Source organism: Astyanax mexicanus, chromosome 1 (assembly GCF_023375975.1).
Source record: "Astyanax mexicanus isolate ESR-SI-001 chromosome 1, AstMex3_surface, whole genome shotgun sequence".
NCBI classification, from domain to species: domain Eukaryota; kingdom Metazoa; phylum Chordata; class Actinopteri; order Characiformes; family Acestrorhamphidae; genus Astyanax; species Astyanax mexicanus.
This window is the reverse complement of record NC_064408.1, coordinates 40,174,628-40,226,624: the sequence shown is the minus strand read 5'-3', so window position 1 is coordinate 40,226,624 and position 51,997 is coordinate 40,174,628. Positions and strand designations below refer to the sequence as shown.

Genomic DNA, 51,997 nt, shown 5'->3' with positions numbered 1-51,997 from the left:
ACACCTCTGAAGTAGGCATGGGTGCGGTCTTGCACCAGCAGGTGGGGTCGGGTATTCGACTGCACTGTGGAGCAGAGGTATAATGTGGGAAATCAGGAACTCGTGGCTGTGAAGCTTGCCCTGAAGGAGTAGAGGCACTGGCTTGAGGGGTCCAAACACCCCTTTCTGGTCTGGACAGACCACAAAAATCTGGCATATATTCAGCAGGCCGCAGCAGCAGATGGGAATTGTTCCTCACCAGGTTTGACTTCACTTTATTGTACCATCCTGGGTCAAAGAATGTCAAACTAGACACCCTCTCTCACCAGTGGGAGCCCCTTCCTCTTCCAGCCGGTCCTTCCACCACTACGGCTCCAGCCAGGATCCACCCCAATCCAAAGTCCAGACAGAGAGGGCCAACCAGGACCTAGAATGGACCCTCCACTGTCTGGCTTCTTCTGCTCTGTCCACCTGGTCCGACCAGCTGAAGTGGGCAGAGTACAATTGTAGTGAACACAAGATCCCCCCTTTTCTTAACAATAATCCTTTGACTATCACCTTTAAATCTTTAAAGCAGAATCAAAATTTAACCTTAGCATAACATCCATAATCTGACTAACTATATCAACACTAGACTGCTTGCATAATCTGAAATCAAAAAAATTGAACAAGCAACTAAGAGAAGCTAGAATGTTTACGACATAACAGTCTAAGTACTTTAGGTCTCTTAATCTTTTAGCCAGTCCGGAGGACTATGAGCTCTAACTGTACAGACTTCTGCTTGTTGGTTAGGCCTTGGCTCAGCTGATTCATCTGGAACCATCTTTGGCTGATCTGGGGACTCTGGTGGCTTGTCGGGTCTAGCAGCTAAATGGGTGGGATGCCAGGTTTTCCCATCAGCCAGGATGTAGGTTTTTTCACCCACTTGTGTCTTAATTTTGATTGGCGTAGAGAACTTCTGATGTCCCTTTGGAACATGCACAGGTTTTCGTACTCATGCACTATCCCCTTCTTGGAATGAAAGAGTATGAGCTCCCTGTTTGACATCACAGTACTGTTTCATGCGAGACTGACGAAGGAAAACCCTGAAACGGATATCAACATCATGAGCTGTTGAAGGCGGAGGGGCCAGAACATTCAGCTTTGTCCTCATCTTGCGACCATGCATGAGATCAAATGGTGATGCGTTTGTCAGTGCATGAGGAGTAGCACGGTATGCCTGGAGGAAGTCAGTTGTTGCAGGTTTCTATGGTCGGTTCTGGATGATTGCACTTTGAATGCAAGGATTCAAGTTCAGTACATGAAGAGGAAGCATCTTCAAACTCACCAGCTGTGACTGAGACAGAGGCCATGGAGTCTCCAGTCTCCAGTGAGAGGGGAGGCAGCAGGCAGAGGTTAGCATGAGATTCAATTCGCTGTGTGGTTGAGTGATCCAGCACAGTATGTGAAGCAGAGAAGGCGAGCAGACCAGCGTGTGACACGCATTCCTGCACGAACACAAGCACAGGGCCATCAATGAGCAGCTGTTTCACTCTGAGGAAGCACTCTTGAGCCTCAGCATTCCATTCAAACATGGCATTCTGGCGTAAGCAGGCACGGAGGGGTTCTACCACTGTAGCGTAGTTGGGGATGAATTTCCCATACCATGACAGCATACCCAGAAAGGAGCATAGGGTGGTAGCATCCTTTGGAGGAGGTGCCTGTGTAATCGCTTGCAGATGCTCCGTATCTGGTTTTATGCCATCAGCAGTCACCAGGTGACCTGAGAACTTCAGACTGTTTAGCAAAAATGACATTTCTTTTCATTCAGCTGTAAGCCAGCCTTCTTAAGACGTTGCAGTACAGTCTCCAGAGCAGTGTCATGCAATTGTGCTGTGTGGCCGTAGCAGATAATGTCGTCAAGGTAGTTCTGTACATTTGGTACGCCTCTCAGAACTGTTGCCATCAGCTTTTGAAATGCAGCTGGTGCTGATGCAAGTCCGTAGGGTACTCTGCAGTATTGGAAAAGCCTGTCATGTGTGATGAAGGATGTCAGATCACGAGACTCTGGATGAAGTCAAACAAGGTCAGAAACATTGTGGCTCCAGCCAGTGAGGTGAACAATTCATTCATGTGAGGATGAGGGTGGCTGTTGATGATGATTGCTTTGTCGAACTCGCGAAGATCTACACACATCCGAATTCCACCTTTCTTCTTCCGTGTGACCACTATTGGCGAGACCCAAAGGAAAGAGTCAATGCGCTCTATCACACCTGCCGAGAGGAGGCGATTCAACTCCTCGGACACAGACGATCTCACTGAGAAAGGAAGGCGTCTAAGCTTTTGTCGCACAGGCACAGCAGTTGGCAACACCTTCACCTGATGCATGAAGCCTATAGCACAACCTACAGTTGTTGAAGGGTATGTTGTAGCCACATGCTTCACTGAAGCCGTAGGTGGCAGATGCAAGACTAACTTGGCTGGTGAGCATACAGTATTGCCTTCTATGCGCAAGTGGAGAGTAGATATTAAATCTCTACCCATCAGTGCAGTTCACAATGTAGAAGTTAGCAGGGCCTTGAGTGCCATCCATATAAACTGTTGCTTGCATGCAGCAGATAGGTGTTCGGGAATATGTCTCCAGATGAACAGCAGACAGTTGGAGAGGAGTGTCATTGCAGTTTTATTCATAGATGCATTTAGCGAAGACCGAAACTGATGCTCTTGTATCCACAGTCAACTCCACCGTCTTCATGGTCTGGCCTGACTGAATATCCACTCTACACTGTATTTTTTGCCATATCATGTTCATCCAGAAATTCACTTGAATGGACCTCTGGCATGCTGAGCCACAGCACATCACCTTCCTGGTGTGGGCAGTGTATGATGTCTTTCCCTTCTTAAGCCATCAGCAAGAAAATCAGTAACTGCAGCCTAGTGCACAATTCCATAAGCACAATTGCCTTTTTAAAGTCAGGAGAGTGGCCCAGTGCTATGTGCAAGGCAGCAACAAGGATCCTGTTTACAACTAAATAGACATCTGTGCAAAAAGCAGGGATTTCTGGTGTGCTGGGGTGTCCACAACGTGCTGGAGTGGTGACTCACCTCATCCGTTCATGTTGTGGATCTGATCCTGAATTATTATAACCAGTCCAGGACAAGAGCTTTAGCAGGAGCAGCAACAGTGGTACAAGCTAGAAGTATGGATGATTACAGGTAGCACTGTAACCTTGTTCACCCTGGTGAAGAACTTGATCAACAAGTCAGTGGAGCCCTCAATTAGGGTCATTATGGACAACCTGACAGTCATCATAGAGTCTGTGCCAGGATGCAGGTGTGTCCTGCAAGGGATGGAAGACTTTGGACAGGTAAACATTAAGTCCTGATAACTGGTTCTGACTGGTGGTCACAGACATGTTCTATTTTAACATCGAAGGGTCACACATCACATCCATCTATCAAAAACTGGTAAAAAACTTGGGAAAGATGTTTGATGGCTGCCTCAAGGACACTTCATCTGTGTAGGCAACCTTCCAGGAATTGGACAGCTGGCTAAGGTCAGTTGACAGATTGGGGCAAGTTCAAAGCATGGACATACCAGGATACTATTGCCCCTTCTGGTCTGTGGGATCCCAAGTTCTACCCTAGGGACCTTAAAGAAGACGGTTTGCAGCTGCCTCCGGAGATGGTTGGGGTTGCCTCAAAATCTCAGCATCATATTTCTCTGTGGTAATAGTACAAAGCTTCAGTTGCCCCTGAAGTCTTTGAAAGATGAGTTCAAGGTCACACAGACAAGAGGTGCTGCTGTACAGGAAATCTAGCCAGTAGTGATAAGGGCAGGAAAGAAGTGGAGTGCCCAGGCTGCTCTGCTGGATGCTGAGTTATGAATGTGCCACAATGATGTGGTGGGCATAGTGGCACAGGGTAGAGCAGGATTGAGGCTTTCTCAGACACCTTGACACAAGGTTCAAGTCTGGTTCAGACCCACATCAAAGCCACTATCAACGTCACTGTAGATCCACACCAGTACGCATACAGGAAGAATCGATCCACAGAGAATGCCATTTCCTCCGTAGTCTACACTGCCCTCACCCATCTGGAGCAGAAGGATTCCTACATCCGTATGCTCGTTGTGGACTTCACATCTGCTTTCAACACCAGGATTTCTCAGACACTGATAACGAAACTCTCCTCACTTGGACTGAGCTCTTCCCTGTGCAAATGGGTCCTAGACTTCCTGACCAACAGGCTGAAGTCTGTGAAGATTCACAACATCTCTTTCCCCACCATAATACTCAGCACTGGCTCCCCTCAGGGCTGTGTGCTGAGCCCCCTCCTGTTCACACTGCTCACATATGAGCAGTGTGAACAGCAGCCTCTCCACCCAGGCTGTCAGATTGTGAAAATTGCGGCGACACAGCAGTGGTTGGATGCATCATGAACAGAGATTAGTACAGGCAGGAGGTGAAACACCTAGAGGTGCAGAGAGAACAACCTCTGCATCAATGTAAAGAAGATGAAGCAGGTGATTGTGGACTTCAGAAGGGGCCAGCATGCCCACCTCCCCCTGCACATTGGAGGATCTGCGGTGGAGGTGGTCGACAGCTAGAGGTACTTGGGTGTGCACCTGAGCGGCAACCTCAGCTGGAGCAACAACACTTCCACTCTGGTCAGGAAGGCACATCAGCGGCTTTACTTCCTCTGGAGACTGAGACGAGCTGGACTCGGGAGCTCAGTCCTCACCTTCTGCTACAGATGTGTGGTGGAAAGCGTTGTGTGCTCCAGCATCAACGTGTGGCATGGAAGCTGCTCTGCTGCAAACAGGAAAGCTCTGCAGAGGGTGGTAAAGGCTGCACAGAAGATTGTTGGAGTCCGCCTCCCCAGCACCACGGACATCTACACCTCCAGATGCAGGAAAAGGACATGCACTTTCTGTCCCGCTCCCCTCAGGCCGGGGGCTGCGGTGCATCAAGTGCAAAACAACCAGACTCAGAAACAGCTTAATTCCAGAAGCTGTAAGACTCTTAAACTCCACCTAACAACACACTGCACTGTCACTTACAAGGTCAATTACTGTTTACAAACACTGTCACCTTAAACCGCACTCAGACCCTTAATCTTGCACTGCTCTTAATTCACATTACTATGCTGCTTTAGCAAAACGTGCACTCTTGACTTCATGTTGCTGCTACCTGTCTACTCTCCCTATTTTTTTTGTGTATTCATCTTTATCTATTTTGTTCCATTTTATTTTTATTGTGTCCTTTTATTTTGTATCTATTTTATCCATATTGTCTATTTTAACGACTGCTCTTGGATGTAAACTGGATCATGAGATCACAATTTCGTTTCACCTCATGTGCCACATGTGATGCGAATGACAAATAAAGTCTCCTTGAATCCTTGAATGAAGAAGAGCTGCCGGTTTGATTCAGCAGAAATTCACTTGGACAGAACTCTGGTATACTTAGTCGCACTGTATCACCTTCCTCACTTATGCAATGTAAGATGTTCTGCCCAGTTTAGGTGATCTCTTCACCTAGGGAAAAGCGGACACCCTAAATTGCCCACTGTGCCCAGCAAAAGCATTGTAAGTGAGCAGGGATGGAAGGCAAGGTATATGCCCACTAAAGTAGGCTGCAGAGGTTTTGTGTGCAAAAGAGCTCTCAGTACACTGATCATCGCAGGAGGAGCAAGGACAAGAGCCATCGAGAACATCACCAAAGCAGCTTAGAAAGCCTTCGAGAAGGCTATATATATATATATATATAGGTGTATATATAGTATATATAGGTGTATATATAGTATATACTATATATACACCTGCACTTCACTTATTTGTTTTCTGAGTATTGTTGGTTCTCCACTCTGCAAAGCGTTTAATCCTTGCCTGTGTTAGCTCTCTTGTTTTTACCTTGTTTTTGTATTTACTGACCCTGATTTTTGCCTGCCCTTCTTTATTGCCTCTCTGTGTATGGCACTTGGACTGTTTCTCACTAATGCTACGTTTATTCCCTCTTGCTTCTGTTTACCAGCGTTGACCCTGCTGATTTTGACTACTCTTTGTGCTATTACTTTATTTAATAAAGTTTTTGATTTGCATCTTCACATGTCTGAATCCTGTCCAGCCATAACGTAATCACGATTATTGTGCATTAATTATTCCATGATGTTGTAACAATACCACATTCATTAAATGTGTAATCTTTCAGATTATTCTGTAAACAAGACACTTACATTCACGTACAGACTTGGGACCCTCAACAGTCCTGACCAGGAGAGAGATAAAAGAGTGCATCAGCTGGATGCACAGTTGTTAAGGTAAGTATCCAGGGACTCTCAAATAGGAGTGTTTTTGCATGTGGGTGTTCCTGATACAGACCTGTAAGCCTATAAATAAAATGTTCTTCTTAAACTGAAATTGCTTCGGCCGTGTTTGCAAGCAGAGGTAAGGATTGTTGGCTAAAAAACTTATTAACAGGGAAGAAGACTGTAAAATTACATATTTCAGCAAATAACAGAACAACTTTACTTGCTAAATTAATTCATAAACAGAATAATCTATTGCTTCTTTGTATTATGCTTTTTTACAGAGATCAAACATGATGGAAATGAGAGTAAACCAAAACTGGACCAAGGGAAACACTTCTGTTTGTTATGATCATCATCCTAACTCTTGTGAAAAGTTCACCTATTCACTGGTTGTGAGAGTTGCTGCATATTTTGTCATTGGTGTCATTGTGCTTCTTACATTATGTGGAAACCTTATGGTCATCATAGCCATAACTCATTTCAAGCAGCTTCACACACCAACAAATTACCTGACTCTCTCTCTGGCTGTAGCTGATCTGCTTGTAGGAGGGATGGTGATGCCTCCTAGCATGCTACGCTCTGTGGAGACTTGCTGGTACTTGGGGAGTTTATTTTGTAAAATTCACAGCAGTCTTGATATAACACTCAGCACTGCCTCCGTTTTAAATCTTGTGTTTATCTCAATTGAACGCTACTATGCAGTCTGTCACCCACTTCTGTATCACAGTAAAATGACTCCATTTACTACTCTGGTAATGATCACTGTGTGTTGGATTGTGGCTGCTGCTGTGGGAATTGTATGTCCTGTGCTAAATGTTCTGGGTATAGAAGCATACAGCGATCTTTTATGTGAGGGAAGTTGTGCGGTGGTTGTCGGCCCCATGGCAAGTTTGTCAGTTTCGATGTTCTCTTTGTACCTCCCAACAATAATCATGTTAAGTATTTATCTTAAAATATATCTTGTTGCACAGAAGCAATCACGGAAAGTTGTCCACACACTTTCTCAAGTGAACACATCCAGAGGACAGTCCACTAATAGAAAGATAGACAGAAAAGCAACTAAAACATTAGCCTTTGTAATGGGAGCATTTCTGTCATTTTGGGCACCATTTTCTATCTACAATTTTATTTTGACTGTTTTCCGGTGCGATGCTGTGCCACAACTGTTTGATGCGCTTGGTTGGATTGGTTATTCAAGTTCAGCTTGCAATCCTATTGTGTATGCTTTCTTCTACAGGTGGTTTAGAAAAGCCCTCAGAACTATTTTACTAGGTAAAATATTTTTAAATAATTCCTCAAGAATCAACTTGTGTTAATAGAAGAATAACAAAATAAAAAACTGCTAACTATTTCCAATGCAGAACTGCACATATTATTTAAGCTTCTTTGTGTAACATATGCAGAGTACATCTGTTACTGTGTTATTACATTTTAGATGTCCTGCTGTTTCTACATAATCAGGCCTGATTTATATTTACATTACCCCACTGTATTTATTAAGTCACTTATTTAATGTATTTATAATCAGCTTTATTTAAGAGAATCAGTGACCCTGTTGTATACGTAAAGTGATTTTACTCGAAATAACACAAGTCTGATATTTTAATCCACAAGAGCACATGTGGCTTATCCATCACAAGTGAAATATACAGTATGGCTTTATTCCACTTTCCTGTGTAAATGAGAGAAAATCCACATCCACACAGGTCATATAGAAAGAGTTTTGGTTGAATAAATAGAAAATAGAAAAACATCACCTATTACATTTGTAACACGTTTTGTAAGTCAGTATAGGCAAAAAGCATAGATAAAACAGTTGGAGTTTTAATGAGATTAAAAGTACTTTGGCCAAAGATACAAAAGGCAAAAAGTGCACTATTGGGTACCAGCAAGACATTACTGCTACAATGGCAAAAACAAAATCCATGGCATATTTCATATGTGTGTCATGCATTTACACATGTAAGCTGAGCACTGGGAGTGATTGGATTGCTAAAGGCAGTGGGCATTGAGGGGACTGTATTGTTTGACTGCAGGTTAGATGTTGTGGCTGCAGTAAACAGAGTTTCTAATTCGGTCCACAGTGCTAAAGAAAGCATTAACCCATAGAGCAGTGATCTCTAGATATACTGTATATCTCATGTTACTAATAATAAGAATATGACTGAGTAGACCACTTAGCTACAGTGTATGTTTGTAATAATAATGATTCTTGGTGACAATAACTGTAATTATTTATTAACTTAAAGAAAAAACATCAAACTTTCAGTAGAAACAAAGAAAAATCTGTAAAGTTTGTAAATAACAGTAAATTACAAAGATTCTGACTCTAAACAGATTGTGTAAATAATAATAATAATAATTATAATAATAATAATAATAATAATAACAATAATAAAAGTTTACAGAAACAAAAAGTATATAAAATAAATAAATAAATATATAAAATAAAATGCTTTAAAGAAATAATAAACCACTATATCACAATATTGATTTTTTTAAGCTATCCTCTTTCCTAAATAATAAAAAATAAGTCATCAGATATTTTCTGAAGTTATGTTAAAACAATTAAAAGCAATACTGAGTTAGCTATGGGAGCTGTAAAATGGTAAATGTGGGTCGTGTCTGACCCGTGTGTTTAACCTGATGTAGAAATGCAAAAGCTGCTCTTTCATGAAGTAAGAAAATAAAATAAAAATTAAGTTTTCAAATTCCATAATTTTTGACCCATGTTGTGCATTAGAGGGGTAGTGATAATTTTTTTTATTCAAAAAGTGTCATGTCTGGTGCTGCAGGCGCTTCTGTTTCTCCCACACACTGCTCTAATGGAGGTTTTCAGTTAGACAACTACATTACCCAGAACGCACCACCCGCTGACATCACACACATACACACGATCACGTGACTCCTCACCTGCTTCCTCCAGGAAGCCCCGAATACTGATTACCTGCAGTATAAAAAGACACTCCACGCACACACCTGTGCGGCGTATTGTTTGGTTTATCCACTTTACAAAGCGTTATTATCTCTGTGTTTGTTTTTCTCGTGTATGACCTTGCTTTTTGTTTCCTCAACGCCGATTTCTGCCTGTACCTCTGATTGTGGATTTACTGTGTTTGACCTGGACTGTTTAACGTTTTCGATTTTTGGATTTTCTCTGATGCTGGATTTCTCGTGTATGAACTCTGGACTGTCTCCTGTTTATGGTATGGTTTTGTCTATGTGGCTACTGTTTTCCGGTGCTCTACTGTTTCTGTTTACGACTACCCCTGTACCATCCAAGCCTGTAATAAACATCCATTTTATCTGTATCTGCGAGTGTCTGTATTCCGTCCCTAATATGACAAAAAAGTAAAAAAGGACAAAATATAATAAGAATGTATGATAATCAAAAATTAACTGAAAATACCTTAAATTCTGAATGACTGAATTAATTTATTGCTAAGATATATCATAGAAACCCTCAACTATAAATGAAGTTACACAAAAAATGAATGCGGGTCATTTTTACGCATGTTGCGCATTAGAGGGGAGTATGCAATTTGTTGTGATTCAAAGGGTCTACTACGTGAAGGAGACCTCAGGGCTCTGTGCATAAAGAAGTTTGAATGGGCGGATCCCGGTAGAGGCTGAAGACACTTCTAGCACAGAAAAACAGCGTGAGGGAGGAGAAGGTCCCGGTCATATGGGTCCTCTCTGAGAATCCACTTCAGCATCCTCTTCAGAGTCTGACTAAACCTTCACAGGGATGCAAGTGTGCTAGGTGTATCATAGTGTCATTGTGCCGATGGAGTATGAGGAGCTGCTTCACACGCTCCATATTTATGTTGACTGCCTTATACTGACTAGGTGTTTTTTGCACATTAAGTGGGAGGGTAGGGGCTGCAGGTCTCCTTGGTTCCTTAGCCACTGTGAGGATGTCTGTCCAGACAGTTCGCAGCCTCTTACCCTCTCTCTGTTCTCAGATGAAGCTCCCTTCCTTCAGCACCTCCTGATGTAAAGCAAACAGAGGGTTAGTGTGTGCATGTGTGTCACCTTCTGAGCCCATATTGCTGCTCCCAGTGCATCCACTGGCTGCCAAAGCTGACTGGGGTTGGGGCCGATATCATCATCAGGCCTGTGAGATGGCCCCACATCAAGAGGATCCCCAGAGCTCATCCTAAAACTCAAGGTAGTCTAGGCCGATTAGGAGTGGGACAAGAAGGATGTAAGAGCCATGTTGAAAATGTAATACATGTGTTTACCCACTAGGGGGAGTTTGTGTGTGTGCTTAAGTTGCAGTTAAATTAACTCACTTCAGTTCTCTAGACGGTCGGGTGGAGGTGATACAGTTTTCTGACCGACCGACCAGTTAAGACCTCAACTAAGAGAGACATGTACAGCTTGGATTATTGATATTTTTTGTATTTTGATCTTTTTTGTCAGTAAACATTGTTACATGAAGATTTTTTGAGTTTGAGGAAATTTTGTCGAGTCAGACTGGTTGTTATACACCCGCGCCGTTGGTGGTAAGCAAAGCCAGAAAGAGCTGCCACTACATAAAGTCAGAAAACTTCACTGGAAGAAGGACATGCCACAGAACCACTGTAGGGGCGTGAAGGGGATCTAAGAGTTTGGAAAGGTGAGCTGAAGCTAACTCCTGCTAAGATAGCTGCTGTTGCTAAATGCTGAGTCAGAAGCAGAAGCTAACCCCTGCTAACATAGCTGCTATTGTTAAGTGCTGAGTCATGCAGTGAGGATGTGGTGTCTTGTTTAATCACGGATCTTATGATAGGATACTCTCTGCACTTTGAAGAAGTATAAGGACATGAGCATTTGATGTTGAAAGGTTCAACTGTTTGCTAGTGCATTAACAAGATGGCAAAAAGTTCTGGAAACAGACAGACACCTGAAGATGTTGGCCACAAGAGGGCACCAAAGCCTACGGAAAAGGCATTACAAGATAAGCTGCATAGACTAATTGGAACAAGAAAGGGGAAATTCAGCCAGCTCACAACTAAAATGAAAGAAATTGATAAGCTCATGGATAATGATGAGAATGTATACAGAGTGCAAGATCTTTTGCAAGGTGATATGTGGAACTTGCATGAAGAAGTAGTCAAGCTCAATGATTCCATCATTCCTTTATTGGATGAAGAAGAAAGGAAAGTGGATCAGGAATGGTTCATCAATGAGACAATGTCAGTCAAGGCATATGTTGACAATTCTATGGAATGGTTTGGATGCCAGCTTCAGAAACAAGAAAAGGTTCCAAGTGCACCTTCAGATGTTTCCATAGAAGAAGATGAAGATGATGTGGGTGATAGTGTTTCACAAGTTAATCTGCAGGATTGCAGACCTAAAAGTAAATATGGATCTGTGGCCTCAAGTGGGTCCAGAAGGTCCTCAAGGAGCTCAGTGTCAACTGTGCGCGCCAAAGATGCAGCAGAACATGCAGCTTTACTAGCACAAGCAGCAGCACTATAACAAAAACAAGCTCTTGATCTTGAGGAAACCAGGCTCAAGGCTAAAAGAGAGAAGTTAGAAGTTGACGCAGCACTTGTAGAATCCATTGCAAAATTGAAGGTGTTAGAGTCATATGAAGAAGATGGCATGAACAGTTATGTCTCTAAAAGATCTTCTAGACAAAAAGTTATAAAGGAGTTAAGAGACGATAGAGCACAGTCATCAACAAGAAGAGTTGTGCAGAGTCTGGTCCTGGAATATACCAGCCAGTGGGTAGTAACCAGAAACAAGATGCAAGACAATTGGATGATGACAAAGACCTCCATCAGGTGTTACAGAAACAAAGTGTCATCACAGAGATGCTTGTAAGACAGCATAATCTATCAAGTCTGCCACGCAAGGAGGTTCCAGTGTTTAAAGGTGATCCTCTCACTTACAAGTCGTTCATTAGGTCATATGAACATGCTGTGGAGAGCAAAGCTGATACCTATCAAGACAAGTTCTACTACCTGGAGCAGTACACCAGTGGTGAAGCACAGGAACTAGTTAGTAGCTGTGAGCATATGCCATCTGAAAGAGGCTACAAGGAAGCCAGAAGGCTGCTGCAAAAAAACTATGGCAATGAGTTAAACATTGCAAATGCCTACATGGAGAAAGCATTGAATTGGCCTATTATCAGGCAAGAAGATGGTAAAGCTCTCAATGCATATGCGCTGTTCCCGGCTGCAAGAACACAATGGGTGATTTAGACTTCATGGAGGAAATGGACAACCCCACTAATATGCGGACTGTTCTTTCAAAGCTTCCTTATAAAGAGCGTGAGAAATGGAGAGTGGCAGCCTTTGAAATTCAAGAGAAGGGGAGAGGACGTGCAAGGTTCTCAGACATGGTCGAGTTCATAGATTGCCAGGCAAAAATCATCATGGACCCTATATTTGGAATCATGTCAGAGTCTCATGCAATGAAGGAAGGCAAGAACAGAAAAGACAATGAAGTCAGGAGAGGTAGTCAAAAGCAGGCATTAAGGCTCCACAAGAAGAAAAGGAACAACAAGTGACAGTGAAGAAAGTTGTTAATCTTGCTTTGCAGAAACCTTGTGTCTACTGTCACAACAAGCACACTCTAGCAGAGTGTAGAACGATTAGAGAACTACCAGTTAAAGATAGATTGGACTTTCTAAAGTCCAAAGGCTTGTGCTTTGGATGTCTCTTGCCAGGACACCTTAGCAAGGACTGCAAAAGAAAAGCAAAGTGTCAGATATGTTCACAAAGACATCCAGACCTGTTGCACATGGAAAAGAATGAAGACATCTTTCTTTGTGATAAAAAGGAACAAGATTTCTCTGAGAACAAAGAGTGCCAGTGCATGCATCTCTCTGGATAGTGAAGCTTGTGCCTATACTGGGGCCGGAGGGAAATGTGCATTAGCTATATTGCCTGTGAAGATCAAATCCAAGAAGAGTGATAGATATGTGGAAACATATGCTTTTATGGATCCTGGCAGCACAGCAAGCTTTTGTACTGAAGGTCTACTAAGAAAGCTGAATCTCAGGGGCAGACGAACACAGATTCTTCTCAACACCATGGGCTGTAGCAGGGCAGATGACAGTAAGGTTTTGAAGACATTTGTTCTGACGGACTTGGAAGTTTGTGGTGTGGAGGAGGATACATACATAGACCTGCCCAGAGTATTCACCCATAGCTTCATTCCAGTGCAAAAGGAGAATATTCCTAAGCCAGAAGACATTGCAAGGTGGCCTTATCTGAAAGATGTGTCTCTACCTCAGATCAATGCTGAAGTGGGACTTCCAGGTTTCCATGAAGACTATAAGATGTTCATGAAGGATGTCATTAAGAATGGATATGCAGTCAAGGTTCCCAGTGAGCAACTACTGCGTGATGATGGCAGGGTGTGGTACATTCCCCACCACGGAGTGTATCACCCCAAGAAAAAGAAAATTCGGATTGTCTTCGATTGCACTGCAACCTACAGAGGAGTCTCTCTAAACGAGCAGGGCCCAAACCTTACCAATACTCTTGTTGGTGTTCTAACGAGATTCAGGCAAGAGCCTGTGGCATTAATGGCAGATGTCAAAGCCATGTTCTATCAGGTTAAAGTTTCTGAAGAAGATGCAGATCTTCTACGTTTCCTGTGGTGGCCAGATGGCAACCTGGATGAAGAGATGGAAGAATTCAGAATGACTGTTCACCTTTTCGGTGCAACATCTTCACCCAGTTGTGCATCTTATGCCTTAAGGAAAACAGCAGAGGACAACAAGAAAACAGCAAGGCCAGAAGCAGCTGACACAGTTCTTCACAACTGTTATGCAGATGACTTCTTGAAGTCAGTTCCTTCTGAAGCTCAGGCAGTTCAACTTGTGAAAGACGTAAGAGCACTGTGCGCCATGGGTGGCTTTCAGCTGACTAAGTGGGTCAGTTCCAGTAAGGCTGTTCTGTTGACCATCCCTGAAGAAGATCGTGCAACTGATGTCAAAGACTTGGACCTGAGCCACAGCATCCCTCCCATGGAGCGTGCCCTGGGTGTCGAGTGGCGCACAGACTCAGACAGTTTCCAATTCCAACTGAATGTTCCTGAAAGGCCAAAAACAAGGCGGGGGATTCTGTCTGTAGTTAGTGCATTGTATGACCCCCTCGGACTATTGGCGCCAGTTATTCTGCCCGCAAAGCAGATCCTGAGGACTCTTTGTGAACAAAAGTGTGGCTGGGATCAAGAAATCAAAGACTCTCAGGCAGTCAGATGGCAAGAATGGTTGGCAGAAATGAAACTGCTAGAGGGATTCTCAGTAAGCAGGTGTGTGAAGCCAATGGCATTTGGACCTTTGCAGTCAGCACAACTACATCACTTTGCTGATGCATCAGAGACCGGCTATGGCACTGCCGCCTACCTGCTCCTGTCAAACCAAGCTGGTGAGAAATGTTGCACTCTCTTAATTGGAAAAGCCAGAGTAGCCCCTTTGAAACTTGTAACAATCCCACGGCTAGAATTAACAGCTGCGGTGGTGGCTGTGAAAATGGACCAGATGTTGCAACGTGAACTACAGGTGCCACTCCAAAACTCCATCTTTTGGACTGACAGCACTACAGTTCTGAGATACATTGGAAACAAGCATAGTCGCTTCAAGACTTTCGTCGCAAACAGAGTTGCAGTCATAAGGGAACATAGCCAGCTTTCCCAATGGCATTACGTGAAGTCAGGAGAAAATCCAGCGGACCAAGCCTCAAGGGGGATGAAAGTGAAGGAGTTTCTAGAAAACAAGACTTGGTTGCAAGGCCCAAGTTTCCTTCTAAAGTCTCAGGAAGATTGGCCAGAATTGCCTTATGTGAATGACATACCCCAAGATGACCCTGAGGTCAAGTCCTGTGCAATAAAGGTTGAAGAGGATGGGCAGAAGAAGGTGTTGGCTCTGGATAAGCTGATCGTGTACTACTCTGATTCTGCTACATTTGAGAGAGGAAAGAAAGGTCTTTATGGACAAAATCACATTGTCAGAGAGCTGTCCAAACCAAAAAGAGCTGCTGACAACAGCACACATGAAAAAGTGTCGCCTGATGCTAAAACCAACTTTGCTCACCATAAAGGACTTGGAAGAGGCTGAGAATGAGCTAATAAGGTTCAGTCAGCTCCAAACGTATCCAGAGGAAATTATGGCTTTACAGACAGGTAGACATGTGAAAAGAACCAGTCCAATCTACAAGCTGGATCCCTTCCTGGAAGATGAAATTGTAAGAGTGGGAGGACGTCTCTCCAGAATGTCAATGTCAGAGGAGATGAAGCACCCTGCAATTCTTTGCAAGGGGTCTTCAGTTGCTGCTCTCATCTTGCAACACATCCACAAAGAAATCGGACATTGTGGGCGCATTGTGGATACCTCAAGTAAGCTCAGCAATTAGAGGCATAATTTCAAAATGCACAGTCTGCAGAAGGCTTAACAGTAGGACAGGAGAGCAGAAAATGGCAGATCTGCCATTGGACCGCATCATACCAGATCAGCCTCCGTTTACCAACGTAGGAGTAGACTTCTTTGGACCTTTTCTGGTCAAGAGAGGAAGAAGTCATGTCAAAAGGTACGGAGTACTCTTCACCTGTCTTACCAGAGCTGTTCACATTAAGATTGCCCATAGTCTGGACACAGACTCCTGTGTAAATGAGGTCAGGTCAAGATCATGCGTTCAGACAATGGGACTAATTTTGTTGCTGCTGAGAGAGAGCTTCGTGAGGCACTACAAGATCTGTGCCAAAAGAGAATCATTGATGCAATGTAACTGGTTGTTATACACCCGCTCCGTTGGTGGTAAGCAAAGCCAGAAAGAGCTGCCACTACAAAGGAGACCAATGAGACCAATGGTTCTGAGCGCAGAACACCTTTAGCATTTCCAGACGAGGGTGGACCTAGAACAGTGCTTTCAGAGTTGAACACGTCTCTGATCTCCTGGCCACCCAGGCGGAGGAGGCACTTGAGGGGGAAGATGGCATGTCTGTCTTGGAACCTACAGCTTGAGATCCATGCCTTTAGACCAGAGGGTCTGCTGGGTGGAAACTCAGGTTCACTGGGTATGGGTTTTTCTGTGGGGCTGTGACTCGGCTCCTATGGGCAGAACCAAACTCAAAAGTGTAGAGAAATGCTTCCACGTCATCACGAGGTACAAGTTTGGTAAGCACCTGGTGGGTGCTTTGACCAGTGTCTGGCAGGGCTGCATCATGCCCACCGCGGGGGAAAGAAGTAGGTCATCTTTCAACTCCCATCTAGAAGTAGTTGAAGACATTTTTATGTGCTGATTGAGCCACGATCAGCAGTCATACCTGTCAAGTCTCCCGTTTTGGCCGGGAAACTATCGTATTTTACTCTTTTTTCCTGCCGTTCTCCTGTATTAGTATTTTCCCGACAATTTCCCGTATTTTATTAAAATGTAAAAAACTTTATTACTGAGGTGACTGACCGCTGTGTGTTTCTTAACCAATCGTGGTGCCGGTTCAAGGTGAAAGTCACGCCTTTCAGGAGAAACAGCCAATCAGCTTGCTGGTTTTGCGGAGCGCAGAGGGTCAGTGTGGGGAAGAAAAATCTCTCTCTCTCTATATATATATATATATATATATATATATATATATAATGTTTAACTTGCCCTGATGTACCAGATCAGCCAATAACTATTTCATTTTCAAATTGTGTTTATTAATTTAGGATTGCAGGACTTACTGTGAGCTATAATGAACAAAAATTCAGTTAGCTAACTAGTTATCTAGAAGATGTAGTGGATAGCCAGAATTTAGTACAGTACTTTATGTTTGTTGTTTAAAGCAGTTTCTTAACCCAGATCACTGCCATAAAATTGTGTTTTCCAGCGGATCCATCTAATCAGCTAATAAACAATCCTTAACTGAGTTTACCTGTTAAAATCCCGTAGCTCCCTATCGACCATAGATCAATCATTATCTATATCCAGCAGTGTATTAGACACATCATACAACCACTTACTTTATTAAGTGCCTTCAAACAGAGACAGCAGTAGAATATGCAGGAACAGGGTGTAGAAACACTGATCTAACATGACTTCTGTTCATTTGTAGTTCACAGTAACATCACAGTAAGACCTCATGTCCTGAGTAAATAGAGGGGTTCCAGGCAAATCCAAAAACATTTTTGCATTTTTTTTTACTGTAATTATACGTTTTGAGCAACCATACAGCAACTTAGTCAATAGTGTGCCAATGTTTAAGCAAGTTTGAGAAAAGTATAAAGAGAAAGAATGTTGCAAAAGAAACGCTAGTTAAATTTTATTTATGTGTTGTGAATGTTACGAAATTATTTTTTTAATAATTCGGGCTAGTTTTAGGGTTTGGGTAACACTTTATTTTAAGGAACACAAATTAGGCACTCATTAATGTCTTATTATTTGCTTAATAAAGCCTTAATTAGACATTTATAAATTATTTATTCACTACTTATTAGTCTTTATTCTGTGTAAGGGTTATTGGTGCTTAATTAGTGGTCTATTATGTGGAAATGATTAATAATGGCTGTATTAGTTCTTATAGTGCACTATAAACAGTTATGTTAGCACCCAGTTAAGCAGGTTATTAAGCATTAACTATTAGCCAAATCATACACGTTATTAGTGTATAATTGGTCGCAATCTGATCTATGTGAGTTTGGTAAGGTTATAGCTGTGCTGGAGTTTACTGAGTTAATCAGGGCTTAATAAGTCACTAATATACCAAGAAGTGTACCATATTCTAAAGTGAGGTTCTGTTCATCACTAATTACACCCTAAAAAGAACTGACTTAATATTTTATCAACCAATCCCCCTCACGATGTACTTAATAAGGGTTTAATTAGTCACTAATAGAGCAAGAAGTGTACCATATTCTAAAGTGAGGTTTTGTTCATCACTAATTAGACACTAATAAGAACTGAATAAATATTTTATCAATCAATCCCCCTCACAATGTACTTAATAAGGGTTTAATAAGTCACTAATAGACCAAGAAGTGTACCATATTCTAAAGTAAGGTTCTGTTCATCACTAATTACACACTAAAACGCGCAAAATAAACATTTAATAAGTCAATCGCCATCACAATTTAGCTAATAAGTGCTTAATAAGTCACTTATACACCCAGAAGTGTACCATATTCTAAAGTGAGGTTCTGTTCATCACTAATTAGACACTAAAAAGAACTGTGTGTTTGACTTCCCATTTACATAAGTTGAATGTCAAAAATGCAGTTGTCCTAATGAAACAACAGAAAACACATTTTAGCACATTTATTCTCTTTTGAATTCAAGCAGTTTTATTTTCTATTGGTTTAAGACTCTCAACTGTTAAATTTAAAATGTAGATTGACTGACTGACTGGTCGAATGTGCAGATACCAATATAGCTAAAATGGTAACTGTAACAGCAATGGCAACATATGAACATGACTTATCAATTATTATGTAACATTTATTACCACATATTTTGCAGTGTACTATATATTGTACTTTATATTTTGAACAATACACTTCACTATGTATTCAAGAATATATTTTAACATATTACTATCAATAATACACATACCATCTATTACCACACATCACAATTTATTTTATTATATATTTAACAATACACTTCACTATAAATTCAAGAATATATACTACCATATACTACTATATGTATAATACAAAAACAGATAAAGGTATGCTTAAAGTTCAGAAAAACATCAACATTAAAGAGTTCCATCAGTAGCACTCGTGCCGTCCCACTGGCTGTAGCTTGTGCTTTTGCAGTCTTCCAACAATGGGCTGAGACAGTGATGGTGCCTTCCTTCCCCAGTTTCACCTTATAACAAAGGAAGAAAATGAGAAATAAACAAACAATGACCACCAGCAACACAATGCTACTTAGTTACAAGTGGGTCCGAATACTCTTAGATTAAAAACAAGTTTCAGTATTTGGAACCCACCGCTAACAAGCCTAATTTAAAGGTAAACTGTGATAATGTACAGCTAAATCCTTAATACAAAATAAATTAGCATAGCTATTTCATGGGATGAAGTGAGATAGCTAGATTAGCTAATTAAAACTAGGGCTGGCCCGAATAGCGTTTTTTGAGCTCCGGATATTCGGCACTGATTCGAAGCGAATATTCGAATATTCGTTTTTAAAAAAAGAGGTAAAAAAAGAGGTAAAAAAAAAAAAAGAAAATCACGGCCCCCTTAAGACATATTCACCCCGGATTTTTGGTGTTTTTATCCCGGATTTTTGTTTTTCACCCCATATTTTTTCTGTGTTTTTAGCCCAGATTTCTTTGTGTTTTCATCCCGGAATTTCTGCTGCCGCACACCGCGTCTTATCTGCTGCGTAAGAATAAATAAAGAAAATAAATGATGTAATTACTATTATTATTAGAAAAATAACAAACAAAAATAAACCCAAAATGTTGACAAAAATATAGTCTAACGAATAAAAAAAATAAGAAACGAAAAACTCCACAGGACCAAAGAAAATTACTAAGACATGTAATACTGAAAAAAAAAACGGAAAAAACAAATACGCGTCTGGGGATAAAAATTAAACAAACCAAACCACACTCAAAGAAATAAATGTATATATAAACAAAACAAAAGAATGGACAAAAACAACAATCCGTTAAAAAAACTCATTTAAATCCATTAAAAAACTCATTTAAAACAATCACAGGCTTTTTGCGCAGAATAATAAAAGTTTCGGTTAGTTTCAGTTTCAAATCATGAAAACAGCTCACCAAAACCTCAACCTATCCTTTATATTTGACAATATTTGATTAACTTACAGGTCCTTACTTATTTTTATTTAACTGAACTGAGTTGTAAATTATTTATAGCCTCGCGCTGAATTCATCTCCCGCTGCGAAAGAGAGAGAGAGAGAGAGAGGCGCAGCGCATTTTGCCTGATTTTAATTAACAGTACATTTGTTGGCTTTAGTAAGTTTAATAACATTAATTTTAGTATACTTGTCAGATCTTATTTATAAAAACTTTTTTTAGAAGACAGAGGTTATTCTGCGCGCAATGCCGCGCCGCTGCGCCAAGCACCACTTTGCGTGCCTGACATTTCAGAGTGCTGGACGAGATTTTAATTCATGAATTAATATATTTAATATTTTAATAAATTTGCCCTGGTGATAAGAAACGAATGCTAACATATAGCTTTATATTTCTGTGTATTTCAAATGTTTTAAGTTTTATGTAATTGACGGGCAGCACCACGCGCCAGATTGACAATGTGCTTTATTTTTCAGATATAAAAGTGAAATTCAGTTAAATAATAGCAAAGTTAACTAAAATAAATTTATGTTCAGTCAAAGTTATTTTCTCTTTTAATTTTCCATTTCAAAACTCCAGCATTTGAGTGAGAATAAGCATCTGTTGAAATTTTTAAACAGCAGAATGCCTAGTTACAGTTATTTAGTCTGTGTACTAAACATAAATATAAATCCTTATAACTGACAGAAATAAATATAACTAATAATAATTTATAGTTACAGTGCAGATTTTTAAGTATATATATTTTTTCATAGTTGATTGCTGAAGGCTCTGGGTGTGGTTTATTTTTATGTGGTAAAGATGTGATGGTATGGAGTATTTTGGAGCGCAGGGTGAGCAATCGCGCTAAGCTTTTTTCCGCCGCCAAGATAGAAACACGCCAGAAATTTACCTCAACACACATCATTTCCAGACCACCACGCCCATCGGTGTTAATATATTCCAAAGTCCAACGCTATTTTAAGGACGCGTGCAAGGCCTAAAAATAGACTGTTGACGGGTGGCAAAGCGCCACGCTACACGCCTTGCGTGGGGTGTATGATAGGGCTCTTTGTCTGTATGCGCAAAGTTTAAAAAAAGTTCATTCAGCTGCTAAAGTAACGTGCAGTAACGGAGTGTCGAAAATGGTAACGGCGTTATAGTTACAGTCATAGTAATTAGTTAGATTACTCCTTACTGAAAAAAGTAACGGCGTTAGTAACGCCGTTTATTTTAACGCCATTACTCCCAACACTGTCGTCTGGATTAAACTCCCGCTCCAGCCAATAACAGTTCAGTTCTGTCCCGCACGCAAGATATTCTGACGGGACCCGCGAGAACAGAAGTGGTTAGAGTGAGGTGGAGCTCTGGAAAGTAGAAAAAAAACGAATATCCGAATACCAAAATTAAAAACCGAATACCTACTCAACGAACGAATATCCGAATACCCGAATATTCGGGTCCAGCCCTAATTAAAACATATCTCAAAGCTAATTTAGCTAGCTAACAAGTTAACTTAAAGCTAAGTTAGCTAGTTATAACTTATAAATTAAAGCTAGGTTAGCTAGTAATAAATCCAAAATTAAAGATAGGTTAACTAGTTATAACATAAATTAAAGATAGGTTAGCTAATTATAACTTATAAATGAATGCTAGGTTAGCTAGCTATAAATTATAACTTAAAACTAGGTTAACTAGTCCAATTAAAGCAAAGGTAGCTAGTTAAATTAAAGTTAGGTTAGCTAGTTAAATTAAAGCTAGGTTAGCTAGTTAAATTAAAGCTTGGTAAGTTAGTTAAAATAAAGCTTGGTTAGTTAGATAAATTAAAGCTAGACTAGACAGTTAAATTAAAGCTAGGTTAGCTAGTTAAATTAAAGATTGGTTAGCTGGTTTAATTAAAGCTTGCTTAGCTAGTTAAATTAAAGCTAGGTTAGCTAGTTAAGTTAAAGTTAGTTTAGCTAGTTAAAATAAAGCTAAGCTAGCTAGTTAAATTAAAGCTAGGCTGGTTAGTTAAAATAAAGCTAAGCTAGCTAGTTACATTAAAGCTAGGCTGGCTAGTTAAAATAAAGCCAAGCTAGCTAGTTACATTAAAGCTAGGCTGGCTAGTTAAAATAAAGCCAAGCTAGCTAGTTACACTAAAGCTAGGCTGGCTAGTTAAAATAAAGCCAAGCTAGCTAGTTACATTAAAGCTAGGCTGGCTAGTTAAAATAAAGCTAAGCTAGCTAGTTACATTAAAGCTAGGCTGGCTAGTTAAAATAAAGCTAAGCTAGCTAGTTAAATTAAAGCTAGGCTGGTTAGTTAAAATAAAGCTAAGCTAGCTAGTTACATTAAAGCTAGGCTGGCTAGTTAAATTAAAGCAAAGGTAGCTAGTTAACTTAAAGCTAGGTTAGCTGGTAGCTAGGTTGGCTAGTTAAACTAAAGATAAAGTAGCTAGTTAACTTAAAGCTAGGTTAGCTAGTTAAATTAAAGTTAGGTTAGCTAGTTAAATTAAAGACTGGTTAGCTAGTTTAATTAAAGCTTGCTTAGCTAGTTAAATTAAAGCTAGGTTAGCTAGTTAAGTTAAAGTTAGTTTAGCTAGTTAAAATAAAGCTAAGCTAGCTAGTTCAATTAAAGTTAGGCTGGTTAGTTAAAATAAAGCTAAGCTAGCTAGTTAAATTAAAGCTAGGCTGGTTAGTTAAAATAAAGCTAAGCTAGCTAGTTACATTAAAGCTAGGCTGGCTAGTTAACTTAAAGCTAAGCTAGCTAGTTACATTAAAGCTAGGCTGGCTAGTTACATTAAAGCAAAGGTAACTAGTTAACTTAAAGCTAGGTTAGCTGGTAGCTAGGTTGGCTAGTTAAACTAAAGATAAAGTAGCTAGTTAACTTAAAGCTAGGTTAGCTAGTTAAATTAAAGCTAGGTTAGCTAGTTAAGTTAAAGTTAGTTTAGCTAGTTAAAATAAAGCTAAGCTAGCTAGTTCAATTAAAGTTAGGCTGGTTAGTTAAAATAAAGCTAAGCTAGCTAGTTCAATTAAAGCTAGGCTGGCTAGTTAACTTAAAGCTAAGCTAGCTAGTTACATTAAAGCTAGGCTGGCTAGTTAACTTAAAGCTAAGCTAGCTAGTTACATTAAAGCTAGGCTGGCTAGTTACATTAAAGCAAAGGTAACTAGTTAACTTAAAGCTATGTTAGCTGGTAGCTAGGTTGGCTAGTTAAACTAAAGATAAAGTAGCTAGTAAACTTAAAGCTAGGTTAGCTAGTTAAACTATAGCTAAGGTAGCTAGTTATAACTCATAATTTAAATTGTGTTGACTAAGCAGTTTAGCAAGAATGTACACCTCACTATAATTTTTAAACTGCTTAAAAAAATAGCCTTATTATCAGCATGTGGATTCTTTAAACTGTGTTATGATGAGCTACTGTTTAAATTAAGCACTCACCTTGCCAGATAACTTTAGAAGGACTGCATGGAGGTTTCTGTTGGGTCAGAGTCAGTTATCCAGCTGGTTGACACAGTGCTCACTGCATTGGTCCCTCCGTCCAAGAAACGAGGGCAAACCATAAGCTGTATATTCATTCAGTTCATTCAAACTGAGAGCCAATTTTAGCGTCTTTTCTCCGAATATCATCTAAAGCATAGTCCCGCCCTATCGCGCTGTAACTGCTGATACTTGTTTGTCTAAATCTTCTGCTCTTGCAGTCCAATCACAGAACGCTTTTCCCCAGAGTTGCCAGGTTCGTGGTTATACTGCCAAATTTGGCTTTTCTGAAAACCACTGGTACATTTTTGCTCAATCTTCAAACTGAAAATGTAACAATTATGATTTAATGAGAGGGAGGGTATTTTCAGCAGGTTACAACTGAGACACAGCACATTTACAGGAACTGTTGTATGTGGTGATTCACTCACACTGACCATAGCTAATGCTTTTTTTTCTTGCAATTATTTAAAATGATTTAAAAAATGTAATACATTATTAGCAATATAATAAAAATCAAATATAATATAATATAATATAATAATATTTGTATGCCCTTATACACAAAATTAATGATAAATCACAAAGTAAAATTAATAGACTGTATAAGTGTAATACACCTAATTATAAGATTTTGGGCTAGGTCTGTGTAATGTATGTAGCATTTGGGCAAAAAAATAAAAATAAATGTAATAACTTCAAGTCAATCTTTGTTACATTAAAATGTTTAATATGCAAACATGAATATGACCGCTTTATTTAAGTAATTGTAGATTATGTAAATGTAAATGTATTTTGTTTATTGGGTTTGTAACTGTGGACCTTTATTGGCACATTCAGGATGTATTTTAAACCATGGTACGCTTTTGTCTCTTTTATGAAATGCTTATCTAAGAAAGACACTAATAAATACAAAAAAAGCATTTGGTCTAAAAAAAATATTGCAGTTTAGCAGTTTAGAGATTTTGTCTTTATTGTGGTATGTTTTTATATTTACCAATATATAGACATAAATGGTCCATGCATAAATTGTCATATATTAAACAATAGATGTCCTTTTTTCCATATATGAAAACTTATTATTTAATATATTGCACTATATTTTCCAATATATTGCCATTTATTATGTTTCATAAGGGATATTAGTTACATAGCACCAGAAAGTAAACAAATATACCAAATAATTCCTAAATATACTAAATTGTTCCAAATATATCAAATTATTCCCAAATATTCTAAATTATTCCTAAATATATAGAATTATTAAGATATATCAAATTATTCCCAAGAGTACAAGCCGTTTATTCTGAACTAATTAAGAACTAATACAGCCATTATTAATCATTTCTACATAACAGACCACAAATTAAGCACCAATAACACTTACACAGAATGAAGCCAAATAAGTAGAGAATAAATCATTTATAAATGTCTAATTTTGGCTTTGTTAAGCAAATAATAAGACATTAATAAGCGCCTAATTTGTGTTCCTTAAAATAAAGTGTTACCAGGGTTTGTTAGTGTAATTTATTTTTTAGAAGGGGTGGAAGAGATGGTTGAGCTGGAGAGAGAAAAAATGTGGGGAGGATTGAAATTAACTGAACTGATCAGGACTGGACTGAAGTATTAATGAAAGATTATTAATTGTGTAGGCCCCCTAGGACTAATATTTATTTGTGGAATATATCTGGTCCATGTCCTTTTGTAAAAGCTCATGATACTATTTTTAGGTCACCAACGGTCATTTTGCAGAATTTGTTCAATTTTAAATCCATTAAATATATATATCTCATATAAAAGAGTGCATTCCTGCCAAAAAAGTTAAGATTTCATGTAAATATCTAGAAAAGGTTTTATTTAGGCTGTATGATAAGAATTACATATGTAAGAATATCCACAGCATTTCAGTGTCAACAAAGGAACACCTATTACATTCTGATAATCTAATTGTGGTTTGTAAGTGGTTCACAGGTGGTTAGTTTAGATCTCTTGTAAACATGTCTTAAAATGTAAGAGATATTGAACCTCGGTTGGGCTAGTGGGATGGCTCGAAGCAGGCGGTGGAAAATTTCCCTTATTTTTAAATCCAAAACTTGACAGGTGTCAGCAGCTGCGTGTCCACTTCCAAGCCGAGGTGCTTAACTGTGTTCGCCAGCGAGGAGAGCCAAAAAACTCAAATTTGTCAAATCAGCTAAATGATGTTTTGATAAAGTTTGTTAGTTGCCATGCTGTGTATCCAGGGACAAGAACAAAACAATGTTTGGCAGAAGGGTGGTCCTGATGAGCCTGCAAACCTATAAATGAAATGTTCTTCTTAATCAGATTTGGCTTTGCCCTCGAGTGCAGGCAGAGGTAAGGCTGGAATTGACAGACAATATGGCTAAAGCTTATTGACGTAACAAAAAAGGAAACATATTGTAAGAAAAATTATTTCCTTGCTAAACAGGAAAATGTATTTCTTTGCATTTGTGTACAAATAGAAACATATTACGTCATACTTTTCTATACAGGTGCTTCCTTTGCAGAGGTCAAACATGAAGGACATGGGGGTAAACCAAAACTGGACCACAGGAAACACTTCGTTATGATCATCATCCTAACTCTTGTGAAAAGTTCATCTATCCACTGCTTGTGAGAGTTGCTGCATATTTTGTCATTGTTGTCATTGTGCTTCTAACATTATGTGGAAACCTTATGGTCATCATAGCCATAACTCATTTCAAGCAGCTTCACACACCAACAAATTACCTGACTCTCTCTCTGGCTGTAGCTGATCTGCTTGTAGGAGGTGTGGTGATGCCTCCTAGCATGCTACGCTCTGTGGAGACTTGCTGGTACTTGGGGAGTTTATTCTGTACATTACACAGCAGTCTTGATATTACATTGTGTACTGCCTCTGTTTTAAATCTTAAATTTATTTAAATTGAACGCTAATATGCAGTCTGTCACCCACTGCTGTATCACAGTAAAATGACTCCATTTACTACCCTGGTAATGATCACTGTGTTGGATTGTGGCTGCTGCTGTGGGAATTGTATATCCTGAGCTAAATGTTCTGGGCATATGTGGCAGTGGTGGGATAATTTTTGGTAATGCACGACTACGCCACCCAGAGGTGACTTCACCTCTAGGAAAAGAGAGCTGGCACTTAAGGCCTAAGAGAGAATAAGACACCCAGGTTCAACACACTCGGAGGCCAGAGACGGGGTACCATCAGTTAAAGAAAATTTATTGACAATTATTTTAAAACATATTTCCACATACACACAGGGCAGACCAGGAACTCCCTTCTTGGACAATAGTATAAAAACTAGAAATAGTAGAATTTACTTTACTAAAAAACCAATTTAGGGAAGAACTCGGCTGAGGGCTTACCACGGCAGGAGAAAGTACAGGAAGAGGAAATAGTCAACACTACAAACCACACATCTCAACACCCAGCGTGCTCTACACTACAGGAAAGGTGAACAGCATTCCACATCCCCGAACCCGCCGCTTTGGCCCACAGCTCCGGTCCAACTAAGAGACACAAAGGAAAAAAACAATTATAAGAAGCTACCAGCGGTGAAGGGAGAGAGACCAATTACAATTGCTCGAAATGTACTTATCTTTTTATGGGCCCTGGTCTCTTACAACCTCACCTTATACCACTCCAACACTAAAAAGACAAACACACAGCCAAGAAGGGAATTCCACAACCACCGTTCTTGTTTTTGTTAATTCAAAAAAAAACACAGAAACAAACTTAAACTTTTGTTAAAGTAAATGGACAAATGAAAGTTCAATCTGGCAAAATAAATTAAATCAGAAGCAAACTCAGCAAAAAAAATTAAATAAACAGAGGTTAGGTCAAAAGCAACTCCACACAATAAATCAGAAATAGACCAAAAAGAAATCAAAAGCAAACCCAAATTAATAAACCAGAATAAACCTCAAAGGTCCAAAACAGCAAATCAGAAATATATATATATATATAAAAAATATAATTTTAATCCAATAAAGAAAAAAATACACACAAGGATAAACTCCAGCAAATCTTAACTCAAAATAAAGACAAAAGAAAATCAATACAACAAAATATCAAAATAACTAAGGGCAACTCAAAGCTGATTTAACAAATGAAATGAAAAGCAAGACAAAAACTCAAAATAACTAGGAGCAAATGAAAATTAATGTAACAAAACTAAATAAACGCAGGCAAAACAGCAGCACTGTGGGGAGGCTGGAATCAGTCAGCACAATCTGGACACTAAAACCTATAAACAAATGCACCAAGCTACAATTAATTTAACTAATACTCAATATAAAACAAATGCAGCTTATATTCATACCAGTATAGAGCATCAGTTTCTCCCAGCAGCTATAGCAGACAATGACCACAGCACACAGCAGCAGGTAATGGCTAGGGCAAACAGCAGCTCCAGCAGACAATGGCTACAGCACAGCAGCTCCAGCAGAACAATGGCTACAACGAAGCAGCCCAGTCACCATCACTGACCCACAACCCAAGAAATAAAAGTTAGCTAAGCGCCATATACACAGCCAAAACATACACAAAAAGGAGCAGGCATACCTTAGTGAAAGTGAAACTGCACTGACACAGTCAGAGACACACAGCAGCGCTGGACTGGCAATAACACCACGAACCCGCAACTACAAGCGAATAAAAAGTTAATAATTAAGCCAAACTATCATATTACGCCATAATACTGTAACCAGATACCTGAAACTCTTGAGAAGTAACCCAACCAAACGCGCTAACTCCACGCTGACCGCTGCCGGCACGGAAGTCAGAGCCCGGAGAAATGAGGAGGGGGGGAACAGGAAGTGCACCATGAATAGTCATCCCCTACCCATATATAGAGTACAAAGGGGCCGCCCAGTAATTTAAGGCAGCCACACAGCTTCACCAGCAGTATAGGTGGGGTAACAAACCCAACCTGCTACACATAGAAGCATACACTGATCTTTTATGTGAGGGAAGTTGTGCGTTGGTTGTCGGCCCCATAACAAGTTTGTCAGTTTCCATGTTCTCTTTGTACCTCTTTATCTATTTATCTTAAAATATATCTTGTTGCACAGAAGCAATCACGGAAAGTTGTCCACACACTTTTTCAAGTGAACACACCCAGAGGACAGTCCATTAATAGAAAGATAGACAGAAAAGCAACTAAAACATTAGCCATTGTAATGGGAGCATTTCTGTCATTTTGGGCACCACTTTCTATCTACAATTTTACCGTGACTGTTTTTGGGTGCAATGTTGTGCCACAACTGTTTGATGCGCTTGGTTGGATTGGTTATTCAAGTTCAGCTTGCAATCCTATTGTGTATGCTTTCTTCTACAGGTGGTTTAGAAAAGCTCTCAGAACTATTTTACTAGGTAAAATATTTTTAACTAATTCCTCAAGAATCAACTTGTGTTAATAGAAGAATAAAACAATATTTTAAAATCTCTGGATCTGATTCATAATCGTTACTTTTAACAGAGAACTGCATTTTCTGTTGTTTTGTATTATTATGTATTCTAATATGAATGAGAGAGAGTACATCTCTTAATGAAAAAACTCCTCCTGTTCTTACATAATGAGGCCCTTTATCATCTAATTGTATGTGCTAGTATACTTATTTTTTTATGTATATTATTAATTTAATTTGTTAGAGAATCTGTGAAGGATACTGGTTTGATGATATACTTCATATCACTAACTTGAAGTACATCTCCAGTGCTGTCTGTGATTCTCTACACACTGTAAAATACCCCATTAAGATCTACAAATAAGCAGGCCTATAAATCTCACCATTTCCATTAAAAAAAATTTAATTTAAATGTTTTGCTTTTTATCCCACTATCTTTTAAAACACTGTCCCCACTAATAATAGGCTAATTATGACGCCAAATGTATTTATTTGTAGTGTCACATTTTTTGTCATCTTAATGCTGCAAAAAGATTTCAGTTGGCTCAATTCATTTTAAAAAGATGAATTTAATGTAACAACCATTAGTTAATGTTTAAAATGTATTTATGAATTTTAAACAATGCTATAAAGAATGTTCATTGAAATATTTACAGGCCATCCAAAAATCTGTCAGCAGTTTTCTTGCTCTGAAATTTAAATCCATCTTCTACAAAAAAAAAAAACATACTTCAAGGTTATACATCAATGTAATGATTCACGGAATGAATATATGAGTTTATTGTAGTACTGCTCATATGAATAACCAATTCCTCAAAAAAAAAAAAGAGTAAAATGCTTCTAGTTTATTGTTCACACTTCCCCTTCCGGCTTAAAACATATTTCCCTTCCACATTAAAAGCACACATTGAGCCTATAGTAGATATTAAGTGCTTTTTATACATTTCTGCTTTTTTTATTTTATATATTTTTTTTGTTATATTGGACTATACTAAATTTACCTTTAGTGCGGGGAATTAGGAAGCTTTGGGCCTGCAGGCTGTGTGGTGTGTAGTTACCTGTTAGTGATTAGCACTCAGGACACAGGAGAGGGCTACAACGAGGGGCTAGTTTATTTACTACACCGACCATACAATGCAAGGTCACACGGCTGCTACTCATTCCATTCATACATAAAGGAAAAGTACAGCATAGAGTTTCTTAATAGTGTTACTCGAGTAATAAGTAAAGACAAAATGGTGGGGCAGCCCAACGCTGCTGTCTGAGCTTACCCTCTTTTCCCTGGGGTCACTCTCTACTACCTCACTTTCATGGGAGAGAGCCTCCTATACATATATATAAATTAAGGAATTATATTTTCTTAAAGGCACAGCGTAGCTCTAACTGTTAAACTGTGCAGAAATGACCAACAGTCCACATAAACTAAGCTTGGATTCTTATGTAAATAACCTGTTCCACCTTCTTCCAAGCTGAATATGTTCAAAGTTCAAGTTCAAAGCACCTAAAACACATTTTCAGCATTTAGGTAGAATGGTAAATTCAAACATCTAACATCATCATGTACATTATTTACTGAAGGCAATAAAATGTATATAAAAAAATTATAGCAGATACTTATACATAGTGCCGTGGCCTGCTTTCAGCCTATTTTGTAGTGTAGTGTATTGATATTAGCATTAGCTTCCGATTAATTCTGAACATTCTGTAAATTAAAGAATGGCATGTGTTTCTCTGATCAGCAAATCAGAGATTTTCTGAAACAGTTTAAAATAGTGCCACTCTATATTTACCACCTTTTGTAACTTCTGAGAATTGAGTACTGGGGTACAATGTTCAATAATGGTGCAGCATAGACACCATATTGCCCTCTGAACACTGTGGTTAAAACATGGGATAAAAATACTGATACTCAATCGACTAAAATATTCCTGGATTGGCCACTGGATCAGATATGGACATCCCTAGTATTATGATTTTTTTTAATGTGAAGATATTATAACAAGTTTAGTTTTTCATGAATTAAAGCACTGTTAAGTCTTATTTACTTACTTGTGATTTAAAGTTAAAGCATTACACAGAATAAAAAACATTTGGTCTGTTAAGATAATGTAACTTCCTATTGAACATGTGACAGTGAATACCAGAATACCAGAAGGGTGAATGTGTTAGGGTAATGGGTAAATTATTATGAAATATCTTGTGCATAGATGATATATAGAGTCACTCCACATTGCTAGTCCAATAGAATTAATTAAACAAAACAGTTTTTTCTGAATCTTGACACTTTTCGACATTTTTAGATTATGGCCATTGTAGCCGGTGCGTTTTAGAAAAATGCAGAACCTGATTCCCAACTCCCCAAATCATGCTAAAAGTACTGTGTGAAGCTCCATCATTCCAGAGAACACAGTTCCACTGCTCCACAGCTTAGTATTGTGGGTTTTACACCCCTCTTACCCAGGCCAGGCATTAGGCATAGTGTAAATATGTTTGTCTGCCTCTGACAGGACTATTCTATTGGCAAAGTAGCTAAATGCATTCATTAGAAGGATTGTCCACAAACAATCCGTGTATCATTCGTTCATTTGATATTCAATTGAGAATCAAAATCGGAAAATTAAAAAACCAATTCGTTTTTTCGTTTTTTCGTTTTTGAATATAATACCAAAAAACGAATAACGGCTTGTATTTTGTATTTTTATTTGGTTATCCAAACAAAAATTGGAAATTTAAAAAACGGACCAGGAGAATAATCCGTGTATCATTCGTTCATTTGATATTCAATTGAGAATCAAAATCGGAAAATTAAAAAACCAATTCGTTTTTTCGTTTTTTCGTTTTTGAATATAATACCAAAAAACGAATAACGGCTTGTATTTTGTATTTTTATTTGGTTATCCAAACAAAAATTGGAAATTTAAAAAACGGACCAGGAGCCGAATTTGATTTTGATTTTGAACTTGACCCATTTGTGTGCCCCGGAAGTTACTGATTTGTTTATTCTTGGTGGGTTTCTGTTGCGCGGGAGTTCACTGCAGTGTTATCTACACAGTCTGTATTGCTGTAGGCTTTGGATGGAGTTGAGGATGGAGAGTTTTATCTTGTTCAGAGGAACTAAACGCGTTGCAGTGAAAGAAGACGATATGACAACAGAAAAAATCGGCAGGATCTTTCAGGTGTTTGTCTAACGTTCCGTAGCTAAATGTCATATTTAGTTAATACCTTCAAAAAGATCTTTAATTAGGCCAGAATGTGGTTCCAGTCCGGCCATGCTGCCTACAGCAATACAGACTGTGTAGATAACACTGCAGTGAACTCCCGCGCAACAGAAACCCACCAAGAATAAACAAATCAGTAACTTCCAGGGCACACAAATGGGTCAAGTTCAAAATCAAAATCAAATTCGGCTCCTGGTCCGTTTTTTAAATTTCCAATTTTTGTTTGGATAACCAAATAAAAATACAAAATACAAGCCGTTATTCGTTTTTTGGTATTATATTCAAAAACGAAAAAACGAAAAAACGAATTGGTTTTTTAATTTTCCGATTTTGATTCTCAATTGAATATCAAATGAACGAATGATACACGGATTGAGAATCCGTGTATCATTCGTTCATTTGATATTCAATTGAGAATCAAAATCGGAAAATTAAAAAACCAATTCGTTTTTTCGTTTTTTCGTTTTTGAATATAATACCAAAAAACGAATAACGGCTTGTATTTTGTATTTTTATTTGGTTATCCAAACAAAAATTGGAAATTTAAAAAACGGACCAGGAGCCGAATTTGATTTTGATTTTGAACTTGACCCATTTGTGTGCCCCGGAAGTTACTGATTTGTTTATTCTTGGTGGGTTTCTGTTGCGCGGGAGTTCACTGCAGTGTTATCTACACAGTCTGTATTGCTGTAGGCTTTGGATGGAGTTGAGGATGGAGAGTTTTATCTTGTTCAGAGGAACTAAACGCGTTGCAGTGAAAGAAGACGATATGACAACAGAAAATACATGTCTTTTTCGCTTAAGGTCGTGTTGAACACAGAACCTTCTAACACTCATTGCAGAACATCGCTGGATCCCCATTTGCTGCAACGTGCACGAAATCTCTTCATGCGTCTTACCACCTTCAAAAAGATCTTTAATTAGGCCAGAATGTGGTTCCAGTCCGGCCATGCTGCCTACAGCAATACAGACTGTGTAGATAACACTGCAGTGAACTCCCGCGCAACAGAAACCCACCAAGAATAAACAAATCAGTAACTTCCGGGGCACACAAATGGGTCAAGTTCAAAATCAAAATCAAATTCGGCTCCTGGTCCGTTTTTTAAATTTCCAATTTTTGTTTGGATAACCAAATAAAAATACAAAATACAAGCCGTTATTCGTTTTTTGGTATTATATTCAAAACCGAAAAAACGAATTGGTTTTTTAATTTTCCGATTTTGATTCTCAATTGAATATCAAATGAACGAATGATACACGGATTCAGGAGCCGAATTTGATTTTGATTTTGAACTTGACCCATTTGTGTGCCCCGGAAGTTACTGATTTGTTTATTCTTGGTGGGTTTCTGTTGCGCGGGAGTTCACTGCAGTGTTATCTACACAGTTTGTATTGCTGTAGGCAGCATGGCCGGACTGGAACCACATTCTGGCCTAATTAAAGATCTTTTTGAAGGTGGTAAGACGCATGAAGAGATTTCGTGCACGTTGCAGCAAATGGGGATCCAGCGATGTTCTGCAATGAGTGTTAGAAGGTTCTGTGTTCAACACGACCTTAAGCGAAAAAGACATGTATCGAACACAGAATTGGAGAGGGCCGTTGAGGATGGAGAGTTTTATCTTGTTCAGAGGAACTAAACGCGTTGCAGTGAAAGAAGACGATATGACAACAGAAAAAATCGGCAGGATCTTTCAGGTGTTTGTCTAACGTTCCGTAGCTAAATGTCATATTTAGTAGGCGGCAATTCACAGAATAACATTAACTAAATATGACATTTAGCTACGGAACGTTAGACAAACACCTGAAAGATCCTGCCGATTTTTTCTGTTGTCATATCGTCTTCTTTCACTGCAACGCGTTTAGTTCCTCTGAACAAGATAAAACTCTCCATCCTCAACTCCATCCAAAGCCTACAGCAATACAGACTGTGTAGATAACACTGCAGTGAACTCCCGCGCAACAGAAACCCACCAAGAATAAACAAATCAGTAACTTCCGGGGCACACAAATGGGTCAAGTTCAAAATCAAAATCAAATTCGGCTCCTGGTCCGTTTTTTAAATTTCCAATTTTTGTTTGGATAACCAAATAAAAATACAAAATACAAGCCGTTATTCGTTTTTTGGTATTATATTCAAAAACGAAAAAACGAAAAAACGAATTGGTTTTTTAATTTTCCGATTTTGATTCTCAATTGAATATCAAATGAACGAATGATACACGGATTACAAACATTTAGACATATAGTGTATATTTGTTTAAAAATAAATGCAAATAAATGTCTTCAGTAAAAGCTGTTCCAGAAGCTTGTAATCCAAACAGCTTGTAGGCACAGTCTTACTGACGCACTTCAGTGGCAATACTGCTTGACAAAAAAAAAAAAAGTCTTATGTGTTTTTCTTACTAACTATTGGGTCAGCTTTTCAGATTAAGGGTTTAAGGTGACCAAATTGTCGAGTTCAGTGTTGTTATTGGTTGAAATGATTGTGGACAAAAGCGGGAGGGTGGTTCTAATAAGAATGCAAGCCTATAAATGAAATGTTCTTTATAATGAGAGCTGCACTTGTGTGTATTCTGAGGTAAGTCCCAACTGAATGAAAACATGACTGAAAAACTTACTGAGATGAAATATATGAAATCATGTATGCATGTTTTTATGAGGCTATTAATATTGGTAAATATAAACTGGATTCTTCATTATAATGACATGGACTGTTTTGCTCTACAGTAGTGTTTACTAGACTAATATTTTGTATTATTTTATATTATCATTATACAACTAGAGAATTATTTTATTCTTGCTAAATTAAATAATGAATTATATTTGGCCACATGTAATATTTAAAAATATATGTAATTTCATGACATGATCTTTTTTTTTCTTACAGATAAAGAAAACCATGATGGTTGTGAGCCTATTCCAAAATGTGAGCTTAGGAAACACTTCACTTTGTTATGATCATCCTAACTCTTGTCAAAAACTGAGCTATCCACTGGCCTTTAAAATTGTATTTTATTTGATTACTGGTGTCATTATACTTCTTACATTATTTGGGAACCTTATGGTGATTGTAGCTGTTGTTCACTTCAAGCAGCTGCACACACCAACTAACTACCTCATTCTCTCTCTGGCTGTAGCTGATCTGCTTGTAGGAGGGGTGGTGATGCCTCCCAGCATGCTACGCTCTGTGGAGACTTGCTGGTATTTGGGGATAGTATTCTGTAAAATACACAGCAGTCTGGACATTACATTGTGTACTGTGTCTCTACTGAATCTTGCGTTTATCTCTGTTGATCGATACTATGCCGTGTGTCACCCTCTGCTGTACCACAATAAGATAACCCCTCTTGCTACTCTTGTTATGGTTGTGGTTTGCTGGAGTTTTTCTACAGTTCCAGCCCTGGTGATGATGTTCCCCCTGTTCACTAATGACGAAAGTGCCACCTTTTACCAGGAAGATGGAGTCTGCAAAGGACTCTGCATGATTTCTTTGACACCAGTAGCAAGCCTTTCCACTTCCCTGTTCTTGTTTTACATGCCTGCTATAGTCATGCTTTACATATATCTTAAAATATATTTAGTTGCACAAAGGCACTCACGTTTAATCCGCAATGCACAGGTTGCTCGTAAGAAAATGACAGTAAGCATCAGCAAATCTGAGAGAAAAGCTACTAAGACACTAGCAGTAGTCATGGGAGTTTTTCTGTTGTTTTATGCACCAATTTTCATTTACAGCATTATCATTCCAGTTTCTGGTTACACTGGCTCACCACAGTTGTTTGAAGTGCTTAGCTGGATTGGATATTCAAATTCTGCCTGTAATCCTATCATTTATGCGTTTTTTTACCGCTGGTTTAGACAGGCAGTCAGAAATGTTCTACTTGGTAAAATATTTAATGAAAACTCTTCAAGAAGTGAATTATCCTCAGATTAGATGTACGATTTTTTTGTGCTGCTCTACTCATTAAACCTTTCCGATACATGCATATAAATGCAATGAAGTTTCAGTGATTTACACAAGCATTTAGTTTTCACCCTTTTTCACTTTTAGGATTACCAGTCACACTACAAATCAACACTACAGGGGCAGTTTTCCAGATAAAATGCCTATTAAAAGACAATTTAATCTAGACCCAAGCTTAATCCATGTCTGGTAAAACATAAAACTCATAGAACAGTGCAGAGTGTAATTTGATAAAAGATTCATTAATGAGAATTCAAATAACAGAACCAGTAAGAAACTTTAGACACAGTGATTTAATCTACATCAGAATAAATATAATAGTGTTTTAGGCTAGAATTATATTCTGGTGCAGTTAGAAAGTCATATACGACAAAAAAACATATTTGGATTTTTAGGTAGGTACATTTCATTCCACACATTTACACACAAAAATGTTTTTGTTTTTTTTTTCATTACAAGAATGAAAAGCAAGAAGGTAATTTTAAGCACTTGCGAAACTTTGATATAGTTGCGTTGTAACTGATCTGATAAAAACATCTTCTGCTTCTTCTCATTAAAATATATATAGACGTTTTCCTTTAGAAAATTTGTTCATCTGTGTGTATTCAATAAGCATCATAAAATAAAATAAAGAAATCCTGCTGCTCATAAATACATGAATATTGTTAGTCACTGCTTCTATGATATGTTCATGCTATCACCTCAGAACTTAATGTGCCAGCACCCTCACACTACATACTACTGAAGACTGAACAAAGTTTTAAAAGCCTGATGTTTAAATTATGTGCCCCACGTTCACACAGATCTTATTCCAAAATTCTTCATCAGCATGATGAATTTTAAGGTTTAAAGAAATGTTTGTTCACAACAAGGCCAAGAATGAGCCTTTTGCTTAAAACTGGTTGTTAGAAGACATGATTAAATTAGTAACAAATTATTTGGTTTGAGAATCAAAATTGATTTAAGTTCAATTCCTTTCTAAATTAACTATGACAATATGTTGAGTTTTTCAAAAACAGTTTAAAAAAATATGTGTCTTAATGAAAGTTGTAAAAAGTGAATAAAATCTTGTTTAAAATAAATCTGGATGTAATAAATCACTGATATGGAATACTTATGTTTAAACAACATTGCAGTGTAATTTGCAGAAAAAAATAAATGTGTTACATATAAAAATGACTGGCCTTATAAAACCAAAATATGAGATTTACAAAAACTCAAGAATATTGCAAATACTTTTAAACACTTTACACAGAGAATGTATACAAGCATGTTAGGAAAATTAATTATAAGATAAATCACAGTTTTACTAAACGAAATTTGTAAAGCCATTACCTATCCTTCTGCATTAAAAAGAAAATTATTAAATTATAATTATAAAATTATAATATAAAATGTTGTATTTATTACACTTTTAATGTTGACCTTTATAAAATATATGTCAGTGTGCTGCACTGTATGTTAGCAACCATGTTATTTTTGGCCATTAATGGAGGAAGGTGGAGGTGTAGCAAAAGGGCATCGACAAAACAAAACGACAAAAATAAGCTAACTTTATACTTTTTGCTTGAATCATTCCTCTTAGTTGGCCAAACAATGTGTACTTAACCTAGCTAGCTAGCTAGCATAATGCTAGTTACATCAGGTTAAAACTCTATCAAGGGTACTATTTAACCTTGTTTGGTAATAATAAACTATAAAGTTACAAAATAAACCTAATAAATTGTCCCCTCACAGTGGCACAAATGGTGATTTATCAGACTTACCTGGCCTTAGCTTTGTCCAGCTAATCGAGCTAGTGTTAGCCTAGTTCAGTTACCTTACCTTCATCACAGGCTCTATTTAACCTAGTTTCTTCATAAATAATAAAATATATTTAGCTAAAGTTGCACCATAAAACCCAGGCAGTTTTACAACGCGGCAGTTTATCAGACTTTAGCATTATCTGGTCTTAGCCTTGTCCAGCTAACCTTGCTAAGCTAACTACATAGATAGCTAGCGTTAACCTAGTTCAGTTACTACCTCAGACTCAGATTCACCAAGCAGCGGTTTAGGTACACAAACTGGAGCCTGCTGTCTTTCTTACTTCTTACTTACTTTATTTATTAATAACCAATATCTATACCTACCTCTCATAGATACGAATTACAGCTCTGAACACAATACATAATCAAGACAAACAAATAAAAATAATGCTTACCTTTTTCGTAGAGCGAGCTAGCGGCCACCTGACCTCTGGTACAACCTAATTTCAGCATTAAAACAATTACTTGAAAGATGATTGAAAAAAAGTATGAATAATACTTAAAATTAACCAATTAAAAACTGAAACTCGTGGGAAGTGGTCTCCAAAATAAATATGTAAGAATATGTATGTATAAAAGAAAATAGAGCTCACAGTTATGTTATTTTTAATTTTTTTGGCAGCTGGGAATATTTTATTTTAAAATAGTGTGGTGTATAATTGAGACACTCTGTACATCTGTACAGCTTACTTTAAACACAAGTGTACAGAAAATGTTGAGAAATTTTTAAATAGTATTTTTTAATGTTTACATTTGGATTTAGGTGAAACCAAGCCTCAAATGAACAAATGATTAGCATTGCCAAAACAACATTCAAAACATAAATTCTTATTTAGCAAAACTTATAATATTACACACTAAAACTTAATAATAATAATAATAATAATAATAATAATAATAATACACACTGAGAAACTAATCCCGTTCAGATAGGCCTGAATATACATGTTATTAAAATGATTAGACAGGTGTGCTATCGCACATTAGTGCACATACATCCCCGCTCTTAACACACACGCACCTTTACAGCGTGAACGAGCAGGTCAGTTCCTTCTGCTTAAAAGCACAGAAATGACACTCTATTAAAATACCAATCCTGCAAAGTCACGCTTATTGGTTTATTTCATGTTATACCCAAAACACACCCATGATTAATTAGGATAATTAGTACTTGCCTTTTATGTGCTTCGAGACATGCAAGGTGTACTTTAGCTATTTTTGCTATTTTACCATTGATACAATTGCAAAATCACACTGACGCCTTAAATCAAGCTGCGTGGTTGATAGTTTGCCTATAGTTTACTAAAACTGGGCCCTTGGAGTTGCAGCACAGCACAGAGCAAGTCCCATCAGTGAATATTGGCAACACTACCTGTCATTTTTATGTTTAGGCAGCAGGGGGTGTTGTCAGCAACTGCTGAATGTAACTAATAAAGTAACTAAAATCAAGTAATCTATAAAATAACTAAGTTACTTTTTAAAGGTGTAATCAGTAATCAGAAATCAGATGACTTTTTTAAGGTAACTATACCAACACTGCAAATAGGTAGGGGTAGGTTGTGTTGCATCTTTTTTTGTAGACACATTTGGTTGTCTACTGGGAAGGTAACTAGGGAAACCAAATGGGTTTGACCTGGACAATAAATTGAGGCAATTCTCTCACCAGACTGGCTCAACTACATGTTACAGGAAGAGGTATGATACTGAGCTGATGGTAATGTTAGTTTTCTAACAGCAAACATGACTATTAAATTATTGTAGAATGGATTTGATGTTTATGGATTATTATAAGACCTATGCTACAATATAAATACAGTGTTTACAGGGTAACCAGTGCCTTGTTTTACCATGTTTTTCTTTCTTCTTATTCTTCTTCTTCTAAAAGACTAATATGAACATGCATGCTCTGGATTAATGATATTATATGTTAAAGTGAATTTGTGTTTGATAAATGTGTGACCATTCAACTTTTTATTTATGTGTTTTAGAATAGGAAGGCAGTGTGTGCGCTGTACATGGACACCATAATCAACTTTAACCAAAGCGGAACCTTGGAGAAACCTCCACTTTGTTTCGATTCTCTTAATGGCTCTTGTCTGAAACTGAATTATCCTCTTGAAATTCGTGTTGTGCTCTATATCTTCTTTAGTGCATCATCTCTTCTAACAGTGATCGGAAACCTGCTGGTGATCATAACAGTTATTCACTTCAAGCAGCTGCACACACCAACTAACTACCTCATTGTCTCTCTGGCTGTAGCTGATCTGCTTGTAGGAGGGGTGGTGATGCCTCCCAGCATGCTACGCTCTGTGGAGACTTGCTGGTACTTGGGAAGCATATTCTGTAAAATACACAGCAGTCTTGATGTCACGGTTTGCACTGCGTCTATTCTTAACCTGTGTATAATTTCTTTAGATCGATATTACGCTGTGTGTCACCCTCTTCTCTACCACAGTAAAATGACTCCCAATACCACTGTGTTTATGATCTTCGTTTGCTGGACCATATCTGTATTAGTGGGATTTGGGATGATATTTCTGGAGCTCAATATTCTGGGCAATGAGGACTTTTACTACAACAACTTTGTTTGTGAGGGTTCCTGTACAGTGTTTCAAGCCAAGGTGGGAGCTCTTGTGTTTTCAATGCTTTGCTTTTACATTCCAGCCCTAGTGATGCTCAGTGTGTACGTGAAAATACTGCACACTGCACGAAGACAGGCACGAGCAATCCACAGTACCAACACTCATATTAAAAACACAGCAGAGGAAAAAGCCAACATAAACAAGTCGGAAAGAAAGGCCACCAAAACGTTAGCCATTATCATGGGTGTGTTTCTATCATTCTGGGTCCCATTTTTCCTTTGTAATTGCATAGATCCGTTCACCGGATACTCAGTGCCACCACTTCTGTTCGACCTGTTCTTATGGGTGGGGTATTTCAATTCAACATGTAATCCTATAGTGTATGCCTTTTTCTACAGCTGGTTCAGACATGCTTTTAAAGTCATTCTCTCTGGCGGAATATTCCAGACCAATTCATCACGGACCAAACTGTTTTAAAGTTAAACTCACTTCTGTATCCCTGTGACTGTCCATGTACTGTAACCATACTAAAAAAAAGCACCTGTAATAATACCTATATTTAGCCATATATCTTATATTATGTGGACAATCTAAGCTGGTTTGCAATTTCAGACAATCCTGATTAGACAATCAGGATTTCAGTAAGATGATTAAGACTTTTTTGTGAATCATGCTTACATTAAATGAAATCTGAATAAATCCCCTTAGCTTTAAATATTGTGTTGGTAAATTGATTCAATTTAAGCATTGCACTATTGCTATTAAGTGAGAGGTTCCTGTGTCAGAAAGTTAGTGCTGTCCACTCCTATTCATTGAGCAAGTCAGCTCTTTCCTACCACACTAAACCTGATTTAATCTATTTAAGGGTTTGATCCTTTGCTCATAAGAACTCTGAAGTCCTCTAACCTTCCAGGTCTGAAAGTCAATTTTTTCACAACAAATTATTTAAATGTACTATATAAATTAACAGAATACGTATTTATAACATAATACATCTTTTCAACTGTACAGAAATGCAGTTACATAAAACACTGCAATTTTTTTATCTTCATTAAAACAAGTAAAAGGTAAAATTGTGAAGTCAAGAGCCAAAAAAATTAAATAAATAAATAAAAACAGGGTTGTCAAATCTGTCCCGTTTAAGTTTTTTTAAAGACTGACAGACTAAATAAACAAATAGAATCAGGTTTGAAACCCTTTTTATAGCACAGTTAAAAAAAAAGTGCTGGACAAAGATGTGTTAACTATAAAATATACTGAAATAAAGGGAACTGATTTGATATACAAGCAAGAAAAAAGAGACCGAAACCAGCAAAACAAAATTCAGCCAAATAAGAAAAATGAACAATAAAACCGTGGAGCTCCATAAAGACACAAGCATACACAACACATACACACGCAAACATATATATATATATATATATATATATATATATATATATATATATATATATATATATATATATATATATATATATATATATATATGGAAAACAAACAGTAGCAGTCAAGGGCTGGCCAAAATACCATTCTCCATTCTTGTAAGCTATTTATTAATTTCATAAAATATTAGAACATTACATCAAATGCTAATGCTAACATATCTATGAACACACAACAACTCCTCTTGCACACTATTTCCATTTTGACCTCTTTTAGGCCCTACCCTATGTACATCATTATTGTAAGCCGCATTGGACAAAAGCGTCTACCAAATCTGATGTAATATAATGTGAAAACAAAGTACCTATTGGGAATTTATTTATATATAATTATAATATATATATATATATATATATACAGTGCTGGCCAAAGGTTTGGACACACCTTCTCTTTTTCAATGCGTTTTCTCTATTTTCATGACTATTTACATTGTAGATTCTCACTGAATGCATAAAAACTATGAATGAACACATGTGAAGTTACACACATTAAGATTATATATAAATAAATTCCAGATAGGTACTTTGTTGTGTGTTTATAGATTTACACATACATAGTTGGATATACATCCAGAATGTGTGACAGGACAGACAGCTATATGAGAAGCTGCAATGGGGAGAATGCTTTTGAGACGGAGGGTAGTTTTATATATTTGTGTATTTTTTACTTACACATACTTAGACATTTACACTACTAGTCAAACATTTGGACACACCTTTTTTATTCATTCTTTTTCTTTATTTCTTTATTTGGTTTATTTTATATGTTGTAGATAAATCTTAATGACATAAAAACAATTATGGGTGATTGGGGAGCTGGAGCTTTACAGCGCAAAGGAAAAGCAGCAACTATTGTTCAGCACCTCCAGAAAATCCTTCAAGACGCTGAGAAAACTATTCCAGGAGATTCTCCCTCATGAAGACACTGAAAAAGTGTGTGCAAATCTGTCGTTAAAGCTAAATGTGGTACTTAGAGGTATCCAAAGTATAAAACATATTTTGGTGTATTTAACACTTTTTTAAATAAATATTTTCATGCATGTTCCTGTTTAACTTTATTACCTTAATATTACATTTACAAGGAAAAAAATATTAAAAGAAAAAAAAGAACAGGTGAGTTATATATAGTATTATAAATAATAATTATTTGTATGGAGAAGATAACCTCTTTGCAATATTTGGAACTATGTCCATTATAAAGTCATGAGAGCATTGATGACTTTTTGTACTATGCTCCTTAAAAACTATGTATCATACATATATATAACTATATGACTTAATGTAGTCTGACAGTTTCTGACTGGTTTCCTTGTTTATTAATCACTTCCACTTAAAATGAAAAATCTGAATGAAACACAAATTAAACGATTAAGAAGTTCCTCAATATTTTTGTGCATATAGTAGGTATAGTAGTTTTTTAAATATTATATTTTCGAATAATGTATTTACATATATATATAATGTTGTATGGAGACATGTACTAGCTGACTAAACTCTGAATGCAATCTCTGACCAAAAGAAAGGTATTTACACCCTATAAGTAGAATATATATTACACTTAGACTTACCTTTAGAATCAGTATCAGTAATCAGTAATGCTTTTGTACACAAGCTGTATTATTTGTCCTAGAAAAAAGTAGTGCCACTCCATCTACTGGTCTACAGTCACGCACAGTATGTGATATGAGGAATATATATATTGTTTTGATGCATAGAGCACATAGCTCTGTCAGGTAGACAATAAGCAAACAGTCATTAAAGCAAAAATGAATGCATATGCAAGACAATTAACCCTTATCCAAAATCCAAATTATATCTGCTTAAACAGTTTGTTGAACAAGCCCTTTGCGGTTTCTCTGAACCAGCGGTAAAAAAATGCATATATTAAAGGATTAAACAGGGAGTTCAAGTAAGAAAACCACATTAGTACTTCATACAAAACTGATGGTATTGAGTGGTTCAATATAGGGTCCATGATATTGCACATGAAAAATGGGGTCCAACAGAAAAGAAAATTTCCAATCACTATACCAAGTGTCTTAGTAGCCTTGAGATCTTTAGAAGTTGGCATGGCTTTAGGGTTGTGAGCGTAACTGTGAATTGCTCTGGAGTGTCTTTGTGCTACACAATAAACCTTACTATAAACACTCACTATTATAGACACGGGCATGAAGAAGAAAATGATGGAATATTCCACCCCAATTTCTTTGGCGTGCAGAGCAAGACATTCCCCAATACATGTCTTTTGGGGATCATCTTTGATTAAAACTTCTGGATTTGAAAGTGTGATGGCAAAACCGAAAACTGAGGAGAGACCCCAACTGGTCAGTATCATAACAATATAGAGCCTCTTGATCACTCGGTTCTGGTAGTGCACTGGGTGGCACACGGCCAGGTAACGGTCAACGGAAATAAAGGTAAGGTGCCACACTGTGGTATTACACAAAATAATGTCCGCAGTGGAATGGAAATCACAGAAGTGCTCACCAAAGTACCAGCAAGTCTCCAGAGAGCGCACCATGCTTGGAGGCAGCACAAGCCCACCTAAGAGCAGTCCAGCCACAGACAGGGAGAGGATGAGGCAATTAGTGGCCATTTGCAGGTGTTGGGATAACAGTATGATGCAGATGACCAAGAGGTTGCCACTGACTATCAGAAAAACAATCAATGCAAAGAGGATGTATAGGGGCACACGCATGGCAGAGGAGTAGACGGTACGTGGACACGACCCATTTAGACCCTCAAAACAAAAGGACACCACCTCAACCGATCCCTGAAGACTCAAGTTCATTTTGACAAAATCCTAAACACAGAAACAAATGATCAGTATGTTCATGAACATTATTATGACCACATGTTTAATATTTGTTTTCAATTAAGGACAGTTTACTTGATAAAAAAAATATCAACCAGTACTTGGGAGCTTTGTGTAATTTTCAGCTGTGCATAATTACAAATTCTGCAATAAGGTCAATGAAACAAATTGTTGTTTTTTTAAGCAAAATCTGAATAATCTGGTTGTTTTAGATCATTTAAATTTGCATAATAAAAGACTATCTAAACAGAAGTAAAACATGCTCCAAGTATTATTACAGTATATTCAGAAAAAAAGATTAAGATATTCCAAGGTGAGCATCATCTAAAATATAGTTTGGTCACACATTCTTATTCAATGTTTTTTTATATTTTTGTATTTAAATTATTTTCTACATTGTACAATAATATTAAAGACATGAAAACAATTAAGGCATATACATGGAATTATGTAGTAAAGAAAAATACAGTTCCTTTACAATCCCCTGACCTAAACCCAACTGATATGCGTGATTTGGGTGAGCTGGAGCTTCACACTGTAAAGGAACAGCAGCAACTATTGTTCAGCACGTCCAGGAACTAAAACATACTCGGGTTTGTTTAACACCTTTTGTTAAGAAAATATGTGTTCCTGTATAGCTTTATAAAAAGAAAGAAAACACATTCAATGAGAAGAGGAGTGTCCAGATATGACATATCACAAAAAATATATAAACCACAAACCAAATACCTAATAACTCAAAGGTCCTGAATCAATAGTCAAATCTGTTGGTCTTACTTGTCCATGAAATAAATAAACAATAAACCTTTGTCCCATTTCCAACAACAACAATAGAATACTAATAACATTCATACCCATATTAATAATACCCGAGACATTTAACATAAAATCTGTTACAATATTATGGTGGGGCAATAATAATAATAATAATAATAATAATAATAATAATAATAAAGAAGAAGAAGAATTTATTTATTTAGCATTGTCAGGGCAATTATGCATAACCTTACCTCAGAATGGCTTGTTGCATTCTGATCAAACAGCAGATTAACCCTGTATATATATATGTATAAAAACAAATACAGATATCCGTGCACTGCTGTAGCGTACTCCATTTAAACCAATCAGAAGCCTAGTTTGTCTCTCATGTGGCTATCGTGGCTCTCAATTGGTTTCTGGCTTGTTGTGTACGTGCTTGCCTGAGATCTTCAACAAAAAAAAACAATAATAATAATAATAATAACCACCATATGTCCATACACTGTTAATACAAAACAGTGCATGAAATGTCAATAATCATCCTAAAATATGTTTTCATCCATTTGGGGACTTTGTTGGGTACTGATCAAACTTCCTTATTAGCACCTCAGAACACAGAAGCGATTTTTTAATAAAGATATATTTTTTCTATAGAATAGAAAGGATTTACTGAGCATAATGATGTTTGTGCACTATACACTGTTCTATTTTATACCTGAGGTACTGTTAGTGCAAACATTTATAGGCTGGTAGTTGTCATTTGAACAATTCCCAAAGCAAATACCTGCAATCAAATACAGCAGGTAGAGACAGGGTGTTTAAATATAACAAGTTCGAAGTGGAGGGATAAAACAAAGATAAGAGTATATTTGTTTCCATCAGCCTGTTTGTTTTTTTTCCCCACAAGATGTCTTTTTAAATACTGATTTATTAGGCTGATTAAAGGAAATGTGACGCAATATGACCTCATGAGCTATTGAAACATATACATTGTTTTTCGTACCGAAATAATTGAGTTAGTGCACTCGGTCACACAGTGTAAAATGGATCCTGATAAATTCGGTATCTTGCCTTTTTGAGTGTCAACATTAAACATCTGTGTCTCATTGTTTGTGTGTGTTTGCGTAGGTTGGGATTTTGTGTTGGCCGTGTTCCCAGAGCAGTGGCCTGCACAGATGATTGCTGGGCTGCGCAGAGATGTTTGCATTGTTCGGAAGAATCAGACTCACTCCGATAAATGGTAAACAGGCTGCATATTATAAAGAACAGGGCAGCCGTAATTTTCCTGTCTGGCTCGTGATTATTTCCGTGTACACAAACATGACGAGGGAAGTCATTGATGGACTTTTTGGCAGCGATATCTTCGACTGCAGAGCCGTTCAGCATTGGATTTAGTCGGGAAGAGAGGAGGAACATTTATATATAGGGCCTCAAACATTTAAACATTTCATCCAATGCCCTTTTAAACTCTGGATGAGTTAAAGAGTACCCTTGGGAAGAAGCATTTTTGGACACAACCCATTTATGGAATACGACTCCGCTCTACAAGCATCAGTATTTATGCATTCCCAGAAGAAATTCATGCAAGCAAAAATAGGAAGCGCATCAGACGAACTGAATCGGCTCTCATTCCTATTCATGGGGGGACAAAAATAAGCTTAAATATCGTTGTAAACGTAAGTCTTTCTTTCTATAGATTTGCAAAATTGTAACTGGCCTATAGAAAGCTGTTTTATGATTGATTTTTGCTGTCTCATCACTTTCACAGGAAAGACCATAATGGATTATCTAAACTTCTCAGACTACAGCATGCATGATCTCTCAGACATACACTTTTGCTACAGCTCCACAAATGGATCTTGTCGGAGAATCGTGAGACCTCTCAACGTCCAGATTTTTATGTTCCTCACAATGGCAATCACCATCCTGGTCACCCTTACAGGGAATCTACTAGTCATAGTTTCCATAGCCCACTTCAAGCAGCTCCACACGCCGACCAACCACCTCATCCTCTCTCTGGCAATGTGTGACTTTCTGCTGGGCATATTCGTCATGCCTCTGAGCACAGTGCGTTCGGTGCATGGCTGCTGGTACCTTGAAGACCTCATGTGCAAGCTGCATACAGGCATGGACATCATGCTTAGCACGGCTTCCATCTTTCACCTCATGTGTGTGTCAACAGAGCGCTTTTGTGCCGTGTGCAGTCCTCTGACGTACCGTTCACGCGTTCGCTCCGCCACCGTCTTGTGCATGGTCTCTGCTAGCTGGGTCATCTCAACTGTGTTTGCCTACACCATGGTCTTTAGCGAACTCAATTTCAAAGGTGCTGAGGCCTTCTACAATTCCAACGTGCGCTGTGTGGGCGGCTGCCACGTGTTCTTTAGCCGCGGTTCGGCCGTGGTCACTTCTATGGTCTCTTTTTTTATCCCGGGTCTGATCATGTTCGGTATTTACTCCAGAATCTACGTTGTCGCCAGAGGGCAAGCAAGGTCCATTGACTTTCTTACCAATCAGCTGAGGACGGCCAGCAACAGGCCAGGAGAGTTCAGGTACCGCACACGGAAGGGCACAATGACTCTTGCAGTTGTGGTTGGAGTTTTCCTTATCTGTTGGACCCCCTTTTTCCTCTGCAATATCATAGACCCTTTTATTGACTTTACCATACCACCATCTTTAATAGATGCCCTGGTTTGGTTTGGATATTTGAACTCTGCTCTAAATCCCTTTATTTATGCGTTTCTGTATCCTTGGTTCAGAAAAGCTTTGAGGATCATTGTAAGTGGGGAGGTTTTTCGAAGAAATAGTTGCAGAATACAGCTGTATTCATAATCAGTAGAGAGATGCTACAGGGCTTGTACACTGTTTGCATGAGCAAAAGTTGAGCTTGGGCTATACTGGAATCACCAGAAAATATTTTTGTGTAGTAAGTCTGCAGGGAAGCAATAGCAATATCATTTTGTGATACTGTTAGAATTAGATCAATTACGTTTGTTATTAATCACATATGTATTATTTTGTAGCATATATAAATATACATATATAAAAACTATTCTTCAAATGTTTTCTTGCTGACTTAATTTAAAACATATTAGTGTTCAGACTTTTGTAGTTTTCAAACCTTTTATGCTGGATTTTTTTGTACAGTGTATGTATAAGAGGACAAAACTGATTGTCCTTAACTGATTCAAAATTGTTTCTTGCTATTAATTGATGCTATTTGGATATTTCATATGTTTTAAGGCATTGCTTTAAGCTTAAGACCAATATGTTTGCTTTTAGTATATAAGATATCAGATTTCAGCCTAACAGTAACATAATAACATTATAATATTGTTTTCTGAATGACAACATTAGCACATGTATTTTGTGATTTAGTGAACAGGATGTTGCAGTTGTTTTATACCCCACCATGCAGTAAACATTCCTGTAATTTTATCTTCACCTTTAGGGTGAAAAAAAACTATTCTATTCTAGATTATATTTTTCTATTCTAAATACTTTGTCATGAGTTTGTATCTTACTAATCTTAACCCATAATATTTTTTTAAGAATGTTTTTGGCAACACTTTATTTTGAGAGTCCTTTGTAAAACTATTAGTTTTATTAGAGTATCAGTAACATGTTAACATCTAATCAGTGTAGTAGCAGTAGTGAAGCATCTGAACACATTGAAGTAAATATCTTGAAGATGTGTTGTTGATGTATTACTTACATGCACAGTACATGTGGATGTAGTGTTTTTATGTTACATGAAATTGACCTAAAATGCTACTTTCACTTACCCTAACCATAACACTAATCCTATCCCTAACCCTAACCTTAAAGGTGTCATTTTGCTAGAAAACATTAAGTACTTAAGTAGGTCACTCCGAGTAGTATATGAGTAAGAGACAAAATCCTGTTGTCCTTCCCTCTCACTCCTCCATTGAATTAAAACAGCCTGAAAGAGGAGCACCGGAGCACTTTTTACAGAAACCTAACCTCAACACAAAGCCTGATCTTAACCATTATTCCCGCTGTAACCTTAACCTTAACCTCAGTTCAAGACCGAAACCTAACCATCACGCTTACCCTTGAACTAACTTTAACATCAGTCCAAAACTTAGTTATAACCTTAATCCAGGGCGCAGAGTGGTCCAGTGGTCTAAAGCACTGCCATCATGATCGGGAGATTGCTGGTTCCAATGCCAGTCATGTATCTTTCCACTAGCTGCCAGAGCCCTGAGAGAGCACAATTGGCCTTGCTCTCTCTGGGTGGGTAGATGGTCCCTTTTCCCCCCATCACTCCAAAGGATGATGTCAATCAGCACATGGCGTCTGTGAGCTGATGTATCAGAACCGAGTCACTGCACTTTCCTCCGAGGGCGCTGTGATGTTACTTGACAATGTTACATCAGCAGCAGTTAGAAAAGAGGCAGAGACTGACTTCACATGTATCGGAGGAGGCTTGTGCTAGTTTTCACAATAGTTCACAATAGTTTTCACCCTCCTGGTGTTGCGGCATCACTAGTGATGGGGGATATACAGCAGGGTAGCAAATAAATGGGTGGGACATTTGGCCTACTTATTTGGGAGAAAATGAGAAAAAAACTGAAATTAAAAAATAAATAAATAACCTTATCGATATCCTAATCTATATCCTAAAACTGGTCCCTTAATCTCATCCTAATTTAGTTAACCTACAGTTACAGACTGTTGTAGTAGGTCTGTAACAGCTGGTTGGATAAATTTGTAAGGTTTGTACAGCTGTTTAATTATCAGTGATTTCTCAGGTTTAGATATTAAGATGAACATTTTAAATAAAAAATAAAAAATGAATTCAGTTTCAGCCTACTGGATGTTCATATGCTGATATGTTGCTGATAGTCTGAGATACTGAGGGACTAATTTTTTTTTTTGTTTGTTTAAAAAGGACCACTCCAAATAAAATGTAATGTTTTCTTTTAAAAAGTTTTACAAAGTTGTATGAATTTTAGTTTAGTTTTAGTTTCATTTTTTCTTACATGATACTGAGGATGTGGTGAAAAAATGTACATATTTATGATACAAAATGTAATACCTTACTGTGCCCTGTTGACCTGAGAACATTCTATGTCTCACAACACACAGCTTGTAAAAATCTATACATGTTTGTTATAAGCATCTTGATCTTTAAGCTGCAAAGTGTGTCAGTGTAAATAAAATGTGCTTAAGTGTAACAACAATCATACCATGTTTTTAGTTTAAGAAGCATTAGAATATTCAAGGCCTTGTTAGAGTGCAGTGATTTATAAAAATGTCTTTATTATAATATACTTATGATATATGGTATGACAGATTTTACGTTGAAAAGAAATTGTAGTATAAACAGACCAAAGCACCTTTTATTTGTGTCATATAGATTGAGCTGTCAAAAATAAAGAGACATTTAGATAAGATTCTGGGTGAATGAAACTTTGATATTATTACTATAACTTATACAGTTGTAAAAATTATGAATTGATTGATATAGATTGAAGTGTAAATCAGAATTAATATTGAAAGGTGAAATCCAGCAGAGACACCCATTCAAATAAGATTTAAAGTGTTTATTTGTTTGTTTTGATTTAACTCCATAACTGATACAATACAAGAGTAATTACAAAAGTAATACACCTTGTTAAATGGTTATGTCTCAACTAATTATTAATTGACACTATAATAACAATTAACTGAGACATAAGTTAAAACAATGTTAATGATTAACTAGTGTCAATAAATAACTAGTTGAGATATTGTTATGACTACTGATAATTTATATACCCTTACTGTGAATTATAGCACATTTACTTCCAATAAGTTTTAGTGTAGACAACGCTTGAGTTCAGTCTTGAGTTCTTAGAGCAGGGGTGTCAATACTTGTCTGCAAAGGGCCGGTATGGCTGCAAATTCAGCCAGCCAATCATGTCAGCCAATCAGAAGCCGGTCATCAGTTGTTTGAAAAATGATAGACTGATTAAACAAGAGGAATCAGCAGGGCTGCTGGTTAAAAATAACATTATTCACACCCACTGTGTAAGGCTCACTGTCTTAAATAAAAATAAACACATTGTTTGTTGTACTGTCTCATATAAAATATACATTTTATATACCAATAATAACGAAAGGGGAGACCATTCAGTTTGGGACAATTTGGGCCAGTTGAGAACTTTTGGAGGGAGGTAAAAAAAAATCTGTGACTTTTTCAGGTTTTTTAAATTCAACAATGTCACTAAGTGTAGTTTTACTACCATCTTGTGTTTAAAGTGCAGAATCACAATGAAAAGGTAATGAGACTAAACAAGAGAGAATGAATAGCCCAGGATTCCAACTCCCTCTGTTAAAATGTAAATCTTGTTTGCATTTGTGAAGAAAGTCTGCTATAGATGCACATTTAGTTTATTCCCAGAAGTATAATCATGATTCGTGCCAAGTTCTTCACTCACATGTACACGTTTGGAATCTTGAATCATTACTGAATAACCAAGTTATCTACCTGGAAATTCTCATCATGATCCATATATACTGCTCTACTTATACAGTTG

General features: G+C 37.7%; 5 protein-coding genes, 1 long non-coding RNA gene and 1 pseudogene across 6 annotated transcripts; 5 read left to right on the top strand and 2 right to left on the bottom strand.

Moving 5' to 3' along the window:
• Positions 1 to 6,519: 6,519 nt before the first annotated feature.
• On the top strand, positions 6,520 to 7,641 carry LOC111191823 (trace amine-associated receptor 1-like). Its single transcript, XM_022667892.2, has one exon. It carries the CDS (start codon positions 6,561 to 6,563, stop codon positions 7,584 to 7,586), a length of 1,026 nt encoding a protein of 341 aa, XP_022523613.2. The 5' UTR covers positions 6,520 to 6,560; the 3' UTR covers positions 7,587 to 7,641.
• An 11,159-nt stretch (positions 7,642 to 18,800) lies between these two features.
• Positions 18,801 to 23,918, bottom strand: LOC125801704 (uncharacterized). Its single transcript, XR_007438867.1, has 2 exons — positions 23,414 to 23,918; positions 18,801 to 19,055 (listed from the first exon to the last, which is right to left on the bottom strand). It is a non-coding gene; the product is annotated as an uncharacterized LOC125801704 (long non-coding RNA).
• Positions 23,919 to 25,986: 2,068 nt separating this feature from the next.
• Positions 25,987 to 28,879, top strand: LOC111191819 (trace amine-associated receptor 1-like; annotated as a pseudogene).
• A 6,107-nt stretch (positions 28,880 to 34,986) lies between these two features.
• LOC103035599 (trace amine-associated receptor 1-like) lies at positions 34,987 to 36,981 on the top strand. The gene has a single exon (XM_015608494.3). It carries the CDS (start codon positions 34,988 to 34,990, stop codon positions 36,020 to 36,022), a length of 1,035 nt encoding a protein of 344 aa, XP_015463980.2. The 5' UTR covers position 34,987; the 3' UTR covers positions 36,023 to 36,981.
• A 2,735-nt stretch (positions 36,982 to 39,716) lies between these two features.
• Positions 39,717 to 41,154, top strand: LOC103035296 (trace amine-associated receptor 1-like). The gene has a single exon (XM_022667875.2). It carries the CDS (start codon positions 39,873 to 39,875, stop codon positions 40,914 to 40,916), a length of 1,044 nt encoding a protein of 347 aa, XP_022523596.2. The 5' UTR covers positions 39,717 to 39,872; the 3' UTR covers positions 40,917 to 41,154.
• Positions 41,155 to 42,598: 1,444 nt separating this feature from the next.
• taar11 (trace amine-associated receptor 11) lies at positions 42,599 to 45,729 on the bottom strand. The gene is made up of 2 exons (XM_007259846.3): positions 45,707 to 45,729; positions 42,599 to 44,684 (listed from the first exon to the last, which is right to left on the bottom strand). Exon 2 carries the CDS (start codon positions 44,670 to 44,672, stop codon positions 43,692 to 43,694), a length of 981 nt encoding a protein of 326 aa, XP_007259908.3. The 5' UTR covers positions 44,673 to 44,684; positions 45,707 to 45,729; the 3' UTR covers positions 42,599 to 43,691.
• A 1,505-nt stretch (positions 45,730 to 47,234) lies between these two features.
• taar1b (trace amine associated receptor 1b) lies at positions 47,235 to 48,496 on the top strand. The gene has a single exon (XM_007259847.4). It carries the CDS (start codon positions 47,235 to 47,237, stop codon positions 48,282 to 48,284), a length of 1,050 nt encoding a protein of 349 aa, XP_007259909.2. The 3' UTR covers positions 48,285 to 48,496.
• Positions 48,497 to 51,997: the final 3,501 nt, after the last annotated feature.

Excerpts from the sequence above, each read along its gene's own strand:
- LOC103035296 (XM_022667875.2), top strand. The coding sequence starts at position 39,873 with ATGGACACCATAATCAACTTTAACCAAAGCGGAACCTTGGAGAAACCT.
- taar11 (XM_007259846.3), bottom strand. The coding sequence starts at position 44,672 with ATGAACTTGAGTCTTCAGGGATCGGTTGAGGTGGTGTCCTTTTGTTTT.
- taar1b (XM_007259847.4), top strand. The coding sequence starts at position 47,235 with ATGGATTATCTAAACTTCTCAGACTACAGCATGCATGATCTCTCAGAC.
- LOC103035599 (XM_015608494.3), top strand. The coding sequence starts at position 34,988 with ATGATGGTTGTGAGCCTATTCCAAAATGTGAGCTTAGGAAACACTTCA.
- LOC111191823 (XM_022667892.2), top strand. The coding sequence starts at position 6,561 with ATGATGGAAATGAGAGTAAACCAAAACTGGACCAAGGGAAACACTTCT.